The 72089-nt window shown below is 36.4% G+C and overlaps 2 protein-coding genes and 2 long non-coding RNA genes across 5 annotated transcripts; all 4 read right to left on the bottom strand.

Moving 5' to 3' along the window:
* Positions 1-28075: 28075 nt before the first annotated feature.
* On the bottom strand, positions 28076-29931 carry LOC114300385 (uncharacterized). Of its 2 annotated transcripts, XR_014360834.1 has the most exons (3): positions 29804-29918; positions 29662-29699; positions 28076-28480 (listed from the first exon to the last, which is right to left on the bottom strand). It is a non-coding gene; the product is annotated as an uncharacterized LOC114300385 (long non-coding RNA). The 2 variants fall into 2 exon arrangements; XR_014360835.1 differs by lacking the exon at positions 29662-29699 and having other exon boundaries at positions 29804-29931.
* Positions 29932-38904: 8973 nt separating this feature from the next.
* On the bottom strand, positions 38905-45291 carry LOC145819983 (uncharacterized). Its single transcript, XR_014360833.1, has 3 exons — positions 45158-45291; positions 40232-40275; positions 38905-39174 (listed from the first exon to the last, which is right to left on the bottom strand). It is a non-coding gene; the product is annotated as an uncharacterized LOC145819983 (long non-coding RNA).
* A 3833-nt stretch (positions 45292-49124) lies between these two features.
* On the bottom strand, positions 49125-56194 carry LOC145813198 (uncharacterized). Its single transcript, XM_082908474.1, has 3 exons — positions 55759-56194; positions 54740-55662; positions 49125-49214 (listed from the first exon to the last, which is right to left on the bottom strand). The coding sequence occupies exons 1-3, from the start codon at positions 56192-56194 to the stop codon at positions 49125-49127; spliced, it is 1449 nt and encodes a 482-aa protein (XP_082764600.1).
* A 240-nt stretch (positions 56195-56434) lies between these two features.
* Positions 56435-65303, bottom strand: LOC145813194 (putative disease resistance protein At5g63020). Its single transcript, XM_082908468.1, has 3 exons — positions 65105-65303; positions 57166-57496; positions 56435-57077 (listed from the first exon to the last, which is right to left on the bottom strand). Exons 1-3 carry the CDS (start codon positions 65301-65303, stop codon positions 56435-56437), a joined length of 1173 nt encoding a protein of 390 aa, XP_082764594.1.
* Between the last annotated feature and the right edge of the window lie 6786 nt (positions 65304-72089).

The raw sequence follows: 72089 nt of genomic DNA, 5'->3' as shown, positions 1-72089 counted from the left end.
TAACAAAAGGTCCAGAGTCACTTTCAAAACAAAATAAATAGTGAAGAATAGAGGGAGGTTGCAAATAATTCAGTGCTGACATGGCATGCAAAATGACACTAAATCATGCAAGCAACATATGTAAGTCATGTTTAAGAGTCTAACTCATTAAGCTAGTGAAAACCAGTACACAATAGCCATGCAATAAAAGCCTCAACTGACAAAACCAGCTCAGAACTGTAATGACCCCGAAATACATGCTACAATTAGCGGTAAGTAATTATGTGTTTATGCGAATTAATTGAAGAATATCTATTTGAATTAGAAAAGTATCTGTCGAGATGAGAACTTTGGGACTGAAATTGATGACCGTAATGGGTTCAGAAAACGAAATTGAGCACGTCTATGTGATACCGGGAATTTTTAGAGCCATTTGGGAAAATAAATTGAGAACTGAATTTCGTCTGATTCGTTAGGCCTTGTTTGGCTCAAGATTATGGCACAATTCTATTGTTATGGTATATATATATATATATATAGATAAAGATGTTGACCATGTTTTGACTCAAAACAAAAGAGAAGAAAAATCTGGAAAAGAGAGAGAGAGAGAGAGAGAGAGAGAGAGAGAGAGAGTGAATTCGTGGAAGAGAGAAACCAAGGGGGAAGAAGAGTAAAGAAAGGGGAAATCAAGCTTAAATCCTCCTCAATTAAAGAATCAAGGTAAGGATCTTCTCTAAATTCTTGAAGTAAGGTTGATGCATCAATGATCTCATGTTAAATAAATGGATTGAAGGGGAAATTATGTTTAATTTGAGCATGCATGGCATGAATAGATGATTTATGGTTATATTTGTCATATTTTGAGGAAGAACCTCCATGGATATGAAGAAATGAAGCTTTTATGCCCAAGTTTATGATTTTCTATTTTGCTCCAAGATTTGATCTTCTATTGTTCCATATGGGTTTTGATCTGGAAATTTGATGTTGATTTAAGATGGGTTTTAAGTGTTTTGGGTCTTGGATTTCATAAATGTTGAAGTTGTTTGTTAAAGGAAAGGTTAAAGCTTTGGAAGAGTTTAGAATGTCAGATTTTCGCGCAGTCCGCTCGAGCGGAGGGATTCCCGCTCGAGCGTGAAAATCAGCCTCCCAGCAGTTTTGGGACTTTTTACAGTACGCTCGAGCGGCCAAAGTGGCGCTCGAGCGGGAAGGCCTTTTTCAAGAAAATTTTGGGGAAGTTGCAGACTTGATTTTAACATGTTAATTGCATCATTTATCATCTTATAAACATGAAATGAGTATGAATCAAAGTAAATAAAGATTAGAATGAACATGAAATGAAGTAAAGGAAAGAATGAAGTCCATGAATTAAGTGATTTAATGATAATGTGTATTGAAGAAATGTATGATATGTTGATATTTGCAGGTCAAGATTTGAAGACCGTGCAACCGGTTTTGGAAACCCACTGTGAGTAATATTTCTGTAAAGATATGTTATTATGAACTATGTTTAAATGTATGACGTTATGATATGCTTTGAAATGAGAATGTTTTCCGTGAACGAATGTCCTGATTTGCGAATCTAGTATGGCATCCATAGATAGTTGGGTCATGGGGGCGGGAACATGCAGGCCCATGCGTCATGAGTCATGGGGAACGGCATGGAAGGACAAGCCCATGACTAGTTACGAGATCTCGTAGACTGTTGACTGATAGACTGTTATGGAAGGTTCTGTGGAGTATGCCATTACGTATGTTCTTATGATGACTGATAACTGATATATGTTTATGTTTGATTTATTGTGGATTTATGAAAATGTCGGACTTCGTTCACTAACCTCTTTACTATTATGTTACTTGCTGAGCTCTAGCTCATTGTTTGTAATTATGTATTATAGGTGAGCATTCTGGAAGTCAAGCCTAGGCGGGTTCTCGAGCCGAGCCGCCGTTTTGAAGCCTAACAAGTGTTTTGTATGCTCCGAGCCGGGGCTAGGCCTGGAAGGCCGTTTTGTAAGCCTTGTCTTGTTGTATCTGTGGCTTTTGCCTATGTTTTGTATATGAATTTTGATTATATGTGATGTAATGTAGTGGGTAAATTAACATTTTTGGCATGTAATGTATGTTCATATAAATGCACAGCTCTTTGGACTATTAGTGTTTTGTTTTCGCTTCCGCAAGCCCCGGTTATGTATGTTTTGTACAGAAAGGCCTGTGGTAATCTAAGATTACTGGCCGGTTACGATGCCAACCTTCTCGGGGCGGGTTTGGGTCGTGACAAGAACAGAGTTAAAATATGCCAAAACAGTGGCTAAAACTTGTTGAGATTAAGGCACAAAAGGCTAGAAAAACATGCTCACATGTTAGCTTGCAAACAAGACACAAGAGGACCTCCAAAAAAGTAATGAAAGAGTGAAGCAATTGAGCATGTGACGGAGCTATAAACACTGAAATTAGATTTAAAAAGACACGTCAACATGCAACCATCTCAAGCAAATCAAGTTTGAAGGGCTAGAATGCCAAGCTAGGGAAGCTATTTGCACTACAACTATGCAAAACAAGGCTCACATGACCAAGACAACCCAAAACAGAGCTAAAATCAATCAAAACAATAACTAAAACATGCTTGAATTAAGCTAAGTTAAACCACAAAAACATGCTACCATAAGATGCTAACTAGGCATGCAAGTGAGACACAAGGAGGGGAGGCCAACCCTTCCATTTTGGACTTCAAAACATGTTTTCCACCACTGAAATAACTCTGAATTTCATTGGTTTGAAGGCCCAAAGAGTTTGATTTTAATATGCTAAAAGATGGTGCAAAAATTTTCACAATTAAGCAACAAGGGTAGACAATCCCTTAGCACAAAATGACCTCAAACTACCATATTAAGCTTCAAAAATCAGAGTTCTTTGTAGTTGAAAGCTAGGCCAAAAACAGTGTAAAAAGGTGGCTAAACAAGTAATCAAAATAAATCCTACAAGGCAAGTCCTATACCTCCTGAAGCACAGCACAAAACAACTACAATTCTGATCTAAAACCACCCTTTGGAGCTCAAACTAAGCCTCAAAGAAGCTCAGCTCCAAGATGAGGATGTTTGGTTAAGGGTCTTTGTGCAAAAGTGTAGAGAAAATCAACTATCAAGCACAAAACAAGAAGAGAGAGGGAGAGAGAGAGAGAGAGAGAGAGAGAGAAAGAGAGAGAAAAAATTTGCTCAAAATTATCCAACCCATTAACATAGGGAAGAAACCCCCTATATATAGAAAATCAAGCTAAAGGCTTGTATTCATCCCTCCATACACGTGTATGGAGATGAGCTTCAGTAAACAACAGCTAGCACAACTAGCAAATAAATATTTGAAAAAAGAGAAAAATGGCCGCCGGCCATCAATGTAGCCGACCAGCCATCAACATAGCTGACCGGCCACCACTAGTGGCCGACAGGCATAAGTCATGGCCGACAAGCCACCCTCTCCTCCAGAATTGAAACAACAAGCACTTGGTCCACCACCACGCACAAAACAAACGAGATTAGAGGCTCCAAGGCAAGGCGCTCGGCCGAGACCTTTAGGGACTCAAAACGAACACGAGCAAACACAATTATCGGGTGTTCAAACGATGACGTCCAAGTCTTGAGAACAGTAAAAAATGGAGTGTCTACACTATGCTGAACTTTTACATTACCTGTCATTGATAAATATAAATTCATCATTTTCATTTGTACAATGTTCGTATCTTATTTTGTTTATATATTTTTTTCATTGTTCTCATTCAGTTGATTAAAAGACATATCTACAGATTAGGAGATTTTACTAATTATTTTTTACAAATTAGGCTTGTCTTAAACAGTGTTAATTCTTTTATAGGTTTCCCTAAGATGGTTTTTATGATTGGAAAGAATTTAGAAATGTGTACTGTTTATATTTATTAGTGTATGGATGTCCTACCCTTGTTGGTATTTTTAAATTATTTTGGGCTTCTTTTATAGGTATGGTATTCATTGCTTTAACATTTCACTTTAGAATTTCTTAATGTAATATTATTCCCCTTCTTCTCCTAATTTTCGCTTCGATTCCCAACAAAAATTAATAAATAAAACAATGAACAACAATTAAGGAAACTTCTACAACGTATAGCAGACACTTATAATGGGCACTAGGTTGCATGCCTTGTGTGCAGCCACTCTCACTAGGTGTATATGTAAAGCATGAATGCTGGAGGACGAAATTTTCGATCTCGCTGAAATTACCTAATTGCCCCTTTGCTCAAAGCTCAAAAACCACGTCGTTTTATGGTATAATTTTGATCTAAAAAAAGCCCTATTGCTTCATGCCTCATGTCTCTCCAGTGCCGACCACCTCCCTCACCAATTCCACTAATCGTTCTCCTCCAACTGCACCACTCCCTCCTTCCTTTTCCTCTTCTTTCTTTCTTTCTTTCTTTCTTCTCCTTCTAGATCTAGACAAATAGGAAGACGTGATCTATATATATTTATAAATGTAAATCAAACCAAACAAGCAATTACTTTACAGACTATGAATCTTAACATGAAATCACAGTTTAATTTTTGTGTGAAATTGTTATGGTTCTAATTCCTATGCGTGAAACATGGTTTCTTTACTTGGTTTGTCTAAGTTCAAGTGAGCAAATAGTTCCCCAAATATTGATCTCTTTTGATGTTATTCATTTGTTCTATAAATTTTATATTATACCGTAAATGATGTTTGTTTTGTGCCTTGAGCATGAAAGAGTCCTCATGCCGTTGGTTAGTAGAAACCCTCAAGAGAGGATTAAAACCATCAAGCACAAGTGTCTCGATTTCACACTCAAGCCAACAAAGGGTCCAAAGTCACTTTCAAAACAAAGTAAATAGTGAAGAATAAAGGGAGGTTGCAGATATTTCAGTGCTGACATGGCATGCAAAATGACACTAAATCATGCAAGCAACACATGCAAGTCATGTTTAAGAGCCTAACTTATTAAGTTAGTGGAAACCATTACACAATAGCCATGCAATACAAGTCTCAATTGACAAAACCAGCTCGGAACAGAGTTAAAATATGCCAAAACAGTGGCTAAAACTTGTTGAGATTAAGGCACAAAAGGCTAGAAAAACATGCTCACATGTTAGCTTGCAAACAAGACACAAGAGGACCTCCAAAAAGTAATGAAAGAGTGAAGCAAATGAGCATGTGACGGAGCTATAAACACTGAAATTAGATTTAAAAAGACACGTCAACATGCAACCATCTCAAGCAAATCAAGTTTGAAGGGCTAGAATACCAAGCTAGGGAAGCTATTTGCACTACAACTATGCAAAACAAGGCTCACATGACCAAGACAACCCAAAACAGAGCTAAAATCAATCAAAACAATAACTAAAACATGCTTGAATTAAGCTAAGTTAAACCACAAAAACATGCTACCATAAGATGCTAACTAGGCATGCAAGTGAGACACAAGGAGGGGAGGCCAACCCCTCCATTTTGGACTTCAAAACATGTTTTCCACCGCTGAAATAACTTTGAATTTCATTGGTTTGAAGGCCCAAAGAGTTTGATTTTAATATGCTAAAAGATGGTGCAAAAATTTTCACAATTAAGCAATAAGAAGGGTGGACAATCCCTTAGAACAAAATGACCTCAAACTACCATATTAAGCTTCAAAAATCAGAGTTCTTTGTAGTTGAAAGCTAGGCCAAAAACAGTGTAAAAAGATGGCTAAACAAGTAATCAAAATAAAGCCTACAAGGCAAGTCCTATACCTCTTGAAGCACAGCAGCTACAATTCTGAGCTAAAACCACCCTTAGGAGCTCAAACTAAGCCTCAAAGAAGCTCAGCTCCAAGATGAGGATGTTTGGTTAAGGGTCTTTGTGCAAAAGTGTACAGAAAATCAATTATCAAGCACAAAACAAGAAGAGAGAGAGAGAGAGAGAGAGAGAGAGAGGGAGAGTGTAACGCCCTCAAAATAAAAGCATTAAACTCATTAAATAAGACATGCATTGATATTCAAAGTTCCACATTCTTTCATATATCAGAGTTTCATTACAAAAGGTATTACATGTTAACAACAGAAGCAAATGCCTTAAAGGCTTACAGCTTTCCAAGTTAACACTTGGTTACATCAAAAGAGTACTAACTCGTACACATTAAGCCCTTGGCTTGTATTTACATGTAATATATCAAAAGTAAAATCGACACCAGTGTGTCCGCCTCTAGCCTCCCTAGCTATGTCCTTGGAGGTGGCATGCTTCCTGTACCTGAAAATGATATTCCCATATAGGGTGAGCCACAGCCCAGTAGAAATACACTAAACCAACCATGAACAATGACTAAAATATTAGCAATTGATAGATGGTCAACACTGATACTTTCACATAAATCACACATTTATGTCATACGACTTATGAGTCCAGATTACCTTTCATTTTCCCTTTTCAACAGATAAACATATTAGCTATATCCACATTCTACAACAGATATGTATAACAACAATATCCACAGATAAGCATATAAGCTATATCCACACTCTACAACAGATATGTATAACAACAATATCCACAGATAAGCATATAAGCTATATCCACACTTCATAAAGATAAGCATATGAGCTCTATCTTCACTTTTCTAGATAAGCATATGAGCTCTATCTACGGAGTTCATCCCCTATCTTCTCCCAACACTATCCGGTTTAGAGGTACATCCCCTATCTTCCCCTAAACCGCGGAGTACATCCCCCATCTCCTCCTCTACACAAAACATATACAAACACATTGGTTCTATATACAATCACACAATACATACAGTTAATGTATTCTATCAACCGTCAAGTCCCATGACACATTCCATTGATTAGTTCCAGTTTGCCTAATCATCATGCATTGTCTACAACAATCACGACTATCCTCCACCGATAGCCCAAAGCAGTTATTTCTAAACAGAAAATAAATGCACAATGAATATTCAATCAACATTACATTTCCTCACTTCCCAATTAATTATCCCAATTAATCAAACAATGTAATTAGGTCAATTTCATAATTACCATTTCAACCCTTAGGTCCCATTTTATCAATGATTTAACATTTATTCTCTATGCCAAACATGCATCTCGGTTTATTATGAATAAAACCCCAACCTTTGTAAAATTACACAAAAGCCCCTAATTTTTCCCAAATTTACCAAACCAACACCAACATCTCAAAATACCAAATTTAAAGACATAATTCATAGAGAGGAGTAGGATATCCCTACCTCGAAGTTTGAGCCCAAAAGGAGATGAAGACTCAAAGACCAACGTGCTCCAAATCCAAACTTTCTCAGATTAAAACAAAGCCCTCAATGCCCTCTATCTTTTTAACAAAGGCTCTAGGCTAGATTCACACCCTAGGGAGATCAAATCTTAGAGAGAATATAAGTGTAGAGAGAGAGAGTCACGGATCTGAGTTTTTAGAAAAGGAAAAGGTGGAAAAGTGATGTTTCAAATCGCTACTGTCCACTGATATAACACACTCTCGCTCGAGCGAAGACTTGGTCGCTCGAGCGACCAGACACAGAAACCCTCGCTCGAGCCAAGGAACTCTCGCTCGAGCCAAAAACTCAAAAGTGAGCTCGAGCCAAAGATTGCTCGCTCGAGCCAACAACTCGACCCTTCAGGTCTACAACCTGAAGCACGCTCGAGCGACAAACCTCTCGCTCGAGCGAAGAACAAACCAGACCGCTCGAGCCAAGAAAAGCTCGCTCGAGCCAGAAAACACAACTCTCAGGTCCAGAACCAGATGCAAGCTCTCGCTCGAGCGAAGCCACTCTGGCTCGACCCACCAGACACAAACTCATCTCTCGCTCGAGCGACAAACTCCTGGCTCGAGCGAAGGTCCAGAAATCTGGGCAGCAACACTAGGCTCCCAAACACAACCAACCTGAAACAAACCTGCCTAACACATCCTATAACTCAAATACAAAGTAAAAAGGATGTAAACAAGATAAACAACAACTACCAACATCCACGGACACATGTCCGGATCACTGTTCAACAAGGGTGAACCCGGGATCGCTATAACCTCCCCCCTTAAAGAATTTCGTCCCCGAAATTAAACACAAGTTTTCAAAAACAGGTTTCCTTCCATTTTAAACAATGTTACATGTTGCCACTCAACAATTCGACCCACTACCGGTCATTCCCTCCATTTAACAAGAGGCATTTCACAATATGTAAACAACATATGTACTTTCAACATGCATTACATTACGCATTATCTTTCCAATTTCAACAACACATTATATTCAACACATACAGTGTCACATTCAACTTCCATATGAGGCAAGTTCCAAAACATACTTCCAATAAACCAAAACATTTTCAATGTTTCACAACTTAAGACATATGTAAAAGCTCTTAAGTTTAACAACAGTTCCAAAATGTAAATAAAGATTACATATCAACAAACAAGTCCGGATATTTTTCACGGACTTCCAACTCACGTTCCCAAGTGGCCTCTTCCACCCCGTGATGTTTCCACAAGACTTTTACCAAAGGGATGGTCTTGCCACGCAGGACCTGATCCCGCCTATCCAAGACCCGAACCGGTCTCTCCTCATACGAGGCATCCTCATCTACCTCTAAATCCGTCCAATCCAACACGTGTGATGGATCTGGCTCATACTTCCGAAGCATACTCACATGAAACACGTCATGCACTCCGGACAACTGCGGCGGTAAGGCTAACCGATAAGCAACCTCGCCAACCCTCTCAAGGATCTCAAAAGGACCAATAAACCGAGGGGATAACTTCCCACTCTTCCCAAACCTCATCAGGCCTCGCCTAGGTGATATCTTCAGAAAGACATGATCACCTACCTCAAACGCCAAAGGCCTCCTCCTACGGTCAGCATAAGATTTCTGCCGACTCTGGGCTGTAACAAGCCTCCTACGGATAAGCTCAACTTTCTCCGTCGTCTCCCTAACCAACTCCGGACCCAACAAAGGTGCATCACCCACCTCGGCCCAACAAACTGGAGACCTACACGGTCGGCCATACAAGGCCTCAAACGGTGCCATACCAATGCTAGACTGAAAACTGTTGTTGTAGGCAAACTCTACCAAAGGCAAGTGCCTCTCCCACGTCCCACTGAAATCAAGGACACAACCCCGAAGCATATCCTCGAGGATCTGGATAGTACGCTCGGACTGCCCGTCAGTCTGAGGATGATAAGCTGTACTAAAGGTCAACTTAGTGCCCAAGGCACTTTGCAAACTCTGCCACAACCTAGCAGTAAAACGAGGATCTCTATCTGAGATGATCGTCACTGGGACCCCGTGCAATCTCACTACGTCCCGAATATACAAGTCGGCAAGATGATCCACCGAATCTCTCACGCGCATAGGAATAAAGTGCGCCGACTTAGTCAACCGGTCTACAACCACCCAAATAGCATCACTACTCCGCTGAGTCCTCGGAAGACCTACAACGAAGTCCATAGTGACATGCTCCCACTTTCACTCGGCAATAGGCAAGGGTTGCAACAAACCCGCTGGCCTCTGATGCTCGGCCTTCACTTGCTGGCAAGTAAGGCATTTCGATACGAAAACTGCCACATCTTTCTTCATACCCCGCCACCAAAACTGGCGGCCCAAATCCTGATACATCTTAGTACCTCCCGGATGCACCGCAAGGCGCGAATGGTGAAACTCTCGGAGTACTTCCTCTCGGCAAGACTCCGGTACAAACAAACGGTCTCGGTATCTCACACTCAGGTCGGGATACACCGTCAAACCCTTCTCAACTCTCCCACTGGAGATCTTCTCTCTGAGAGACTCTACCTCAAGGTCACCTCGCTGTGCCTCTAATATTCTAGTCACAAGTGTAGGCTGCGCAACAACAGAAAACAAGGCCGCAGCCTCAACAGATTCGCCCAATAGTAAATCAAACTCACCAAGTGCTCCCAACATCTCCTATTCCCGGATGGCTATACAAGCTACATCACTAATGGTCTTCCTACTAAGGGCATCGGCCACAACATTGGCCTTTCCCGGATGATAATGCAACTCAAAATCATAATCCTCGATGAACTCCATCCACCTCCTCTGCCTCAAATTCAAGTCTCTCTGTGTAAACAGATACTTCAAACTCTTGTAGTCCGAGAACACCTCGAACTTCTCACCATAAAGGTAGTGCCTCCAGATTTTCAAGGCAAAGATCACAGCTGCTAACTCTAGGTCGTGTGTTGGGTAATTCTTCTCGTGTATTTTCAACTGACGTGAGCCATACGCTACCACTTTCCCCTCTTGCATCAACACACAACCCAAACCCTCTCGTGAGGCATCACAATAAACCGCATAACCCAACCCTCTCTCCGGAATAATTAACACCGGAGCGGTGGTCAATCTAACTTTCAGCTCTTGGAACGACTTTTCACAAGTCTCATTCCACACAAACTTGACTCCCTTCCGAGTCAGTCTAGTCAACGGTGACGCTAACCTAGAAAAATCTTTCACAAACCGACGGTAATACCCAGCTAATCCCAGAAAACTGCGGATCTCAAACACACTCTTAGGCTGTGCCCAATCTTGCACCGCCTCAACCTTGGATGTATCAACAGACACCCCTTCCCCGGATACCACGTGGCCTAAGAATTTGACTTCCCCCAGCCAGAACTCACACTTCCCAAACTTGGCATACAGCCTATGGGCTCTAAGCAACTCAAGCACCACTCTCAAGTGTTCCTCGTGCTCCTCCTCAGAAGGTGAATAGATAAGAATGTCGTCCACGAAGACAACTACAAATCGGTCTAAGAACTCCCGGAAAATCCGGTTCATCAAGTCCATAAAGACTGCCGGTGCATTGGTAAGCCCAAATGGCATCACCAGAAACTCATAATGGCCATACCGCGTACGGAATGCCGTTTTCGGAATATCCTCTTCCCTGACCCTCAACTGGTGGTAACCCGATCTCAAGTCTATCTTAGAGAAACAACGGGAACCCTTCAACTGGTCAAACAAATCATCTATACGGGGCATAGGGTACTTATTCTTAACCGTAGCCCGATTCAACATCCGGTAGTCTATACACAATCTCAAGGCACCATCTTTCTTTTTAACAAAGAGGGCCGGCGCTCCCCACGGCGAAACACTAGGGCGAACAAAGCCCTTATCGAGCAATTCCTGGAGCTGAACTTTCAACTCAACCAACTCTGCTGGAGCAAAACGGTAAGGTGCCATAGAAATCGGCGTCGTGCCGGGCACTAAATCAATAGAGAACTCTATCTCTCGATGAGGTGGCAAACTAACAAGATCTTCGGGAAAAACATCCGAATACTCACAAACCACCCTCGGCAACACAAGCTGGGTCTCACCACACTCACTACTCTCAAAGCTAGCAAGTAGACCACTAAGTTCACTTCGCCCTCGCGAATCATACCCCGGTGGCAATACACAACCAACCCGGTCTCCCAAGAAATGGAACCACTCCCCGCTTAAGGTACATAACGTGACCCTCTGGCGGTAGCAATCGATAACAGCCCGGTATGACGATAGCCAGTCCATACCCAAAATAACATCAAAACCCTTCATGGGCATGACAACAAACGGAAAAGCAAGCCTATAATCGGCGACTTCTATATCACATCCCCTAACACCCTGTTTCAGGATCAACTCACCACCCAAAGGCGATACCACACAAATAGGAGATGCTAACTGTGCTAACTCCAATTCCAAAACAGATGCAAATGCAGCAAATACAAAAGAATGAGATGCACCCGTGTCTATCAATACATTAGCAACCGAGTTGCAAAACAGAAAAGTACCTCTCACTACTGATGGAGCCGGTACTAAATCCGGCGCGACAACAGCATACACGCGCCCCGTAGGCCCCTGGTATACCTGCTCACCTCTCGGAGCAAAGGACTGCTGCACAGACTGGGATGATGAAGCTCCCGGATTGGCCCTCGAGGCCTGCACAGACTGAGCTGGCTGAAAACCCTGCGTCTGCCTGGAACCAGACGCTCCCGAAGTGGCACTCAACTGCGGGCAAAACCTCTTCAGGTGCCCAGGCTGTCCACACTGATAACAAGACAAGGGCTGCCCCCTGCCCAAACTCTGACTCTGCGGTCTAGCTGAAGAAGAAGCAGCTCTCTGACCCCCACCCTTCAGCGGGCAAACAGAAGCCTTGTGACCCAGCTGGCCACACTTGTAACAAGTAAACTCCCCCTGACCGCCTCTCCCGGAGCCTGCACTCGGCACTGGGAAGGTTGATCTAGCAACACCACCCTGCGACTGCTGAGGGTTAGAACCCCTCTGCCTCCTGCCATCGCCCTGGCCATCTTGGCTCCTCTTGGAGCCTCTCTGCCCCTCATCCTCCTCCTGCATCATAATCTCCATATGAGCAGCTGCATCTACCAGGTGTCTATACTCTCGAATGTAAGACCCACCAACTCTCAGCTTGAGGCCCCGCCTCAACTTCCGCTCAAACTCATAACAACGGCGTTCCTCAGACGCCACCAGTTCAGGTGCAAACCTGGACAGACTGGTAAAGGTAGCCTCAAACTCAGCCACTGACAAGCCCTGCTGATTAAGCCGGCTAAACTGATCCCTCAGCTTCTCTCTAGCTGCTGCTGACAAAAACCTCTCCTGGAAAGCATTCACAAACGCCTCCCAAGTACCACCAACACGAGCCTTTTCGTACTTCCACCATTGACCCGCATCTCCCTTCAGTTGGAAAGATGCCAAGGTCACTTTCAGTGCTCCGTCCTCGATGCCAAGCATCTCGAACGTCTTACTCATTTGCTCTAACCACTCATCAGCCTTCAGTGGCTCCTTCGGATCCCCGACAAACTCATCCGGATTAGACCGGAAAAACTCCCTCTTCAAGAAGGAAGGCCCTGCCTCAGCTGCCTGATTCCCAGCTCTAAGAATACCCAAAGCCCCTGCTATCTCTCTGGCCAAAGCACTCATGGCCTGCTGACCCACTGGTTCGGCCACATTGGCCTGACCAACTCCCTCCTGCACTGCCGGAATCTCACCCTGTAACGGTACTTCCTGCCTCGCAGGTCTACCACGCCTAGCACCTCGTCCTCGTCCTGACATCCTAATAAAGGTAACACAGAACATTAGCACATTCATAAATGTGCCGAAACTAAACACTCATGTCCTAATGCATGGACAACTGTAATTCACTCCACATAAGCACATAAACACATAAGCACTTACGAATTTCATTTCCGGATAATGATAGTCCCGAGGCATCACTAGAGTTCCAGTTAGAAACAGCATTGATCAAGTGCCTTTCCAACAAGACTCCCAGAAATCCAAGGATCCAATCAACATCCTAGAAATTAAATCCCATACCCAGGTAGTCACATAAACATGTTATCAAGTAAGCACATAGCATATGACACTACATCTAAGTCTCTATCAAGCGAGACAAACCCATTGTGACCCTAATCACTTCCCACGTACCCAAAGTATTCGAACCCGGTACGCTCTGATACCAAGTTGTAACGCCCTCAAAATAAAAGCATTAAACTCATTAAATAAGACATGCATTGATATTCAAAGTTCCACATTCTTTCATATATCAGAGTTTCATTACAAAAGGTATTACATGTTAACAACAGAAGCAAATGCCTTAAAGGCTTACAGCTTTCCAAGTTAACACTTGGTTACATCAAAAGAGTACTAACTCGTACACATTAAGCCCTTGGCTTGTATTTACATGTAATATATCAAAAGTAAAATCGACACCAGTGTATCCGCCTCTAGCCTCCCTAGCTATGTCCTTGGAGGTGGCATGCTTCCTGTACCTGAAAATGATATTCCCATATAGGGTGAGCCACAGCCCAGTAGAAATACACTAAACCAACCATGAACCATGACTAAAATATTAGCAATTGATAGATGGTCAACACTAATACTTTCACATAAATCACACATTTATGTCATACGACTTATGAGTCCAGATTACCTTTCATTTTCCCTTTTCAACAGATAAACATATTAGCTATATCCACATTCTACAACAGATATGTATAACAACAATATCCACAGATAAGCACATAAGCTATATCCACACTCTACAACAGATATGTATAACAACAATATCCACAGATAAGCATATAAGCTATATCCACACTCTACAACAGATATGTATAACAACAATATCCACAGATAAGCATATAAGCTATATCCACACTTCACAAAGATAAGCATATGAGCTCTATCTTCACTTTTCTAGATAAGCATATGAGCTCTATCTACGGAGTTCATCCCCTATCTTCTCCCAACACTATCCGGTTTAGAGGTACATCCCCTATCTTCCCCTAAACCGCGGAGTACATCCCCCATCTCCTCCTCTACACAAAACGTATACAAACACATTGGTTCTATATACAATCACACAATACATACAGTTAATGTATTCTATCAACCGTCAAGTCCCATGACACATTCCATTGATTAGTTCCAGTTTGCCTAATCATCATGCATTGTCTACAACAATCACGACTATCCTCCACCGATAGCCCAAAGCAGTTATTTCTAAACAGAAAATAAATGCACAATGAATATTCAATCAACATTACATTTCCTCACTTCCCAATTAATTATCCCAATTAATCAAACAATGTAATTAGGTCAATTTCATAATTACCATTTCAACCCTTAGGTCCCATTTTATCAATGATTTAACATTTATTTTCTATGCCAAACATGCATCTCGGTTTATTATGAATAAAACCCCAACCTTTGTAAAATTACACAAAAGCCCCTAATTTTTCCCAAATTTACCAAACCAACACCAACATCTCAAAATACCAAATTTAAAGACAGAATTCATAGAGAGGAGTAGGATATCCCTACCTCGAAGTTTGAGCCCAAAAGGAGATGAAGACTCAAAGACCAACGTGCTCCAAATCCAAACTTTCTCAGATTAAAACAAAGCCCTCAATGCCCTCTATCTTTTTAACAAAGGCTCTAGGCTAGATTCACACCCTAGGGAGATCAAATCTTAGAGAGAATATAAGTGTAGAGAGAGAGAGTCACGGATCTGAGTTTTTAGAAAAGGAAAAGGTGGAAAAGTGATGTTTCAAATCGCTACTGTCCACTGATATAACACACTCTCGCTCGAGCGAAGACTTGGTCGCTCGAGCGACCAGACACAGAAACCCTCGCTCGAGCCAAGGAACTCTCGCTCGAGCCAAAAACTCAAAAGTGAGCTCGAGCCAAAGATTGCTCGCTCGAGCCAACAACTCGACCCTTCAGGTCTACAACCTGAAGCACGCTCGAGCGACAAACCTCTCGCTCGAGCGAAGAACAAACCAGACCGCTCGAGCCAAGAAAAGCTCGCTCGAGCCAGAAAACACAACTCTCAGGTCCAGAACCAGATGCAAGCTCTCGCTCGAGCGAAGCCACTCTGGCTCGACCCACCAGACACAAACTCATCTCTCGCTCGAGCGACAAACTCCTGGCTCGAGCGAAGGTCCAGAAATCTGGGCAGCAACACTAGGCTCCCAAACACAACCAACCTGAAACAAACCTGCCTAACACATCCTATAACTCAAATACAAAGTAAAAAGGATGTAAACAAGATAAACAACAACTACCAACATCCACGGACACATGTCCGGATCACTGTTCAACAAGGGTGAACCCGGGATCGCTATAGAGAGAGGGAGAAAATTTGTTCAAAATTATCTAACCCCCTAAAATGGGGGAGAAACCCCCCTATATATAAAAAATCAAGCTAAAGGCTTGTATTCATCCCTCCATACACGTGTATGGAGATGAGCTTCAGTGAACAACAGCTGGCATAACTAACAAATAAATATTTGAAATATGAGAAAAATGGCTGCCGACCATCATTAGTGGCCGACCGGCCATCAATGTAGCCGACTAGCTATTAACATAGTCGACCGGCCACCACTGGTGGCCGACAAGCACAAGTCATGGCCGACAGGCTAGGGGGATGGCCGACAGGCCAACCTCTCCCCCATAATTGAAGCAACAAGCACTTGGTCCACAACCAAGCACAAAACAAACGAGATTAGAGGCTCCAAGGTAAGGTGCTCGGCCGAGACCTTCAGGGACTCAAAACGAACACAAGCAAGCACAATCATCGGGTGTTCAAACGATGACGTCCAAGTCTTGAGAACAGTAAAAAATGAGGCGTCTACACTAGGCTGAACTTTTACATTACTTGTCATTGATAAATATAAATTCATCATTTTTATTTGTACAATGTTCGTATCTTATTTTGTTTATATATTTTCGCTTCGATTCCCAACAAAAATTAATAAATAAAATAATGAACAACAATTAAGGAAATTTCTGCAGCGTATAACAGACACTTATAATGGGTACTAGGTTGCGTGCTTTGCGTGCAGCCACTCTCACTAGCTATATATATAAAGCATTAATGCTGGAGGACGAAATTTTCGGTCTCGCTAAAATTACCTAATTGCCCCTTTGGTCAAAGCTCAAAAACCACGTCGTTTTAAGGTATAATTTTGACCCAAAAAAAATAGCCCCGTTGCTTCATGCCTCACGTCTCCACAGCGCCGGCCCTTTCTTTCTTCTCCTTCTAGATTTAGACAAATAGGGAGACATAATCTAATATATTTATAAATATAAATCAAAACAAACAGGCAATTACCTTGCAGACTATGAATCTTAACATGAAATCATAGTTTAATTTTTGTGTGACATTGTAATGGTTCTAATTCCTATGCGTGAAACATGGTTTCTTTACTTGGTTTGTCTGAGTTCAAGTGAGGAAATAGTTCCCCAAATATTGATCTCTTTTGATGTTATTCATTTGTTCTATAAATTTTATATTATACCGTAAATGATGTTTGTTTTGTGCCGTCCTATGAACGTTATTTACTTCCAAAAAATGTGCTTGAATAATAAAAAATAAAATTTACAGAAAAGTGGGTTTCATTTAGACAGAAGTTAAAGAGAGAATGTAATGTGAGAATGAAGTGAAGTTTACTTTATATGGTTGCTAGAATTGAAAAGTGGGGTTCCTAATTTCAAAGAATTTTAGCAAAACTGAGTGTACTTTCTTCTGGATCTAGAAGAAAGAAAGAAAGAAGGAACGAAGGAAAGAAAGAAGAAGAAGAAGAAAAAGAAGAGCAGAGGAGGATAGTGGGAGGGAGTGGTGCCGCTGAGGGGAGAGCGGTTGGAGAAAGAAAATGAAATATAAGATTGGAGTTTGCTTTATATTCCAAACATTAGACTTTTTTTAAAATGTTAAAAAAAATAAAGTTCAACTTGAAATAAATTATATCTCGCCAAGTTTCGAATTATATAATAAATAATTTTTTTATTAATAAATCATTCAATCAATTAATAATTTTTAATAATATTATAAATATATTGTCATTAATAATTAATATATATAATTTTATCATTGTATGTATAAGAGAGTAATTAAAAATTTTATTTTTTCTGTTATTTTGTTTAACAATAAAATCTGAGAATGAGTATTTATAATTTTCAAAACAATAAGAAGTAATTTATATTTTAAGTAAATCTAAAAACATGTATATAAAATTTACGCTTTATTTATTAACAAAGAAAAGTTGATTTAACATTTTTAATTCTTAAGTTAAAGTTTAATATCAAAATTGGGGTTTTGACTCTTCTACCACAAATGGATATTTATAAAAAAAATAAATTTAGAATGACTCATTTAAATGTTTTAAATTTGTAATCAATGATTTTTAACGCAACAAATTGATATGTAAAAAAATATATATATTTAAAAAATGATTTTTTTAATTTATAAATATCCGACCCAATAAGATTGAAATACTTGTAAGATTAAATATTTTTGAACTTATAGAAAAATTATTACCCAGTGGCAATACACCACTTGTATGTTTGATATTTTAAAAATATACAAATTTTATTTTAAAATTTGAAACTCCTAGAACTATTTTTGTAAAAAGTATCTTTTGGGTGATATATATACATATACATATTGTAAATTTAAGAAGCCATAAAATTATGAAGTTCTTAGGTTTAGTTGAAAATTGACAATGATTTAGAGTTTTACCCAAATTCAAACTTAATTTAAATTATACTAACTTTACCTATTTTATATGGACTATATTTGACAAATATTTATTTTTCATATATTTTTCATGCTAAATTGAAATAACTTACAAACCTAATTCCAATTTTGTGTTTCATGTTTTTCTTCTTAATTCTTTCAAGGGTATTATGATTTTTTTTTTTAATGTTAAATTACCTTTTTCTTTTTTCTTATTTTTCCGTACATTAGTCTATACCTAATACAAATTCTATATTATTCTATATTATGCATTTGTCGTTTAAATTTTATAGTGATTCTATAAATGAAATTGTACTTTCTTTCCTACATTATTTTATATAATCATAACTCACAAAAGAAAAAATTTGCACAACAATCATACGCTCGAGGAACCTCTAAAATTTAGATTTATTACTTAAGTTACTTTTTCAATCGTTGAATAATAAGTGAGAGGGAGATTTATGAGCTAGAATGGGCCATGGAAAGGGCCGGGCAAATTGAGGGCTGAGCATGTGTGAGCCATGATAACCTGGGCTTGCCTGGAGATGGTGTTGCTTGGTTAAGGCCCAAGACCGTGTTGGACCGAGCTACTTGAACTTGTCTATGTAGAAACTGGGCTACTTGAGTTGCTCGGCGGAGATGATTACCTGCCATTCCGGCTTCCACGGTTCGTGCGTTTAGCTCGGTAGGAAGGCCTCGATTAACCGGCTAGACTTGTCTCGAACTCGGCTTTGCCGGGATGCAACCGAACTGGGTGTTATGGAGCTCGGCGAGTGGAGCACTCAGGCACGCTACGCAGCACGGTTATGAAAGGCTGAGGTGGTATCGCCGGTCTGCAGAGCTCCGCTAATATAGCCTGACAACTTGGTTAAGTGGTGATCGCTGAATTTGTGCTGACGGATGGGAAAGCAGCACCACGTGTCAAGAGACTAATGGGAGTAGATTTGGAGTGCAGAGAGTACATAAGCATGACTGCGCCCCCCATGCTGGGGATGGATCATTTTGGTAAGAAACACTTGAACGCTCAACTCTCTCCTCTCTCTCTCTCTCTCTATATCCCTGAGTGTGTGCTAACTTGACCGTCGGAGGGGTTTTCCTGCCACACACCGTCGGATAGCTCACCGCCGTTGTGTTCGCAGGTCGATCGGACAGACGAGGAGCTTGGTAGAAAGGAGTACGGGCATGCCAGAATATTTGCTCCCCGTACAATTGGCGCCATCTGTGGAAACTCCCTCCGGGGTGATCGAAGCCAGCGCGGCTGAGGGCTAATGTGCGGGAAATCCCGCATCGATCTGTGAGAGACTACTTTCCCACCTTATAAGCAAGCTGACTCCTTTTACCTTGCATAGGCCTTTTCCCCCAGTGGGGGAGGAACAAAATCGTGCGGTCAGAATGCCAAAGCGGACAATATGTGCAAGGCACGGGGACCGGTGGCTTTATTATTTCCCACAGACGACGCCAAATAAAGCCACCGGTCCCCGTGCCTTGCACATATTGTCCGCTTTGGCATTCTGACCGCACGATTTTGTTCCTCCCCCACTAGGGGAAAAGGCCTATGCAAGGTAAGAGGAGCCAGCCTGCTTATAAGGTGGGAAAGTAGTCCCTCACAGACCGATGTGGGATTTCCCGCACAATAAGTTCTTTTATGTTTGAGTTAATTACACTTTTACTCCCTAAACTATCACCATTTTGTTTATGTAGTCCCTAAACTATTAAATTTGTCTTCTTAATCCCTAAACTTTCAAAAATTTATGTTACTTAGTTCCCAATGGTAGATGACGTTAATTATTTAACAGAAAATGGGATCATGTGCACTGCATATGAGCTACAAGAATGGTAAAAGGGCTAAATTAGACATTTTATATATCTCCATTAAAAAAAATGAAAATTAATAGGAGGAAAACTTTCCCGGCAGTTTCATAGATAGATAAATATCTATATATGCTCATCAAATCCAAATCAAACCAAAGTTCCTGTATGAACAAAGCACATGGCCCAATTCCTTTGGTATTCATTCCAGAAACATGTTGACCTACTCAAAGCAATAGATCCAGCTAATCAAAAAAAAAAAAAAAAAAAGATCCATAAACAGCAGATCCATAAAATAGGAACTTTATTAGGTAGTTTTTAAAATATAAGTTTCTCAGAAAATTCTATTTCCACACACCAAATTATCTCTCTGTACATCTTTTCTCAATCCACACATTTAGTAATTTGATTTTTTTTTCTTTATTTCAGTCCACACACTTCACATTCCAAATATACCCTCACATTCTCTGTGTACATCCTCTCATTCATCCTTTCTCACTCCAAAAACCTTAATTTTCATGAACATCAACTTTAGCCACAAATAGGAACACGAACTTCAGCAAAGCATCAATGAAAGAACATGACCCATTCTCAGAAACTTTCTTGACCTTTGGATCATTGTTGGGTTTTGAAAAACCTAAGTAATTCGTGATTAGATCAAGATTTAATTATTTCAATTCTCAATCAATTAAAACTCACAACCTAAATCATCAAGCACTTACGAAAGTGATTTAGATTGTTGTTTCGAAAAATAATAAATCGACACAAACGATTTTCACGTGGAAAAACCACAATTGCAGCACCTTCAATTGTGATAAAAAAATCACGGGCGAAACGCCACTAATCAATCTACTACTGAAGAAAGAAAGATTACAAAGATAACAAATAAATTACCCAAACGCTTTCAATTTGTTTTCAAATCTTCTGTATATCTTTCACCGCAACCTTCGTTTCGGAATTGATTAGATTGAAGTTGAATCCACAATTTTATTGTCGAATCAACGTCCACGCACAGTATCAAACTCCTTCAACACTCCATGCTTGAATCTCCGGATTCCACCAAAGAAGAACACTCTTGAATATGAACAATCAACCTCATTGATGTGTGCTTATCAAAACATGAGTTTAATACTCAATCAAAACATCAAAGAAAACTAGCAAACAATCCCAAAATAAAACCCTAAACACCTTACAGAAGATCTTAAAAACGTAACCCTAGAATTGGACTTAAACAAGTACTTATAGAAAACAGGGGCAGTGAAGCTCACTCGAGAACCAAATACGCGTGTTTTTCTTAAGTGGCTTCGCTCGAGCCACGCTACCTGCCCTCGAGCGTACAATCGTCCTTCTCAGGTTTTTGACAGACAGAAGCAGCTTCTGAGAGCAAGACTCCTTCGCTTAAGCCAAGACTCCTTCGCTCGAGCGAGCAAGACAAAACAACTAGAAAAATTACAACTCAATTAAACAAGTTTGTTCGTGGGATTGATAAGACTAAGGGACCTAACAGGTTTGATCAAGTAGTTCTTCTTTACACTAAGCCACTTCTTTGTCTTCGCTGTAGTAGTTTGTTTCTTGGTACTAAAGGTGTAACTTCTGAGATATCTCTGTCTCTAAGCATAGCTCTCATGGAGATTTTTGGGTGGCCTTGCATAGCCAAGAGGAGGAGAAGAAGATGGTGATGATGATGATGATGATAAGCCTTCCTCTTGCTTGTTCTTGCTCAATAGTCTCAAGAATTTTATCTGCTTGTGTCCATTGATAGAGCTTCATGTGTCTTTTCTCCACTAGCAATGGAGATTGGACATCTAATATACACCCTTCAATGTAACTTTTGCAAACACAATTCCATAAATTGCTTTCAATAGGTATATGATCATGTTTTGATACATGGGGCTATATTTCTTCTATTTAACATTTGGAAGATTAATTGTTCAAATTTCATTTTTAGAACGAAGTTCGCCGATTGAAGAAGTTATACAATCTGGTGTTGTTTCCTGCTTTGTATGGTTGAGGTTTGGGCATGGGAGGCGATGGTCGGTGGTGAAATGGCTGGTGAGATGGTGGTGGGTGAGATGTGTATGGAGAAATTGTGAGATGTGTGGGTGAGATGGCGGTGGGTGAGATGGTAATTTTTTTAAAGGATAAAATTGTGATTTTGAAAAAATTCATTAAGTGTGTGGAGTAAGGAAACTTGATGTGTGGAAATAGAATTTCCCAAGTTTCCCTCCAATTGATTTTCTTTTTCTTTTTCTTCTTTTTTAATAGAAATATATGTAAAATGTTTAATTTAGCCCTTTTTTAGTGCAGTGCACATGATTCCATTTTCTATTAAATAATTAACGTCATTTACCATTAGGGATTAAGTAGAATGAGTTTGTGAAAGTTTAGGGACCAAGAAGACTAAATTAATAGTTTAGGGACTACATAAACAAAATGGTGATAGTTTAGGGGGTAAAAGTGTAATTAACCCTTTATGTTTTGACACCATATTACAAATGATTAATCACTTCACATACTGAGATGTATCTATCGTTTGTATGTTTTCATTATTTTTTTCTTTTTGAGTTTAGATGTTGTTATGTGATTTTTTCTTGATTAATCGTTGTTTAGTTTCTTTTATATAGTTGATATTTTAATTTAATTAAGAGTGTTTATTTTACAATCTTATAATTTAATATACATATATATCATATAAAATCATTATATAATAATCCAACTACAACATACTTATATTTAATTTTTTTAATAAATTTTATATAATTTTTATTTCTAGATATTTTTATTTTCTAAATGAATATAAAATAAAATTAAATAGTTAGAATTATTTTTAATTTTATGTTATTAATTCTTCTTCTAATTTAACTATTGTTTTTAATATCAAAATGAGTATTTATTTTATTATTTAATATATCATACAAAATTATTATATGATAATTATACTTTTATAATATGATAAAACTAAAATGATTAAAATACATAAATAATAAACATATATAAGTATTCAAATAACAATTTTATAGAACTATAGCACCAATATTATCAAAAATAATAATTAAATCATACTTTAATTTTAAATTTAAATTAAAATTAAAAATATTTTCTTGTAACACATATTATACTAATAAATTTTTTTTTTTTTGAAAAAAAAAATAGTACATACATTGCACGGGTTAATTGTTAGTTTATAATAATAATAATAGAGACAAATCATTTCAACAAATCAAGTGTCTATCTTTCATAAGTTAGCAAATTTAAACATATATTATGGTTGGATAATGGGTCTGTTTAGTGTAATTTTTCTCATACTAAAAATAAATTATCTGAAATCAAGAGCTAAAAGTACTATTTCTCCAACTTCTATATAATTAGCTTCTTTTTTTTTTCTTTTTTTTTTTTTCAACTTTTTGAGTTATTTCGATATTTGAAACTATATGCGAAAGTTACACTAAATACTCTCATAAATTTTCAAATTAAAAAAGAAAAAAAAAAGTTATTAGTTGATTCAACAAGCTACATTGAATAGGATCGATATCATAGCAATTTTTAATTTATATTATGTCATATAAATAAAAGAGTAAAAGATCTAAATATTAGGACAATTTAGAGTGTGCACCCCTAAAAAAATTCACACATATAAAAATTACTATTTTTTATGATAAAAATTATAAATATTTATAGTCTATTATGTCACACGTTGTGATAAAGTTACAAATAATAATTTTAAAATGTGCACCTTGAAATTATGAATAGCAAAATTATCTTACTTTATGTTTTTTTGTTATGACATTTTATGGTAAGAAAAATTACTAACAAAAAAATATGCATGATTACTTCACTTATTTCAAAATCTCACAAATAAATTTACAATTATAAAATTTGTACACTTTATAATAGATATTATATAATGGGCACTCACTTGCGAGCTTTGCTCGCCCAACTTTCAAAATAAATATAATTTATTAATTTTTTTTAAATAAATTTTTTGAACTTATAATATTGTTGAATTGTAATAGAATAGGAAGTGTGTCGGGTGTATGTGATGTCATTAGTAGTTTGAGAGTAAAATTATAAATTAAATGACGGATTGACAAATAACTATATCGCAGTTTGGGATGGTTTCAATTTGCTAGTTGATTGAAAAATATTCTTAACCAATTATTAACTATGTGCATAATATATAACATTAATTTGTATAAAAATATTCATATTTATAATTATTAAGTAATAAATTTCACATTTTAAATCTCTCTCACATTCATTTTTATTTTTGATATTATATATGTACTAATTATGGCGGAGCAAAATAGTTTCAAAGGCTGGCTTTAGAGCTAGGCCACTCAAGCGGCTGCCTCAGGCCTCATTCCTGCGAAGGCCTCCTAATTTTATTTATTTTTAGTATGTTTAGGGACTTCTGTAAGGAAAATGGTTTGTAGCTCGAATCCTCCCTTCCCCGAATTCCCCGATTGCCCAAAACGACGTCGTTTTGGGCAGTTTCTTTTCTTTTTTTTTTTTTTTTTCTCCTTATCCAGTCTGAAACTGAAATAGAGGGAGAGAGAGAAAGAGGGAGAAAAGAGAGAGGAAGAGAAAGAGAAGAAGAGAAAGAGAAGAGAGGGGAAGAGGGAATGGAGATAGAGAGAGGGTCGATTGCCGCTGCCTCCGCCTCCGCCTCCGCCTCCGCCTCCGCCTCCGCCTCCGATTTTTTTTTCCAGATCGAAGCCTGGTATTTTTTTTTTTTTTTTTTTAAATGTGTTGATGATCATGATGGTGATGGTGATGTTGATGAAGATGTCGTTGTTGATGATGAAGATATTATGGATCTGAAGATGAATGGTTGATTATTTTTTATTTTATTTTTTATTTTTGGATCTGAATGGTTGTTGATGATGATGATGATGTTGATGAAGATCTGAAGATGATGATGATGATGATGATGCTGTTGATGATGATTTTCTCTCTCTCTCTCTCTCTCTCTCTCTCTCTCTCTCTGCTCCTCTCCTCTTCCTTCCTCCTCTTCTTCTTCTTCTTCTTCTTCTTCTGCGTTATTGGAAAAAAAAAATCAAAATGACGAAACGACGTCGTTTTGAATTCGGGGGAATCGGGGAAGGGAGAATTCGAGCTACGTAGCATAACTCCTTCTGTAATTAAGGTGGTCATGAAGCGCTTGTTTTTATACTAAGTCTATATGAAATGCACAATTTTTTACTAGTGATTTGATTTGCTTTGGTCAAGTTTAGCAGAAAACTTAATCCTCCAATTTTGTAGTTGAGGAATCAAAATCAATCATATATTATGATTTAATTTTATCAATTTTTAATTTAGTATAAATGAGAGATTCACAAAAGACTTTAAAAGTTTTGTAAAATCTATAAAACCTCACATCCAAATAAATGAAAGCAAATTATAGAGATGCTCTATAAATGTATTAATATTAATAATACATGTAAGAATTGCTTTTGTGGAAAGAAAATTTTCAAAATTAAAATTGATAAAATCATAATAAAGATTAACTATATTTAAAGAAAAAATTAAGTGAATTAACTATTTTATCAAAAACACAAATTAGAAAAATTTGATTAAAAAGTTTAGTTAGTAATTTTGCATCATAAAATGCAAGAAAAAATAATTTCAAATGAAAATAAAATATTAAAAATTATTATTATAATTTAAATAGCAAAAGACCATATTTTAAAATTTTGCCTTAGGCTCCCAAAAGGGTTGAGCTGTCCCTGGCAGTTTTGATAGCGAATTATAAATTTCAAAATTTAATTTGCAATTAATAGATAAAATTATGCAAATTGATGTGATTTTAATAGATTAAGCAGTAATTTACACATTTCTAATAGTGGCTCTGTTTGATAGAACTGTAGGAAAGTGTTTATAGCTTATACCTTAACAGTTTATAGCTTATAACTATGAATATAAGCTGATTTCTGACTTATAAATTAAGCTTCTCTTGCTCCACTCAAAGAATAAGCTGATTTTTGACTTACAAAAAGCTATAAGCTTAAACTAAACCAAACACATCAAAATAACTTAAATTAAGCTGAAAACTGAAATAAGCTAAAAAAAAACTGTACCAAACAAGGCTAGTGTGTGACAGCAGAGTCTAGCTGATATCTCTTCAATGAAAGAGAGAAGATTGGTATGTTTGGAATTATGAAGGTGTAAAAAGATAAATAAAAATTTTATTTTTATTTAAATTTTTTTTTAATGAAAATGAACATAAGAAATTAAAAATTGTGGTGTACACAGAAACTTTCAAGCACTTTCTGTTGCCGATAAAAACAGTACCTTTTGTTTTTTTGCGGATACAATGGAGGAGAAATAATTAATATTTACAACCCTTGATTTGCCGAATAAAAGTGCGTGAGTGATTAATTAGACTATGAAAAATGCTAGGAATACAAAAAAATTATCAAAATGTTAGTGATTTAGAAATTTGTTTGATAAATTTAGTTACCAATCACTATTATAGTAGTCTTGTATCATACAACTTAATACTCCTAAAAAATTTATAACTTTCACATGTGAAATGAATCTCAACCCCAATAAATTTTTATTTTCTTTTTGAGTACCTAGCATTGTTGGAAAACAGATCCCTGAAAAAATTAGGTCATTTGGACCCATTATATTATTCGATTCAATAAGAAATTAATGTTAATATTTGGGTATTGTGACTATTGTTTCTTAATCCCCAGAACTTAAGCTTGCAAGCTGCAACAACTTTCTTTTTTTTTTTGTGCGAATAATTAAAGATTATGGCCCCTTTCTGTTGCCACTGATGCATCAAATTAGGTAGTAACAATACAATATTGGAAATTACTATCATCACTCAAAACCAACCAAGCTGGGCACCTGATAATGCCACACCCCTATAAGATTTCACCCCGCGAGCATGCAGAGCTGATGAGAAAATCATTTCAATCTCATTCCACAATAATTATGGCAGATTGGCAATGAAGAGATAAAACCTCAATTGGTAATAATTTAATCCACAATACCATAAGTCTCACAACACAAGGTAGAGGGTAATATTTAAAGCATATGACAGAAACCCATAAAGCATATAAATAATAACTAATGTCTCTACAAAATAACTCTTAGCACTCTATTCACCAATACAACTTGTGCAACACTATCCCTATGGACCTGTAATAAAGAAGAAGACAATAAGTTTGATAGCTCAAAAAGTAACAACTACCATAACTAGCCAGATTAAGTATGCAAAAATAAATAAATAAAATTCAATAAGTAAAATTAAACTACAAGGACTTTTCATAAATCTTTTGCGATTCAATAGTGTAAAGACAAATGCACGCACTACAGTTATCATTAAAGATATAATAATTCCAATAAAGTGAACCGATTCAATAGTGTAAAGACAAATTCACGCACTGCAGTTATCATTAAAGATATAATAATTCCAATAAAGTGAGCTCACTGATCATACAATTTAGAAACTAATAGGGTTTACTATTTGAAATCTCAACAAATTTGATATTCAATACAAACAATCCAAACCTCAACGGTTTGATAAACACAAACTCAAGTTTTTGCAGCGGCAGCCACAGTAACAAGAGCCAAAACCAAAAAAAGTAACAAAAGTGTGTCAACAGTTAGCCTCCAGTTGCTTAGGGTCCAAATCATAGTCAATTGGATTCATACTCCTGATAAAAAATACATGAATTCACATAGAGCTTATAAAACATTTCAATAACACTAAAATAATGATCACAAATAGTTTTGATAATCTCAAAGTTAACGAAAATTCTCTTACTTGATCCTCATTTAAGCATAAATACAAGAAAATATTAAAAATTCAGCCAATAAGGGATTTCATAAATCAATGTTTAAGGCATTCTTCAAATGAAATATGCAGTTTATTGCAGTGACAAAATCCAAACTCATAAGCCAAAGAGTTCACAAAATTCTCCACACTAAAAACAACAGTTATATGTACTCAAAAACCAACCCCCCCCCCCCCCCCCCAAAAAAAAAAAATAAATAAATAAATAAATAATAATAATAAAATTTAAAAAAAAGTACAACATAACATATTTTTTTGTGATTAAAATAAATGAGCCTGAATTCCTATGATTATTAAAATAAAGAAGTTATCGATCATGCTGGTAGGGTTGTTCATTTCTCATCATCAAGTTTAGGAGTTATTTTATCTTTTTCATAATTTAGAACTCCATATGTGGTTGTCATGAAACTATATCAATATGATTTCTAAAAGAGATAATGAAAAAAATTAAAACATCAAGCTTAATTTTGTAATCTCAATCAGCAGTGGTGGCCACACACGTTTCGGGGTCACAAAGCACAAATAATTGAAGCAGATGTGTCGTGGCTTCTTCTACATCTAGGGCTAATTGAAAATTTTATCAATATTATTACTTGAATACAGTTTACCTAATTCTAGAGATTCCCACCATTTTTCCCTTCCACAAATGTCCTCAAGAGCAGGTGGTGCCAATGATTGCCATAGCTCTTTGCATTCTGACATTATCCTCATCACCTCATCCAGAGTAGTTGAGTCCTGCGCCATTGCTGCTGAAACTTCTTCATAAATTCTCCCTAATCTACGAGTGGCTGGATCAGGTACCCAATTGTGATTAGCTGACTGTGCTTTAGAATGGCACCCAATCTGAAGAACATAAAAGAGCCATCTTAGAACAAGCCCAGATCATTTGCGGTACCACAATCTAAACTCATCAAAGTACAAGTAACACATGCATAGGGACCCCTGTTCTACAAGGAAATGTTCTCCCAGTTAACTATATGCACTAGAGGCTGGGAAATCTCATTGAGCATCCCTCAGACTAGGGTTTCAGTGCATACCATCCATATTTCTGGTTTTACAGTTGTTAACTTGTGTTTCGGGAAATGATTGATAGGTGTATACACCTACACTACACCCTTTTAATATACCTCGAAAGGTAATCTGCCAGAGAGGTGGTATCAACCTAGGAAGTTGCTCGATGGAGTTGCCACTACAAGTACAAGTGCCCAAAAAACTCTGCTTTTATTTATGTTTTTATTTTTGGATTGTTATTTTGGAAAATTATTGGGAGTCACCACTTGGTTTTTATTTAGGGTATCACCAATAACCCAAAAAATAATGGACTCAAAAAATAAAGCCCTATTTTACATAAAGATCACCGGAGGACTAAATTTGGGAGCTATAGTACGAGATGGGAAAGTTGCAAGACACCCATCTTGCTGACATTGTTGGTTTATTTCATTAAATTTATTAGGCCTCAAGACGCATGAATGACAGTTGTAAAAGAAGATGACATAATTAGGTAGTTAGGATAAGGAAAGGAATTATTCAAACCAAGTACTAAACTTTTAGTCTAGAAGAAGATCTTAGTGAACACAATGTACATATATATTTGGTTTGTGTACCCAACTTTTTTTTTCTTATAAATGTAAGTACTCCCATTCCTCATTCAAAACTAGCTATAATTAATTCATTCGTTTAACCTTAACTACTTTCGGGAAAATATTGCGACCAACTCCAAACACGGGCTTTCAATTTGTCTATATTCATATCTAAGTTGCTTTAAAAGCTTTGGTGCTGAATCAAGTTTGATGATGCAAGCAAAATGACAGCAAACAAATAAATACCAAAAAAATAAACAATAAGCAAACAAATAAATACCAAAAAAATAAACAATAAGCAAACAAATAAACAATTGGTCACAACTGAAAGTAGATTTTCAGGTAAATATTGGGGAAAATAATTTTGAGCGGTCTAGATGAAAAGGACCTTGAAATTTTGGGTCGGGATATGACAGGTAGGGTTTTAGGGATTTCAAGCCATACCTCTTCAATGAGAGCTCCTGAGATCTTCAAGAACCCCCCTTCGAGAGCAAGAAACGAGAGCAAAAGAGAATTGGACAAGAGAAATCAATTGATTGAGTCGAAACAAGAACAAGAGAAGATTTTAGGGTTTTTAGAGCCGTACCTCTTCAATCCCTTTGCTGACGAACCAGAGAAGACGCTGGAGAGGGAATTTGGGTGTTAATGTAGCAAAAAGTGGAAAATATTCGATTAATTCAGTCAAATCCAATGGCTGAAAATATGGTATACAACTTTCATGCCTTGCACACTAATACACTACAAAATTATAAAAAAATGTACCGTGTTTGTTTGGTTCAATTTTTTGACTTTAAAATTTTAAAAATTAAATTTTTTTATTTCTCGTACTTTTTTATTTTTAGTGAATATTTTTAAATTTTAAAATAATTTTTTTAAATACATCTTATTTAGATATATCTAAAAAATAAAATATTTGTAAAAAAATATTTTAAAATTTTAATAAATACACAATAATACGAAAATGTCCTGAATTCTCGTATTTTTTATTTAGTGAATTTTTTAATAATTTTTTTCATAAATATTATAATTTTTAAGTATATTTATGTTAGGTGTATTTAAAAATTTTTAAAAAATTACTTAAAATATTAAAAAAATTCAAAGAAAATAAAAAAAAATACGAAAAACAAAAATTTTCAATTTTTTGAAAAGTGAATCCTAAATTCAAAAACCAAGCAAGCTGATTTTTTCAGAATAAATTTTTTGAAAATAGAAAAACTATTTTTTAAATTTTAAATTTTTATAAGTTAGAACATCTCCAATCATTTAGTAATTATTTCATTGAATTCAAGTTTGATAAATAAAGAGCTAAAAATGAGTTCCAATCATTTCATTAAACTTGTAGAAATCAAATTAAGGAAGTGACAAATTTTGCACCAAATCAATGATGAAACAAATCTTTAACCAAATTTCAAACAATGATATATTTATTTAAATTTGATAAAATTTCAAAAAGAGTAAAGATCAAGGATGATTTTCTTTCATACAAAATGGTTAAAACAAGTTTTAGGATAAGTAGAATTTTTCAAAAATATTTTATTCCAAAAAAAAAAAAAGAAGTATAGATTGGAGTGTTCTATACGAGATCAAGCTTTAAATCAAATTTTCACTCGAATTTGATGAAAAAAATATATTTTTCACTCAAATGAGTACAAATATATTTTTCCTCTCCAGAGATTCCCACCATTTTTCCTCTCCATAAAATATATTTGATGAAAAATATATTTTTCACTCGAATTTAATTTTCAAATGAAGAAGAAAGGCTGAAGAGAGGTTTTGGTGTAGGGATCATCCCATTCCAGAGATTCCCACCATTTTTCCTCTCCATAAATGTGCTGAAGAGCCGGTAGTGCAGAAGCTTGCTCACCATCCTCATTCATGTGCAAAGAAATAGGCAATATCCTTAACATGGAACACCACTGTATATGTGTAACAATCTCGACCCATGATTAACGTATAAACCATGATTAAGAATGCCTAATAAGTAATTAAGGTGAAATTTTGTATTAATTGCATGTGTTATATGTTATATGAGATTCTATTTGTTTTGCGTAGGAATATCTGTTTATATTTTTGTTCTGTTCTGCGAATTAAAGGCCTTATTAGCACCCGATCATGGAATTGACTTGATTTCTGTGTTAGTTAGAAATTTTAGAATTTTATGGTAGGTTGAATTAAAATTCGATTCAGAATGATTAAATTAGAATGATTAATGTTCATTTGATTAGCCTTAACCAATCACCATTAATCAAGCCAATGTAAGGCTCCTTTGTGCCACCATTCATCTCTTTCTTCATCACAACTTTGAACCTACACGACAAAAAAAATGTGGAGAGAAAGAGAGAGAGGAGATTAAGTCCAACTTAGGAGGATTGCTAGAGAATTTGAGGGTCTTGGCTTGGAACTTCACACAACTGACTATTTAGAGCATAATTGATCATCTAAGGTAAGAATTCAACCTTGTACCTTAGAAATTGAGTCACTTAGCACATGAATTCAAAAAATTAAGTTGTGTAATGCTAGAATTGGGCTTAGATAGATGATCATGGGAGTATATCATGCATGCATGCTCATTTTATCATGTTTTGAGGCTGTTTCCAAGAAATTTATACATGCATGTGTTCATTGGTCTCATTTCACATCATTTGACATTATTTGATCATGTTTTCAAAGTGTAGAACATGAATTAATACATGCATGTTATGGTCTTCACCATTTCAAGTTTGGTTTAGTCCAATTGGCAAAGCTTTTGGGCTTGATTTTGCAAAATGCTTTTGAATTCACCATGTTTTACCAGTTTCTAAGTGTTTCCTCAAGTTTTTAGCACAAGAGAACCTGTTTTGTAACTTGGATTAGAGTTTGGAGCTTGGGAGTGCAATCTGGAAATTCCAGAATTACGCCTCTTCGCTCGAGCGACAAATCCTACGTTTGAGCGACCACCTTTATTTTCATACTTCCGCTCGAGCGACCAAAAGTTGGCTCGAGCGTAAAATGCATGCTCCCAGAAGTTAACACATTTTGCAAACCGCTCGAGCGACAAGAGTTGCGCTTGAGTGAAGACCTCAGTCTTACGCTTGAACGACCATCGAGCATGCGTCAAACGGAAAAATCAAGCAACCAGTACTTTTTCATAGTTTACAAACCGCTCAAGCGAAGGAAGTTGAGCTCGAGCGGCCTCCCACATTTTTGACCCACCGTTCGAGTGAGGACCCTGTTTCAGCATATTTGACTAAGTGTTTCAAAGTGCATTTTGGCGTCCTCATCGCATCCTAGGCATTCTTAGGCCATAATTAAGACACAATAATGATGATAAGACTTAGAAACACACTAAGAACGAAACACAATGACTGTAATGAATCCCGAGCATGTATTTCAATGTGTACATGTTATATGTTGTTTGTAAGTCACGCGTCGTAAGCTATCTGATCCGTCTGCTTCATCTGTTCTGAAATTGGGGCCATCTGTGAGTAATAATTTTGTAAAGCTATGTTCAATTTATAAGCATTTTCTGAATGATATAAGATGATTTGTTTTTTGAAATATTATTTTCTGCATGAATGAATGGTTGTCCAATATTTCTGAAATGTACTTGTGGCATCATTAGCTTCAGATGACATTTGTTACTTGTTTTGTTATGTCTCAATTATGTGCCAACTATATGTCTCATGAGCCAACTGTTATGGATCCTTCTGTATATGTCTCATTTATGGGCCAACTATACGTGTCATGAGCCAATTGTACCGTCTCCGTGCACGTGAGTCAACTGTATGCCTTCATGGTTGTCCTTTTATGGGTCAACTATTTCTGCTAGTGCTAATGGATATACCACATATGATTAACTGCAAATCTTGATTATGAGTACGGTACTGAATCCGTTTCTGTCACGAACTCTGATTTTTGAACATAATTATGAATCCATTTCTGTTAACTACTGAATTCTGTTTTCTATAACTGTTATGGACAACATTCATTAAAACCCTTTACTCTATTATTATTCACTAGGCTTTTGCTCACTATTTATATTATGTATGTAGGTAAGCAAGCGCGTGACCAGGCCTAAGCTGCTACCTGGAAAGTTTTGTTTTGTCAGCCAGCCACTGTGCCTCTCAAGAAGGTTCCTGTTTGTCAAGTCAAGTTTTGTGAATCATGTTAAGGATGTTTTTGTTTTGTTTTGTTTTTGTCTATCTATACTTTCAGCTAAGTTCCTTATGACACTATCTGTATCTGTATAGTGATACATGACGTATGAAAGTTTGACATTAAATATAAGTTTTAAATCTTTTATGTCCCATGTATGTTTGCACAGCTCTATGGACATTGTATTTTGTATATTTGCTTCCGCAGCCCCTTATATTTTGTTATTCTATTCAAAGACCTTTGGTAATCCCAGGATTATTGTCCGGTTACGACACTAAACCTATAGAGACGGGTTTGGGTTGTGACAATATGAATTTCTTGCAGAGATTCACAGACCATTTTGCCCTTCTAAGAAGGATGATGATGAAAATATGGATTCAAGCCCATCACAGTCTTCAATTATAAATTTTCTTAAATCTCTCACATCCCCCAACGATTGAATATCTGATAAGCTAATGTGATAGTCTCATCTTCTAATGTTCAGTTACTCTATGTTGCTGGGGAGCGTTACGTGACCTACACCTGTACTTCTAAAATATTTGGAGTTATAGATGCAAACTTCTGTTGCTTCAGGATAGTATTTCTCTTGTTCATCATCTTGGTTTTTTTTTTATCAATAATTCTCACCACAAGGTTGTAGTTTTCCAAACTTTGGCATTGCAGAGATGTCACATAATTGGTAAGCTCTTGCACATCGTGAAACTGAGCGTCGTGAACTTTTAGTTGTGTCAAGCCCAATAGCTCTTTTGATGACACTTTAACTTTTGTTCTCTTAATTCCAAGGCATTGGAGTTGTGAGAGCCTGCGTAACTTCCAGCAAGGAAACGTACATAGGCTGCAATTCCGGGAGAGGTTGAGATTTCTGAGACTAAAAAATTCTTCTATACCTTGGGGTACTTCTTCAATTTGGCTTTCAGTTAGTTTTAACTCTTTTAATGCCTTCAGTTAGTTGCTGACAATTCTCTAGTAACAGTGCATACAAATTCTCCACTTAGAGATGGACTCTGGCAGAGATTGTATGGTGGTGAATGCCAAATCCAGTACCTTGAGACGCTGCATATGAGTGAAGAAAGAATTTGGAATCTGTAATACTTCTGAATCATTCATTGTCAGTAGTAAGGTGGTGAGCTGAGTGCAAATGGGTGGTCTAGAAGGAAGTTCATCTATGTTGTTGTGCACTAAGGAAACCCTATCAAGAACTTTAGACAAGTCTTCATGTGGTACTCTTTCTAATCCCTCACCAGCTCGAACCATGAATCAAGGACCAGTTGATGTTATTTTCAGAGCCATATTCCTGATCAAATCATGTATCCTCACATATTTTCCCCAATCTTCGTCGGTAAGACTCACCAACTAGCTTTTTTCCTAAGTTTATCCAAATCATGCATCCTCTTGAATACTTCCTTGCGTATGTTGGCAAAACTCTCCAACAAGCAGGTATTTATGAGTTTATTCAATATAGTGTGACCTTCGTTGAATGTTGCTTTCGTACTGTCTATCTTGGTTATTAGTCCCTCAGCAATCCAATACTCTATGAGATGTTTCTTAGGGATGATATGATCTTCTGGATACAATGCACAATACAAGAAACAACGTTGGAGCTTTTCATCTTTTAGGCGACTATAACTAAATTTTAGTTGCTCAAATACTCCACTCTCTGTCCATGTTCTGCTTTGTCGAGCTGATCAATTCATTTAGTGCGTTTCTCCACTCGTGAATGCCATTCACTTCTCTCATACTTCCAACTAGAGTAATGATTACAAGGGGCAAACAAGCACATTCTTTTGCAACTTTTGTTGTAATTTCTCTCATTTTTGGAGTAAGCACTGTCTGATGTCCTTTAATCTCACTCATAAATGGATTTAGTGCTTCCTTTTTTGTGAGAAGCTCCACTTTGACAGCTATACACTCCATCTTCATACACACTTCAAACGATCATCAAAGATGAGCACATGCCTCTCCTTTTGGGAAAGCGTGTTATGTAATTTTGATGCTCTTCTTATTTCATCCTCATAATTCGAAAGATTAAGATTGAACGCCTTGGCTATCTGTCTCTGTAGATTTCTAATGTTGAATGCTTTAGATACTGTGACCCAAATAACATCATCAAAGTCACATGTTTCATTCAATAGTTGATTGTTGATGTGATGCATGATGGTAGTTTTTCCGATTCCCCCCATTCCGAAAACACCAGTCCTTCAAACCTCATCGTCCATCAAGCATTCCCAAACTTTCTCCATGTTCCTTGCACTTGTGGTTTTACCAAAAGTTTCTGTTGTTAGTATGAACTGTCCACTAGTTGGATCATCAATTAGTAAACCATTAGAAAATCTACCCTGTTCTTGCATTTCTTCCACCTCTTGAATCGTCTCTACAACAAGCTTTCCCAACCGTGCGCGTGACAAGACATTCTTCAATCCAACTATTTCTTGCACTTGTCTTTGCAAAGTTTGGATATCATCACCCTTTACCCTTTACACGTCTTCTTGCCAAACTTCAACTTCTTTCCTTGGTTTTTTCCTTAACTGTTGCTCTACATTAGTCACTTCTTTATTTATGTCATTCTCATGACTACTCAAGTACTCTGTCTTCCTTTTGAGATTTTTTATGTTAGCATCAAGACTATTGAAATATCCAACCCAATTTCCAGCTGCTTCCCAGACATTCTTCCCAAATTCAAAAATTGAACCTAAGAATTCCATGGTGTGGCCAAGACCTGCAAATAATGAAGAGGATTGTAGTTAACAGGAAGAATCCTTAAGAAAACTTCAATAACAATTCTGACAGTTGTTAGAAAGCAATTTGAATTTTGATTTACAAAACCAAGAGAAACAAGATTATGCTAATATTAGCAAGTTGACTTCATATTCGCCTCAAACTAATAGAAAGTCAGTCTTGTATAACTAACAAAAGGGTGATTATTAACAATAACCCAGCATTTATGTTGTTAAAGAATTTATACTCAGATATTTTTAAATTCAGGTACGTGGATGATTTGAATTGAAACACAAACAAGAATAAGATCTATATCTTACTTTGGAACCATTTGACGTCACAAGCCTTTAAGAGCCAACTATTTTATTTTAATTCTTGTTTATCAATAACATATTTTATGTTGCTACTTGCTACATTTTACTAAAAGTGAATGCAAACAAAATGTCTTCGTTCAAACATTTCCACGAAAAACTGGCAACTTTGCAGAAATTTTTATTTTTGTTTTTGTTTTTTTAAGAACTATTTTGCTGACACTAATTCCCTAGCTAGTACATTGCACACTATTTTTAGAGATTGAGTTTTCAGAGATAAAAATAATTTGCTAGATACAGAATTGAACTTGCCTCAATTATTTTCCTAAAAACAATCGCAGAGGCAACGTACTCCGAGAACATGAGTTAAAACAATTCAGTTTTTTTTTTTCTTGGACAAAAAGAAGAAACAAATACCTTTACATACACACACACACACACACGTATAGAGAGAGACTTGGCAACGAGTTCCACACCCACCGCCTTCAAAAGCATGTTCATGTCTTGAACTCTACTCCCTCTCCATTTTAGTAGAAAGAAGGCACAAGTGACACACTAAGAAGAATAATATTTTACTGCTGAAAGCTTACTGCTGAATTCTCTAGTTTGGTAATATATTTATGTTTTGCTTCTTAGTTTTTGGAAAATTAAAGTAAGAGTAATCGCTTGCTGTTACATACATCAGATCAACCATCAATTATTATAGACCAGGGTCCTTTGTTTACTCAACTAAAACTAAATAGATAAATTCTAGAACATGGAATACTCTGTCCTTGAATCCTCCGTCCACTGTCCAATATACTTTTAATTATTAGATCATGCCTTATCCTCAAATCCGGTGGCTCGATTGATTGGCACTCCTATAGGCTCATCTAGCAATACAAATTCTGGACGTTCTAAGTCTTGCATCCACCAAAAATGTTTCTTCCATTAAGTGTGGAACTTCAAATTTTAAGGACTTTCCTTTTGCCTTGCACAGCCTAGATTGAGGTACAGAATCAACCAAAGTGAATAAAATAAACTTGTAAGGAACATGCAAAGAAACATATGATCTGCCTGCCCCACAAATACCCTTCTGTTACTTAACCGTTAGGTCAACTAACTAATTATGCTAATGTCAATGATTTTATTTATTAAAATACTTATTTAACCCTCAATACTCTTGTCTTTGCACCAATTCTTAATGTTACACATAACGCACCGCCTCCTTCCTCCTTCCTCCTCTCTTCCTTCACTCTTTGGTTCTTTCTCATCCCTATTTCTGCTCATTTCCTTCCCAATTCTTTTTGTCTTCCTCTCACTTTCTGGCCACTATGTTGGTTCTAGTGAGGAAGAATGGAAAAAGGAAGTAGAAAGTAAGGATAAAGAAAGTGAGGGTATTAGAGTCTTTTTCTTTCATTATTGGAGGATAATCAAGTAATTTAATCTTTAATAGTCAAACTTTAACAAGGAGAGGGATATTTATAATTTCTCAAGCTAAAAGTGAGAATGTCTTGAATTTGTAATTTACCCTAATAATAATCAACTATAATTGTAATAATTTATGCATGCCCTATTCCACATAAGTATATCACTCGCCATTATTCAGTTAAATTTATATTCTGGCGTGCTATGAAAATTTTAAGTTATATTATTGGTCTGTCATAAGTTGGGAAACCATCCAAGAACACTAAGGTTAACATCCAACTCCCATTTGTAGCATTGCTCTATTTTTGTTGATGTGCAGAGCATTATGAAACTCTACTTACATAGCTAATTAGTAGATATTGATAAAACTGACTTTTGACTATTACAGGCAACTAAACCTCTTTGCTATACTTTTTGTTATAATTGGACCCATTATTTTTTATAAGAACTTAATGTTCCAACTGTTTCTTAATCCCTAAACTTAAGCTTGCGATAGCTTTTTGCCATGATTTTTCAGGCACACCAGTCTTTCAGACCAAGAATAATGAACAATAGTTGATTAGTAGACAATAAAATTTGAAGAAATTTAAGCCAAAACCTTGTCCGTCCTTCTTATTACCAGATCAAATAAAGAGTTTGTGCAAGCCTAACATAATGGATGAGAAATTTTAGCCAGGGGTACCTAAAATTAGTTAAGTTGGGTCTTAAGGGAAAGCAACTAAATCACTACCGATATTGACAAGTATTTTGAAGCAAACACATAGGAGAGGCCACTTTTAGAGCAGCTTTGCGACTAATAGTCATCAACTCTCTTGTCTTGTGCTTCTTCTTTGAAAGAAACCAATCTTAATGGTCTGAATTAGAGATTGATGTTTGTAAGCTCCTTCACATAATTAATGATAACGGTTGCTTTCTGTTACCTTTCATGCATCAAGTCAGATAAATAACGATACAACATTGAAAAACAAAGAAAGAATGTCACGCCTCAAAGCCAACCAAGCTAGGCATGTGACCATGTCACACACCTATAAGACTTACAGCACCCTGTGAGCATGCAGAAAAGAGATTGTGAGAAACACAATTCAATTTCATTCCACAAAATAATCATGGCAATCAAGAGATAAAATCGCAACCAGTAATTCTTTAATCCACAATACCAAAAGTTTCAACAACAATCCACAAATTCAATTTAGCTAGTTTAATGTTTAGAGCATGCTAAACATAGAGTTCGATAATCTGACTAATACAAAGATAATTGCCTCCACCAAAGCAAACAAGAGTTCTATAATTTAAATTAATGTCTCAACAAAACAATTCAAAATAACTGCTACTCGTAGCACTCTATCCCAATAATAACTTCCATCGCTTCCACCACACTATTCTTTTGGATCTGTAATCAAGAGGAAGACGATCAATTTGATAGCTCAATAATTAACTATTGTAACAACTAGTCGAATCACGTATACAAAAAAAAGAATAATTTCAATTATATAGTTTTTTGTGATTTAATGGTGTAAAGAAAATGTCATGTACTTTAGTTAATATTTAACATAAAATCATTCCAATAAGGTGAGTTCCATAATCATAGAATTTTACAACTCGTAGGATTTACAGTTCGTTTGGATTATATAGTTTTGGTGAGAAAAGAAAACATTTAAGTAGGTGAGAAATGGAGACAAAGTGTGAGAAAGAGAAGTCTCTTATTTTGACTATTTGATTTCTTTCCGAAAGTTGTGATATTTGGTGAGAAACAAGTTGATTGGTTGTAAAATATTTACTATACCAAGATTACCTCTTAATATAAAAAAGAATAAAAATAAATCTCACTCAAATTTCTCTCTCACATGATTTGCTTTCTTACCAATCGAGATATGATAGTGAGAAAACACGTCTTTTTTCTTTACTCAACTAGATGGGAGAGACCACAATAAAAAATAAAAAAAAAATTCCTTACCCCATGATCCAAACATGGTGTTACTATTCAATATATCAACAAATTCAATAATTCAATTCAGTCAATCCAAAACTCAACGAGTTTGATAAACACAAACTCATGTTTTAGCAAATGCAACCACAGTAACGAGTGACAAAAGCCAAAACCACATTTAGCTCCATGGTCAAAAATCAAAAGAAAGTAGCTTATGTACCAATATTTAACTCCCATTTGCTTTGGGTTCACATTATTGTCAAACAAAATTCATATCCTTCATAAAGTAAATGAATCCACAATGATATTATAAAATATTTATATAAAAATAAAAACAACTCGGGACACGAGACTCCAACTAAAATAGAATCTAAAGAGGACAAAATGTATGCAACCTTACCCCATCTTTGGACAGATTGTATTCATAACTAAGAGGTGATTTCATTACTCAATGTTTAAACATTTTCAAACCAAAATATGCAGTTAAAAGAAATTCTAGATGTGATATGAGATGACTTACCTCTAGTGAAATGAATCCACACTTCAGAGTTCACGAATAGAAAGCTGTAAACAAGGAAGTCAACAAGCTTATAAAAATAATAGTGGTTCTATGTATGTAAAAATCATCATAAATAAATTACATAAAATATTTACATGTGCAGGGCCCATAAATTATTGAATCTACACTAATGTGAATGTTTTATGTATTTTATGTGGTTAGTTTCTGTATACCTAAATTTTTTATAATAAAGTTAAGTACTCCCATACCTCATTCAAAACTAACTAGTTTTGGGAAAAATAAGTATAACAAGGGAAGAACAATTGTTTCTACCTTCATATGATTGTCAAAATAAACAAGAATAGATCATGTTGTTCTTGGGGTATTTTTCTCTTTTTGCATAAAATCAATTAATCAAAAGCCTAATAAGTGAGCGTCATCTATAAGCCTAACCAAATTGGTCTAATACCAAACAACTACTCTAATCCCAACATACTCTCAAATAATTTTGTGAAATCATGCGAGTTTTCTTTCTCATCATTTCTTATCTTTTCTCACCAAATTACCCAATCCAAATGGAGTGGAAATGTAAAATAAGAAGGGATTTGTATTACCTATTGTGGGGATATATTTTTTGAGTACCAACACGTGTCAAGGTGACGCCGACGTGTCAGCTGAGGTGCCACGTGTCTTGGTCGTTGTGCCGAGGTCATCTCGGCGAGGCCGAGGTTATATCCGAAGATATCAGAATCCGAGATAAATGGATAAGGGATGAGAGTCCTAGAATGAAAAGGGAACTCAACCTGGATGAGGGACAAGAGTCCTAGAATGAGAGAAGACTTCAGTTTGTATTAAGATAAGACTCTTAGAGAGTTTATCCTAATCTTACTGGGAGTCCAAGATTAGCAGTAATCCTGAGTCCATAGAAGTTAGGCTTCTATTGGGACTAGGTTTATGTTGGCTATAAAAGAGAGGCACCCACATGGGCCTAAGGTATGCTTTTGATACTCAAGCTTGTGAGTTTAATACTTGATTTATCTTTGAGAGATATACTAACTTGATCGTCGGAGTGCCCCCGGGTGGTCGAAACCACCGCGGGATTCTTATATTTCTGTTGCAGGTCAGTCAGGTGCCATCTATTCTGCCAGTGCTCTCCAGCTGGTTACTAAGCGGGCAGTGTAGTCAGAAAATCTCCCACACAATTTGGCGCCATCTGTGGGAAAGAAAGAAGAATAGATGGCCAATAACGGACAGAAGGATCAGATTGGAGACAACGCTCCAGCTGGAAATAGGAGTTCTATCAACCTCGACGTTGAAGGGGACAACCGCAACACAGAAACTCATGACCAGAGTCACGGATTGAAAGACGCCAGCTAGGAAGGTGACGCACCAAAGACAACAGATCGAAGCGGATACTACAACGAAGATGACCTCCAGGTATGGAAGGATAGGTACCTGTGGAGGAACGAAGCCCCTTCCAGAAGGGATGCGAAGATAGGGGGCATAAGCGCTCCTAAGGAGATAACATGCAAGTATAGAAGAGCTCAACCCGAGTGAGCAAATCCTGGATCCCAAATCTCAGAAGACATGATCTCGGCCTAGATAAGTAGGTCCGAGAAAAGAAGAGCTCAACCTGAGTGAGCAGATCCAAGATTCTAGAAGATAAGATCTCGGTACCTGAGTCTGAGAAGAGAAGAGCACAATGAGCAGATCTCAGATCCTAGAAGATAAAAAGGAAACACACAAGATCAGACTAAAAGTTGGCCAGAATTGAGAAGTACGCTAGGACCGAAAAGGACAAGCCGGAAACAAAGGCATCGGAACAAGAAAAGAGAAACGGCTCGCCGATGCGAGGCCGAAAGTCAAACTCAGCCAAGTAAGATCAATAGAGAAACCAAGGCCGACAACCTCGGCTTGAATTCAACCTCGGCGACAAGGTCGAAGCTACATGTATGAGGAGAACCCAAGTGGATTTTAAGTTCACACTGGGGGACAGAGAGAAGAAGAATGCGTTTACCAAATTTGTAGCAATTTACAAGTTGGTTAAGCCGAGATGATGCTTAACCGAAGTTAAGACGAGATGATGTTGAAACTTGAGAAAAGTTTACAAGTTGGTTAAATCGAGATTATTCCTTATCTTCACTTGTTGAAATTTGTAGTAATTTACAAGTTGAAGTTAAGCCGAGATGATTCCTTATCTTCACTTGTTGAAATTTGTAGCAATTTACAAGTTGAAGATAAGCCGAGATGGTTCCTTATCTTCACTTGTTGAAATTTGTAGCAATTTACAAGTTGAAGTTAAGCCGAGATGGTTCCTTATCTTCACTTGTTGAAATTTGTAGCAATTTACAAGTTGAAATTAAGCTGAGATGGTTCCTTATCTTCACTTGTTGAAATTCGTAGCAATTTACAAGTTGAAGTTAAGCTGAGATTATTCTTTATCTTCACTTGTTGAAATTTGTGGCAATTTACAAGTTGAAGTTAAGCCAAGATTACTGTTTCTCTTCGCTTGTTGAAATTCGTAGCAATTTACAAGTTGAAGTTAAGCTGAGATTATTCCTTATCTTCACTTGTTGAAATTTGTAGCAATTTACAAGTTAAAGTTAAGCCAAGATTACTGTTTCTCTTCGCTTGTTTAAATTCGTAGCAATTTACGAGTTGAAACAAAGCCGAGGTTATTGCTAAACACTTGTAGCAATCTACAGGTTGGTTAAACCAAAGAAGATGCTTAACACTTGTTGAAATTTGTAGCAATTTACAAGATAACGTTAAGCCGACATATGATCATCTGTTGAAATTTGCAGCAATCTACAGGTTAAGGAAAAAGCTAAGTATGTTGTTTAAACACTTGTTGAAATTCGTAACAATTTACAAATAGATTATTGTTTAACACTTGTTATGTTAATCTTTGTTGAAATTTGTAGCAATTTACAAGTAGGCTAGACCGAAATCACCGTTTAAACATTTGTTGAAACTTGAGAAAAAGTTTGCAAAGTTAACATTGAGTAGTATATGTTTCACACTTGTTAAAATTTATGAAAAGTTTGCAGGTCAGTATCTTGCCGAAGTAAAAGTTTTGTAGCTATTATACCCGAGGTATGTAACCCCGAGAAGATTGCACAAAGGAGGCAAAGTATGAAAGGCATACAAAAAATTCTAAGTATAGAATCAAATAGAGGCACTGAAGAAAATCCTCGTCCAAGAGGGGGATGAAGAACGTTTCTTTCTTCTCAAGCTTAGCCGAAGAAGAAGAAAGAGAATTTGAAGCTTGTTTGAGAGCAAACATTGAGGTATTTGCTTGGACACCTTATGAAATGCCTAGCATTGACCCCGAGGTCACAAGCCACAAATTGAACGTCGACAGGTCAACCAAACCTGTAATCCAACGAGCAAGAGGACCGACATTGATATACGTCAAAGTAGTAGAGGAAAAAGTAGACAGACTTCTGGAGCCCAGAGCCATCCGAGAAGTCAATTACCCGACATGGCTATCAAATACAGTGGAAGAAGAAATAATAATCAAGGAGCAAGGAATGTTAACATCGGCCAACAACAGACATTTTTCAGAAGCAAAAAATGTTAAATATGCAAAGAAAACAAAAGTACAGAGATGAAGACCCTAAGAATTAGGGACTAAGGCAAGAATGTCTGACTAATCTACTTCAACGGTTGACAGTGGTTCAGCATTGGCAGTCGCTGGAAGAGCTTCTCTACCATTATCTCGGCAACAATTTCAAAAAGGGACGTGGTTCTAAGACTATACAGAAAACAGAAACGAAGGCAAGAATCCGGAAATACAACAAGAAAAACAAGAGGAGAAAAAATAAAGTCACGAAGATGACAAAGTTCAAAGAATAAAGCCAAGTACACAGGCACTGAGTAAGTATGTGAAGAACAAGAAAGTAATGAACCAGACATGATGCTAGCAACAGAAAGCGGATATGACAAGAACAGTTCCAGGCATTTTAGTAATAAGAAATCAAAAACTTGAAGACAGACGAGAACAAAAGGCCACAGATGGAAAATAAACAGATTCAAAGTAAGACACAAGAATTATGAAAGATTGAGCTTAATAGCAAGTAAAGAGTTTATGAATCTACCAAGTGAAATGAACGCCAATATGAAAATCGCCGGAGTCAAATAGATGACTGGAAATCGGGAACTCACCAGAGAGTCTGAGTGGAGCAGTTGCAAAGCTCTTGGAGTTTACGAATTAATGGAACCAGAACCTCGGCTAGGAGGTGCGATTTCAGGCAGCTTGGAAAGCATGGAACTTGATTCTTGACACCAGTGGACAGCGAAGTCCAGGGAACTTTGAGGTCGGCGAGTTTGATCTTGGACAGAGGGGCACAGATAAACGAACAGTGTAGGTTAGGGGGCAATTGTGGGAATATATTTTCTGAGTACCAACACGTGGCAAGGTGACGCCGACGTGTCAGCCGAGTTGCCACGTGTCTTGGTCATTGTGCCGAGGTTATCTCCGAAGATATCGGAATCCGAGATAAGTGGATAAAGGACAAGAGTCCTAGAATGAAAAGGGAACTCAACCTGGATGAGGGACAAGAATCCTAGAATGAGAGAAGATTTCAGTTTGTATTAAGATAAGACTCTTAGAGAGTTTATCCTAATCTTACTGGGAGTCCAAGATTAGCAGTAATTCTGAGTCCATAGAAGTTAGGCTTCTATTGGGACTAGGTTTATGTTGGCTATAAAAGAGAGGCACTCCCATGGGTCTAAGGTATGCTTTTGATACTCAAGCTTGTGAGTTCAATACTTGATTTATCTTTGAGAGATATACTGACTTGATCGTCGGTGTGCCCCCGGGTGGTCGAAACCACCGCGAGATTCTTATATTTCTGTTGCAGGTCAGTCAGGTGCCATCTATTCTGCCAGTGCTCTCCAGCTGGTTACTAAGCGGGCAGTGTGGTCGGAAAATCTCCCACACACCTATTATTCAATTTCATTTCCTTCAAGAGATTCAGTCTCCTCCTCCCCTTCTTCTTCTTCTTCCTCCTCCTCCTCCTCATCTTCTTCTTCTTCTTCTTCTTCGTAATCTTCGTCATTGAAGTAATCTTCATCTATTGTTAACGAAATGATTATACATTTTACATATGATATGTAAAGTATGTATGTCATGTGTGAGTTTGGTTCTTAAAGTTTCAATTTTGCTAATTTTGTCTCTCAATATTATAAATTATTTATATTTTTCTCTTAAATGTTTCGAGAACAAACTAACAAAATTAAAAAACTTTAAGAACCAAAGTCATAAGTATATTTTATTATTATCCCATTAACTATTTTAGCTATGAGTTTAAACAAGATCAAATTAATATAAATTAAAATTTTAATAATGAAATTGTCAAAATTAAAACCTAACACAGTGACACAAAATGCATACTGAAAAGACCATAAATATAATGTATCATTTATTTTTATATTCTTGTTTGAGTATCACTATTTTGAATGCACTTTATATAATTTTTCCGTTCAACTCCAAAAAAGATTGATTAAGGTTTTTTTAATTGGTTTTAGAAATTTTGAAGTGCATTTAAAATGCTTTTTCAACTTCTAGTCTTTTTGTTAAAATGTCTCTTATTGTATTTCTCTATTGAGTGATGATATGTGATTGCCAGTATTACTGACACATTAATATTGTTAAAATATTTATTATTATTTTTGTATTTAACTTTATTTTCTCACATTTCATTATAAGATTATTGAAAATTATTCCTACAAGAATCTATACAACTTTAAGTGTGTTTTATTAGAAAATCCACAAAATCTAATCTTACATAACAATGTCCTATATGTGAGACCAGAATTCCCTCCGGTTCATAATAGGGACTAGATGTGGGCACCACCATAGTTTTATTTTGATAATTCAAATTATTTATTTGTAGGGTTCTTCGTATATACCATCTACATAAAAGAATTAGATCGATCTGGTATTCATAGTTTATTCAATTTATCGCGTTTATCACTAAAAAAATGAATGATTTATTTTTAAAAATATACTTAATTGTCTTTTTTTTTTTCCGGGGGGGGGGAATAAATGCTTAAACTGAATAGGTTACAATTATTAAATTAACGTAATTTTTTATATGGATGATACGAAGAGTCTAACAAAATAAATTATTCAAATTATAAAAATGAGACCCGTAGTTAATCTCATGAGTCCAGACAATATCTTCTACTCTAAATCATGTATTGGAGGGAATCCAGATCTATGTGTGCATGTGTACACTTGAACTCTTGTGTGCTGAGTGTTTGTCATTGCATTTTTAGAAATAATATAATGGTAGATCTTTCACAAAAGCAATATGATTTAATCTAACAGTGAGAAATAATCAATAATTTATAATATTCAAATTTATTATATATATATTTATATTAATAATATAATTCGGGTTGATTGGGTTGTGAAACTTAAGCCTTATTCAAATTTAATTAGACCGTAAAATTTAGCTCAAACCTTGACCAAATTTAAAATCATAGTCTAACTTCTAAAAAATTTCAAATTAGACCAGGGTTGCTCATATTAGGCCAACCAAAATTGAACCCTAGTTTTAACAAAGATTTTTTTCAATAATCACCAATGTTTTTAGGGGTCATGCGCAGTAGTATTTTTATTTATTTATTTATTTGAAAAATAAAGTGAAAGTAATCAACAATGATAATTGGCAACCTTTTGTGTCTGTCTGCTACTGATATTTTGTTATATCCAAACACTACTACAAAAACAGTTAAAAATCACACTTTGACAAAAAAAAATATCTCACTTTTATTAAAAGTGTGATAAAATAGATTGATATTTTAATTACACTTAATTTGATTGAGTGTGATAATATTCATTTTTTATGTCACTTTTCAATTAAGTGTGATTATATATATATATATATATTTTAATCACACATTCTAATTAAAGTGTGATTATATATACACTACTACTTTTTAATCACACTTTTTAAATAAGTGTGATTAGATATATATTTTTTAATCACACATTCTAATTAAAGTGTGATTATTTATATATTTTTTAACCACACCTTCTAATTAAAGTGATTATATATACACTACTACTTTTTAATCACACTTTTTAAATAAGTGTGATTATATATATACATTTTTTAATCACACATTCTAATTAAAGTGTGATTATATATACATTACTACTTTTTAACACTCCACTACAAGAAAAAACATCTTTGGAGATTAAAAAAGCACATTTGGTCGCTGAAAGTATAGGTTTTGGCGACTAAAAAGCATTAGTAGCCAAAAGTAAAGATTTTTTGTGACTAAAAAAATTTAGTAGTCAAAAGTATAGGTTTTGGAAACTAAAAATCTGTTTGGTTGCCCATATATGGCTTTTACCGACTAAAAAAATTTTAGTAGCCAAAAGTAAGGCTTTTTGGCGGTTAAAAAAAATTAGTAGCCAAAAGTGAGGTATTGGGTGACTACAAAGATATTTGGTCGCCAAAAGTGAGGCTTTTACCGACTAAAAAAATTTTAGTAGCTAAAAGTGAGATTTTTTGGTGACTAAAAAAAAATTAGTAGCCAAAACTGAGGCATTGGGAGACTAAAAAGATGTCTAATAGCCAAAAGTGAGGCTTTTTAGCGACTAAAAAGAAGTATAGTCGCCAAAAGTGGTAATTTTAGCCCGGGAATTAAATTTTTTAACGACTAAAAAATAATTAGTAGCCAAAAGTATAGAATTGGCGACTAAAATCATGTTTAGTCGCCAAAAGTGGTCTTTTTTTTCTAGTAAATAATTTATTTTTACATAAATTATGTTCAATAAAAAATAATTATCTTTATATATAAACTTTTATATTAATACGGGTCTATGCACTATATAAATAATATATGTTGCATATAAATCATATGATGTTATAGAGGTGTAGTGGAAAGAGTGTATTGTATAAGGTTTATGGTGTGAGAGGGTTGATGGTTTAAATCTCCATAATAGCTAGTGAGTGTAATATTTTTTTTTTCACATCTAAGTATTTTTAATCACACTTAAAATGTGTGATCTAAATATTTTTAATCACACTTAAAAGGTGTAATCTAAATGTTATTAATCACACTTAAAAAGTGTGATATAAATATTTTTAATTATACTTAAAATGTATGATCTAAATATTATTAATCACACTTAAAAGGTGTGATTAAAAATGACCCATTTTAATCACTCCCAAAAATCACACTTTAATAAAACTTAAAATGCGTGATTAAATAACATACATCACACAAAAAAAGTGTGATCTTTATCTGTTTTTGTAGTAGTGAAAACATGTATGGGAGTAACAATATTAATTCAAGCCTAGCTATTTGAAACTTTCATGAAATTAAGTTTTGGTGTCACAAATCATAAATAAATAGTTAATGCAATATGTTGCGGTGACTTCGCTACATGTAGGGCTAATTTAAAATTTTGTAGGCATGTTTATTTAAATACAGTTTGCCATATTTAAAACAAGGGAAAATATATTTTGCTATTTGTGTCATTTTGATTATTACATTTTTAATTAATTTAATTTTGACTTTTAATTTAAGATTTTGTATCAATTTGGTTCAATTGATAATTTCGTTAGCATTTTTAAAGAAAAATAATCACCAAATTGAGTAAGTTTATAATTTTGTTGTAAAAAAATATGACACATGTCATTTATATGCGTATTTTTCATAAAAAAAAATTGTTAAGAATTGTAATTAATTTAACCAAATTGAAACAAAATCATAAATTCAGAATTAAAATCAAATCAATTGAAATTATAAAAACTAAAATAATAAAAAAAAATTAAAATATAAGAATACCATCATAATTTTCACCCTTAAAAAAATCTGACATGACGTTACAAAATTACCTGGGTAGCCAACGACAAAGAAAGGTTGAAGAGTGGGTTTGGTGAGGGGATTATTCCAGTCCAGACATTCCCATCATTTTTCTCCTCCAGAAATGCACTGAAGAGCAGGTGGTGCAGAAGAAAAAGGCAATCTCCTTAACCTGGGACAATCCCATATTTGAATATATTGCAGAGATTCACTGACCATTATGTTAGGAAAAATCGATGTGATTCCTCACAAGTAAATCAATTAATGGGAATAAAAACTAATACAGAAAAATTAAATCAAAGGCAATACAAGAATTTTTACGTGGTTCCCTCAATGTGAGGTACATCCACGGGATCGAAATCCGATTCCACTATTAACCAAATAAGTTTTAAACAATTACAAACGAGACACTAATAGTCTCACAAAACCACCCTTAGGTGAATTCCAAATAATCACAAATAAACAAAGAGGAAAGACCTCACCAAATAGATGAACCAAAATCTTCAGAACCAAAATTGTAGAAGACCCAAAACAACGAACCAAATTAGTTTCAAAGCAGCCACAAACCGAACCAACAATAGCTTCACCGAATAAATTTGATCCAAACAGCACTTGCACAAGAAGAACAAAACCCACCAAATTTTATTATGTCCCAAGCACTATCTCACCAACTATTGATCAAAAGATGGCTACTGATGGCTGCACTTTTTTTTTTTTTCCAATCTATCTCACACTTGCGGCACACCCAAAACAATATATATATATTGTTAATTTTAGGATTTGTTTTATCAAAACCCTAGTTGTAACTAAATTGGATTGGGCCTCCACAAATTAGATATAATATATAAAAATATATTATACCTAAACCAAACCAAATTAAAACTCTTTTTCTAAAACTAATTGGGTCCCACACTCCAATAAGGAGGTATACCCAACAATTCTCCCCCTACCGACTTAGGTGGAGACATCAACCATACCCGCCAAAGTTCGACACTTTAAATGTTTGTCCTTCGACAAAGTCTTTGTCAACATATCTGAAATATTATCATCTGTGTGAACCTTTTCGAGTTGTAACAATTTCGAATCTAACACATCACGAATCCAATGGTATCTCACATCAATGTGTTTCGATCTCGAATGAAAAGTTGAATTTTTGCTCAAGTGAATAGCACTTTGACTATCACAATAAAGTACATACCTTTCTTGCTTTAAACTCAACTCTTGCAAAAATTTCTTCAGCCATAACTCTTCTTTGCAAGCTTCCGTAATGGCAATAAATTCAGCTTCGGTAGTTGAGAGAGCAACACATTTTTGTAATTTAGATTGCCATGCCACAGCTCCCCCTGCAAAAGTCATCAAATACCCCGAAGTAGATTTTCTAGAATCAACATCACCGGCCATGTCAGAATCAGTGAACCCATCAAGCATCGGCTTACCATCTCCAAAACACAAACACACCTTCGAAGTCCCTCGAAGATACCTAAAAATCCATTTTACCGCTGCCCAATGTTCTTTACCCGGATTAGAGAGAAACCGACTCACCACACCAACTGCGTGAGCAATATCCGACCTTGTACAAACCATGGCGTACATCAAAGAACCAACTGCTGAAGCATAAGGAACTTTCAACATCTCTTCCTTGTCTTTTTCACTTGTAGGACATTGATTCGAACTAAGCTTGAAGTGACCTGCAAGTGGACAACCAACCGGCTTTGCTTTATTCATGTTGAACCTCTCAAGAACTTTCTCAATGTAGCTTTCTTGAGACAACCAAATTAGTCCTCTTTGCGATCACGAACAATTTTCATACCAAGAATTTGCTTTGCCGGTCCCAAATCTTTCATAGCAAAGGACTTGCTCAACTCCAATTTCAACCTGTTTATCATGGTAGAATCTTGACCCACAATTAACATGTCATCAACATAAAGCAAAAGAATAATAAATTTGCCATCCGAAAATTTTTTCACAAACACACAATGGTCCAAAGTGGTTTTAGAAAAACCATTATTCATCATGAAAGAGTCAAATTTTTTTGTACCATTGCCGCGGGGCTTGCTTGAGACCATACAAACTTTTCTTCAATTTGCAAACAAATTTCTCTTTTCCTTTCTCCACAAAACCTTCCGGTTGCTCCATGTAAATTTCTTCTTCAAGATCACCATGAAGAAATGCGGTCTTCACATCAAGTTGTTCAACTTCAAGGTTCATACTTGCAGCCATGCCAAGTACAACCCGAATAGAAGACATCTTTACAACAGGTGAGAAAATCTCGTCAAAGTCAATGCCTTTCTTTTGCCCAAAGCCTTTCACAACAAGACGTGCCTTTTACCTCAGATTCTTGCCATCATTCTTCAATTTGAAGACCCACTTATTTTTCAAAATTTTCCTCCCTTTAGGCAACTTCACTAAATCATAAGTCTGGTTTTCAAGCAAGGAATTCATCTCCTCGTTCATGGCCTTTTTCCAATCACCTTTCTTTGCATGCTCAATTGCTTCTTGGTAGCTCTCCGGCTCCCCTTGATCAGAAATCAACACAAATTCATTTGGAGGATACTTTCTTGAAGGTTGTCGGTCCCTTGTAGATTTTCTTAACTCAAGTTGTGGTGGCGGTTCTTGAGTTGGATGTTCTTCCTCAATTTCTGACTCAACTTCATTTTGAATAGCATCATCCTCTACATCTTCAATAGGTGGCTGCATATCTCCCCCATTTTCATCATCAACTGAAGATGAAGGAGATGGATCCATATCAATGAGATCACTAGTTTTTGGCTCCTGTTGATCACCTTTGCCAAAGTCTTCAATTGTTTGGTCTTCAAGAAACACAACATCACGGCTTCGAATAACTTTCTTGTCGACCGGATCCCACAATCTATACCCAAATTCATCACGACCATAGCCAAGAAAAATACATTGTCTTGACTTACTATCAAGCTTGGACCTTTCATCTTTTGGAATGTGAACAAAAGCTCGGCAACCAAACACTTTCAAGTGCTTATAAGACACATCTTTACCGGTCCAAACTCTTTCTGGAACATCACCATTCAAAGGATAGGAAGGAGACAAATTGATCACGTCAACCGCTGTCTTCAATGCCTCACCCCAAAAGGATCTTGGCAATTTAGCTTGTGAAAGCAAACACCTTGTTCTTTCCACAATGGTGCGGTTCATCCTCTCGGCAACCCCATTTTGTTGAGGAGTCTTCTTAACTGTCTTTTGGTGCCGAATACCTTGGCTACGACAATACTCATCAAATAGCCCAATGTATTCACCACCATTGTCTGATCGGATGCACTTCAATTTCTGCCCTGTTTCTCTTTCAACCATAGCCTGAAAATGCTTAAATACTTCTAGAACTTGATCTTTAATTTTTAGTAAAAAAGCCCAAACTTTCCTTGAATAATCATCAATGAAAGTAACAAAATAAAGTGCACCACCATGTGTTCTAACTTTTAAAGGACCACAAATATCCGAATGAATCAACTCCAAAATATTTTCTTTTCTAGAAGCAACATTTTTATGAAAAGAAACTCTATGTTGTTTACCCGCCAAACAATGAACACAAGTTTTAAGATGTGTACCTTTCAAACCGGGTAGAAACTCTTTCTTGAACAAAACTTGCAGCCCCTTTTCACTCATGTGGCCAAGCCGCTTGTGCCACAATTCGGTAGAAGTATCATCTTGAAGTGCATTGACAACACCTTTACAAAAATTTTCTTTGCATCGAATAAAGTGTATGAGTCTTCTTACACTTAGCTACCACCAAGGAACCCTTTGTGAGCTTCCATATTTCATCACCAAATTTGTTGTTGTAGCCTTCATCATCTAGCTTCCCGGTAGAGATCAAATTGAGGTGAATGTCGGGAACATGCCTCACATCTTTAAGCAACAACTTGCAGCCCAAATTTGTTTCCAAGCAAACATCACCCATACCAATAATCTTGGACAAACCTTCATTACCCATTCGAACAGAACCATAATCTCCTGCAGTGTAGGTAGTGAAGAAATCAACTCGAGAAGTCACATGAAAAGAAGCACCGGAATCAATCACCCAATTGCTCTCTTGGCCCACAAAATTGATACAATCATCTTCACAAACGACCATGAGATCACCATTGGTAGTAACTGCCGTTGTGTCTTCTTGTTTCTTGTCCACACTTTTGTCACGCCTTTTCTCCTTATTCTTGAGCTTTCGGCATTCTCGCTTCATGTGCCCTTTCTCATGGCAATAACAGCACTCAATGTCTTTCTTTGAAAAAGAACCATCTTTTGATTTGTCACGGCTTTGATCACGACCATGAAGAGTCTTACTCCTCCCCCTTGTTTTGCTTCGGCCTCTCACAACGAATGCTTCCGAATGAGAGGAACCCGCTGATTTTCTTCTAGTTTCTTCATTCAACAAGCTACTAGTGACTTGGCCCATTGTGACAACACCATCAGGCGCCGAATTACTAACGGTCACAACCAAAGTCTCCCAACTTTCGGGCAAAGAACTTAGTAGCATCAAAGCCTGCAACTCATCATCAAAAACAATTTTCATAGAGGCAAGTTGGTTAACAATACTCTTTATTTCATTTAGATGTTCCGGAATAGGGCTGCCCTCTTTATATTTTAAATTAACCAACTTACGAAATAGAAAAGCTTTATTTGTGGCTGATTTTCTATCATAAAGGCTCTCTAATTTTTTTCATAAATCATGTGCTGAAGTTTCAGTAGCAACATGATGAAACACACTGTCATCAATCCATTGACGGATAACTCCAACGGCTTTTCGATTAAGCCTATTCCATTCATCATCTTTCATACCCTCGGGTTTGCCACTAGCACCCTCAATGGGTCCATACAAATCTTTACAAAATAATAGGTCCTCCATTTTAGTTTTCCAAGTTACCCAATTACTTCCATTGAAGCTAGACATACGACCCACATTCCCCTCCATTGATTTACACAAATAATTAAACCCAAATAAACCGTATGCTCTGATACCAGTTGTTAGGGAAAATCGATGTGATTCCTCACAAGTAAATCAATCAATGGGAATAAAAACTAATACGGAAAAATTAAATCAAAGGCAACACAAGAATTTTTACGTGGTTCCCTCAATGTGAGGTACATCCACGGGATCGAAATCCGATTCCACTATTAACCAAATAAGTTCCAAACAATTACAAACGAGACACTAATAGTCTCACAAAACCACCCTTATGTGAATTCCAAATAATCACAAATAAACAAAGAGGAAAGACCTCACCAAATAGATGAACCAAAATCTTCAGAACCAAAATTATAGAAGACCCAAAACAACGAACCAAATTAGTTTCAAAGCAGCCACAAACCGAACCAACAATAGCTTCACTGAATAAATTTGATCCAAACAGCACTTGCACAAGAAGAACAAAACCCACCAAATTTTATTATGTCCCAAGCACTATCTCACCAACTATTGATCAAAAGATGGCTACTGATGGCTGCACTTTTTTTTTTTCCCCAATCTATCTCACACTTGCGGCACACCCAAAACAATATATATATATTGTTAATTTTAGGGTTTGTTTTATCAAAACCCTAGTTGTAACTAAATTGGATTGGGCCTCCACAAATTAGATATAATATATAAAAATATATTATACCTAAACCAAACCAAATTAAAACTCTTTTTCTAAAATTAATTGGGTCCCACACTCCAATAAGGAGGTATACCCAACACATTATGCCCTTATATATGCTGTCCAGGCTTGTTAGACCTTTTAGATGTAATATCTTTAAATTTGGGAGTGTGATTGTATTGCCATCATCTTCACGATGCCCCCCTCGATCACTTGTCTCTACTTCTACTATTATCTCCTCCACATTCATGCAGTAAAGCACTTGAAGTTCCTCAAGGTTTGGGAAGTTATGCAACAACAGGGCAGAGAAAATATTCTTGTTTTTCGGACTGTCAAAGAACTCCAATCTCTTAAGGTTAAATGAAATGTTGTGTGGTGGATCAACTCTGTCAAAGAGTACCCTAAAATTGGGTAATTTATAAAACGACAATTCCTCAATCGTTGTTAGCGAGATGTAGTAGTCTTCTAAAAAGCATGATGATGATGATGATGATGATGATGATGATGAAAAGATAGATTCAAGCTTCGAACACACTCTGATTTCAAATTTTCTTAAACTTCTTGCAGCCCTTAACAACTGAACATCTGATAAGCTAATGTGATTGTCCCAACTGCTAATCAGCAAGTCCTGTGTGTCGCTGGGGAGCACTACGGCATCTACTCCATTACTTGTAAAATATTTAGAATTGTTGTCCGAACGTCCCCAAACGACTCTCTCTTCTTTCTTGGCTTGGTTATTTTCATTAACAGTTCCCACCACAAGGTTGTAGCTTTCCCAACTTCTGCATTGCCTAGATTTCACATACTTTGTAAGCTCTTGCACATTGTGAAACTGAGCTTCGAGAACTTTTAATTGTTTCAAGCACAACAGCTCTTTTGCTGACACTTTTACATTTGTTCTCAGAATACTAAGGTGATGGAGTTGTGTGAGTCTGCATAACTTCCGGCAAGAAGACATACCTAGGTTGTAATTCCCTGAGAGCTGAAGCTTTCTGAGATTAGCCAATTCTTCTATACCTTGGGGTACTTAAATCTGACTATGTACCAGTTGGAAATATTCCAATGCCCCCAGTTTCTCCAGTGACGGCACATATTTTAGTTCATGACAATTACATAGTAACAGTTTATGCAAATTCTCCAACATGGAGATGGAATTTGGTAGAGACTCTATGGCAGTGTTGGACAAATCCAACACCTTGAGACAACGCATATGCAAAAAGAAAGAATCTGGAATTTGAAGTGCTTTTGACTCATTGCCTCTCAATAGGAAGGTGGTGAGGTGAGGGCAAAAGGGTTCAGAAGGAAGTTCTTCAATATCGCTCCACATTAAGGAAACCCTCTCAAGATCCTTAGACCAGCCTTTATGTGGAACTATTTTCAATCCCTCACCAGCTCGGACCATGAATCGAGGACTAGTTAACGTTATTTTGAGAGCCATCTCTCTTATCAAATCACGCATCTTCACGTATTCTCCAGATATGTCATCACCTCCTACCAACAAGCAAGTGTTAATGAGTTTATTCAATATAGTGTGACCTTTGTCGAACATTGCATCTGTATTGTCCGTCCCACATATTAGGTTCTCAGCAATCCAATGGCTCTATCAGTTCATCCCTATAGATCACAGCGTCTTCTGGATACACTGCACAATACAAGAAACAATGTCGTTCCTTGTCATCTTTTAGCCGACTATAACTAAATTTTAGTTGTTCAAATAACCGTTCTTCTTTGTCCATGAGCTGTTGTGCATTTCTCGCGTTTCTCCACTGGCGAATGTCATTCACTCCTCTCATACATCCAGCCATAGTAACAATTGCAAGCGGCGACATGCACATTTTTTGGCAACTTCTTTTGCAATTTCTTTCACCTCGGGTGTAAGCACTGTCTGATGTCCTTTAACATTTTTCAAAAACAGATTCAGTGCTTCCTCTTCCGTGAGAAGCTCCATTTCAACAGTATTGCAATTCATCTTTGTACAGACTTCTAACAATCGTGTAGTTAACACTAGCTTACATCCGTTAGCTCTGGTTGGTTCCGGAATACCCACCTCCTCCAGAAGAAATGCTTCCCAAAGATCATCTAAGATGAGCACATACCCCTTCTTTTGGGAAAGCTTGTTATGTATTTCTGACGCTGAACGTAATTCATCCTCATAATCGGAAAGATCAAAATTCAATTTCTTAGCTATCTGCCTTCGTAGATTTTTGATGTGGAATGCTTTAGATACTGTGACCCAAATAACTTCACTAAAGGTAGAAGTTCTGGCCAAAAGTTGATTATAGATGCTTTTCATGATGGTTGTTTTGCCGATTCCCACCATTTCGTGAACACCGATATTTCTAACCGCATCATCCATCAACAACTTCCAAACTTTCTCCTTGTTCCTTTCACTTGTGGCTTCAGCCAAAGATTCTGTTGTTAGTATGGCGTGTCTACAAGTTCGATTATCAATCAGCAAACCATTAGAAAATCTACCATTTTCATGCAATTTTTCCACCTCTTTAATCATCTCCACTACACGCTTTCCCAACTTTGCGCGTTTCCAGGTATTCTTCTATCCTTGCACTTCTAGCTCTTGTCTTGACAATTCCAAAGTTTGACATGTTATCCTGCTCACATTGTTTTTGCCAAATTGTAACTTCAACCCTTCGCCTTTTCCTTGACTGCTGCTCTGCATAATTCACTTCTTCATCTATGTCTCTCTCTCGGCCGTTCAATTGCTCTGTCTTCCTTTTGAGAGTTTCCATGTTGGTATCAAGGTCATTGTGATATCCAACCCATGCTCCAGTTAAATCACACAAATTCTTCCCAATTTCAATGGCTTTACCAATATTTTTCAATGAGTCCATTCCTGCAAATACGGAAGACGATTATAGTTAATAGGAAAAATCCTAAAGAAAACTTCAATATTGATTTTAATGGCTATCAGAAAGCAATTTGAAATTTGATTTACAGAAGTAAGAAAAAGAAAAACATGCTAATTTATGCAAACTGACTTCCCATTCACCTCCAAATAATAGAAAGTCAGTTTTGAATTACTGACAAAATAGTGATTGTGGTAAATAGATAGCTAGTAACAATGAACCAACATTTATGGTGTTTGAAAATTTCTGTTATGACATTGATTGTAATTTCAGGTAGGTGGATATTTGAAACACAAATGAGAATAAGATCTATGCTAGAATTTATCTACCCAAGCTCCACCTAAGTTAGAATTGAAAAGCTCAGCTCGCACTTCTCCTTAAAACCCAAGTATTAAGGAGAAACTAGAGCCTTTCCTAGACCACAACATACACGAGTCGAACAAACGGCACATCAGTCATAGGCTCAACCAAGCTCTGATACTAATTTGAAAAGTCCAACCCACACTTTTCCTTAAAACCCAAGTACTAAGAAGAGAGAAAAGCCTTATAACTACCACAGATGGGGCAACTCTAAGCAATGTGGGACACATTTCAACACACCCTCCTAGACGACAACACAAACTAGCTGGACAAATAGCCCACCAGTCACAGGTCCAAAACTCACACTTCTCCTTAAAACCCGGATATTAAGGAGAGAGAAACTGAAACCTTACAACTAGCACAAATAGGGCTACTCCAGGCGATATAGAACACATTCCAACACACCCTCCTGGACCACAACATACACTAGCCGGACAAACAGCACACCATTCACAGACCTAACCAAGCTTTAATTCCAAATTGAAAAGCCCAACCCACACTTTTCCTTAAAACCCAGGTATTAAGTAGAGAGAAATTAGAGCCTTATAACTAGCACAGATGGGGGCAAGTCCAAGCAATGTAGGACACCTTCCAACAGTTAGGTCTATATTGTTCGAGTTGCACATAAATTTGAACTCTTTTCTTATTTATTTTTTATTTTTTTAGTGCAGTTAAGCTAATTAATTTATAAAAACATCAAAACAAATAATTTATATAATGTGACAAATAAAAAATTGAAAAACTGATGTGATTTATAACAAATAGAGGTGCTAAACATCACGTCATGAATTTTTTATTTTATTTTAGTTTTACCTTGTACATAAATTCATACATCAAAACTACATATATTTTTTATACATATATGCTGTGTATATTTTGGTATTGAATTTTATTTTTTAAAATTCGTTTAAATTTGTCAATGGAAAAAAATGAATACAATGGGCCTTGTTTGCCGTTGAAAATGCAACTTTTAACCATGCTCACCCGTATGCTATAAGTAACCCTTGTTAACAAGGATTTGGCGTTGCTACTGCGCTTAAAAGTGCAGCTTTTTTGGCCCTTTAAAGCCTTTAAACTATAGCATTTTGATTTATAAACATACCCAGCGTTTTGAAATCAGTATGTTAATAAATCTACAAAATACAATAATATTAAATATTAGGACAAATTACATTTTACTCCCTAAATTATTATCTCGTATCACTTTACCTTCTTAAACTAAAAATTGTTATCTCTAAACCTTTTTATCTATTAATATATATATTTTTTTTCAATTTAAACCTTTGTGACAAAAATATCCTTTTAACTATAGGAGTAAATTACACTTTACTCCCTTGAACTATCACTCAATAACCAGGGCCGGCCCTGAGATTTGTGGGGCCTAAGGACTCTACCCTCTCGACTAAAAAAATGCTTGATTTTTAATTTGAAATACAATTTTTAAGGTTTGTTTTACTTTATTTGCCTTACTCTATTCCTTCTTTAAGGTCAGGAATAGCGGGATGGGAACTCAGAGCTACAAGAATTGACTACAGAGCAATCTATAGTCTTAAGCTGTCCTTACTTAGCTTTCAGGAAGTAAAGGAGAGTTATTTATTTTGTAGTAAATTTTTTGTAAAGGAGAGTTATTTATTTTGTAGTAAATTTTTTTTTCATATTTTAGTCAAAAAAAATTAAATTATTAAATGCACCTAAAAGTTAAATATTTGTGAATAAATTTTTAAAAACAAATACTAAAGATGAAAAAAAAAAAACATAAAACAAAAAACTAATATATTTCTGTATTTTTTGTCTTTACTAAACTTTTTTTGAAATTTCTTCATAAATATTTTCACTCTATTTGGTTTGGTTTTCAAATTTGTAGTTTTTTTTTTCTTCTCAAGAACTAAAAATTAATTAAGTAATAAAATGAAAAAAAATAAAATGATCCATATTGAAAGTAATATTGGGTGATAGGTCAAGGGGGGTAAAGTGATATTGAGTGATAATTTATAGGGATAAGGTGTAATTTATCCTATTGATGAAAGGGTATTTAGTTATAAAAGTTGAAATTGAAAAAAATTAATAGATGAGGGGCCAGTCGTTAAAAATTTTAGTTGGTAAAGGAGACATGACAATAGTTGAAGGGGTAAAGTGTAATTTACCCTAAGATGATTGGTCATCTCATTTAGACATCATTAGTTTAGAATATGAGTTTATAAAATGAACTTTTTTTTTTTTTTTTTGGTGAAACACTAATAAATCCCAAAATGTGATCTTGTAAACGGTTTAATCCTTCATTTTTTTCTTATAAACCCAAATGTCTCATTAAAGTGAAAATTACATAAAAGGGTTTTACATATTTGGGTTTAATTTTTTAAAGATAAAAGTGATTTTCTCAAAATGTAAAATTACACATTTTGACAATTTGCACTATAGAAGTTTTAGATTTTTCTGTATTTTAGAACAAATCACACATTACGAATAAAAACCTAAACTCTAACGTAACACTCCAATAACGTAACATTTCAATGTAACACACTAAAAAATTCATTGTCATTAAGAAATTGAATAATTATTAAAATATTACTCAATATAGGTCAATTAGCTTAATAAAAAATTATAGAAGACTAGTCTTAATTAAGAGGAAATAGCATTTTGCGCCCTAAACTATTATGGCACCCAGACTTTGTATTATTTTAATTTGACCCCTAAATTTTTTTAAATGTGATTAATTTAATCCCCACCGTCTGTTTTCGTCTACCAACAAATGGAACTTACTGTCGTGTCACCAAACTTCATTTTATCCCCTAAACTATCAATTAGCCCCTCAAATATTAAATATATATATATATATATATACTTATTTAATCACCATATTTGATTCCAATTTTCTGAATTCAATTTTCTAAAAATTGAGTTTTTTATTTCCTGTATTTTTTTCCACTAAATTTTTTTAATATTTTAAATATTTTTTAAATTTTTAGATACACGTAATATAAATACAATTTAAAAGTATAATATTTGTGAAAAAAATTTAAAAATTCACAAAATACCAAAATTATAAAAAAAATTACAAAAATTCAATGCATTTTTGTATTCCTATGCATTTACTGATTTTTTTATAAATATTTTACTTTTTATGTACATCTAGGTTAGGTGCATTTAAAAAGTAAAAAAAAAAATTAAAAATATTAAAAAAATCACTAAAAATACAAAAAAATACAACAACAACAAAAAAAAACTCATTTTTTTAGAAATTGAATTCAAAAAATTGGAACCAAATAATTTTTAATCTCAAAAATGAAAAAATTAAATTTTAAATAAAAAAATTGAGTATTAGTCCTGTTGAGTATTTTTTAGACAAAAATTGAATTTAATTTTTTTTTTACCTACTAAATTTTGAAATTACTATTAGTAGATCAATTTTATTGAAATTAATTTGGGGGAATAAACTAGTTACAATTGTGCGTCACCACACAGAGTAGCGAAGAAATTTTCGGCTCAATTAGTTTCTCTAGGATCGACTTGAGATAATTTGATACTTAAACAGATAATTCTAAATGAGAATTTTTATATTTTTTTATTATTTTGTTTGCAAAGTAAATTATTTAAATTTAAAATTTTTCATTATTGAGATAAAAATTATTTATTAAATATTTGAATTTAATTTTTTTATATTTGGGAGGCTAATTGATTTTTAATGTATAGTTTGGAGTGTAAAACGAAATTCCAAATGAAATTTGGTGACACGTCAGTAAATTCCATTTGATTGTAGACGGAAACAGGCAGCATGAGATAAATTAATCAAATTTTAAAAAGTTTAGAAGTCCAATTAAAATAATACAAAGTTTGGGTGCCAAATTAATTTTTGCGTAATAGTTTGGGGGCAAAATGATATTTCCTCCTTAATTAAACATATTATTCAACCACCAAGGGCCGTCCTAGTTGGTAAGGAAATTTGCTACTCTCCTTACTGACCAGGGTGCGAATCCCCTACTACTCAAGTAGAAATCCGACTGTTTAGCTAGTTTGGCTAGCTTCTCCTAGGTTGGCTTGTAAGCTCAGAAAATTTCACAAGAAATTCAATTAAAAATATAATTTAATTGGCTATCCATAAAACAACAAAAAGAAGCCGTGAAAGCAAACAATTGATGGTTGAAGAAGGCTTGAAATGATTTCTTTTTTATTTTGATTGTGAATGGTGTGAGAGAAATGATTTTGATATTTTAAGGAGAGAGGGCTTAGAAAATCCATTCAAAAAATAAAAAAACTAAACTCAAGGAAAACAATAGCCAAGGATGCATAAAAAACAAGATTCAATTAAAAATATAATTTAATTGGCTATCCATAAACAACAAAAAGAAGCCGTGAAAGCAAACAATTGATGGTTGAAGAAGGCTTGAAATGATTTCTTTTTTATTTTGATTGTGAATGGTGTGAGAGAAATGATTTTGATATTTTAAGGAGAGAGGGCTTAGAAAATCCATTCAAAAAATAAAAAAACTAAACTCAAGGAAAACAATAGCCAAGGATGCATAAAAAACAAGATTGTTAAAATCTACATTGGATTGTTGGAGGAATTTATAGCATTGCATCGTAAAAATGGATTGAGAATTATAAGATTTTACCAAAAAAAAAATTATATATAAAATAATTTAAATAAACATTACTTAAAAAGTAATTATAATTTAAAAAGAGAAGATACTGTGAAAAATATAATACTTTATGTAAAATGTAAATATAACATTATACTAGAAAAGTCAATAATAAAAGTTTTACAATTCATAAACAAAGAAGATGAACTTTGCACTACAACAATACATTACTAATGTCCGTGGTGGCATGGATATGAGTCATGAATTATGAAATACGTATACTTATAAAAGGAAATTAGATACGTCTTAGTTACTTTTTCATTAATTTTGACATATCGGATACTTTTTTTTTAAATATCGGATATTCCAAGTCATGTATTATTTATTTTATAAAATTATAATTGTAACATTATAATATACCTTAATTGTAAAGATACATGCAATAATATTTTTCTAATAATTTGCTTAGTTCTTTGATAAAATAACATAGTGAGTTAAAAGTAATAAAATTTATCAAATTGACGTATCCTTATTGTATAAAAATAAAAAAGTGAATATAATAATAAGTAGAATTAAATATCAATAAATAAATAAGTAAACTTACATACAACATTTTTGACTAGGGTAAAAGAGAAAAACATATTGGCCTTGATATTGAAGCAAAATATTTGTAAAAACCAATTGGATTTTAGAAATAAATTAGCTAATGACTTAAATTAATTCCTAATTTTTAAATATTAATATTTTGTATTATAAAATTACAGCATAGTTTTTTAACATTCTTGAGCTTGTGTAACTCACCACCAATAATTTAAAAAATAATTGTTTTACAAACGTAACCTAACCGTACCTATATTCTACTTTTATAAGTTTTTTTTGTATTCCATATCCGTATCCCTATTTTCTAGATCACAAAAATAGGCTCTTCAAAATTTAAGATAAAATTATCTTATATCTTATTCCCTCCAAACCCCTGCGTGCTAAGACTAAGATTTTTTATTTTTTATGGGACTAGTTAGTTTTCTTATATTACTTCAATATTTAAATGTGTTTTCGTAGTTTGTTTGTCTAGTCTATTTGATTCAATATCTGGTTTTATTTATTTATTTATTTGGACTACATAAAATTGATATTTGATAATAAAAATAAAATTTACAATAAATTAGCTCCTCTATTACAAAACAAGGATTAAAAATTAGCTCGGTGGATCGAATCTGGATTGAGATTCCACGATACTATGAGATTCAGCTATCATGATCAAAAGTATACAAATATAAAATTTATAATAAATTAGCTCATATAATACAAAACAAGGATTAAAAATTAGATCGATAGGATTGTTCCAGTTCGGGATTTCACGATCTCATGAGATCCAATTATTAAGATCGAAAGTATACAAATATAAATTTACAATAAATTAGCTCTTATAATACAAAAACAAGGATTAAAAATTGGGTGCCTAGGATTGGATCTGGGTCAGGCTCGAAAGAATTTACTTGTAAGGAATTTTTTACATGATCCAGGTCGATTGTGCCCAAACAGATCATAAAATCGGAAGATTGTAAGATTCGGATTTGGAAGCACGGATAAAGGAGGGGAAAAAAACACAAGAATAAGCAGCAAAAGGCATAAGAGTAAATATGCATACTACTAGAAGAAACCAAGATGCTTAACACTTTATATATTTAACAAGATCCAGGTGATATATACATTTGACACTTTACCTTTCAAGCCAGACAGAAACCAAGATGTGTGTGAGTGATTTTCTGACCACACTGCCCGACTCAGTATTCAGCTGGAGAGCACCGGCAGAATAGATGACTTCAGCTAACCTGTAACAGAAAGAAAAGGCTCCGGCGGTGGCTCTTCTACCCGGGGGCACTCCGACGATCGAGTCAGTATATCTCTTAAAGATAATCAAGTGCTAAACTTACTGTTTAAAGCATAAATTTTCGTACCTTAGACCCACGGGGGTGCCTCTCTTTTATAGTTTACTTAATCTTCGTCTCACTAGAAACCTGACTTCTATGGACTCCAATTCAATACTGACTTTGGACTCTTGAAGAGATAAGGATAAACTCCCAAAGAGCTTTATCCATATCTTGATTAAATCTCCTCTTCATTCTAGGACTCTTGTCCCTTATCCGTTTATCTCGGATTCCGACATATTCGGAGATAACCTCGGCAACGCCGAAATAACCTCGACATAATGACCAGGACACGTGGCACCTCGGCTGATACATCAGCGTCACCTTAACACGTGTTGGTACTCAGAAAATATATCCCCACAACTGCCCCCTAGGTTCTATTACCTCGGCATTCTGAGGCGATGGAACTTATATCGATATTTCTTTCTGTACATTGGCTCAAAAACTCCTCAGCCGAGATCATTCATTTCAGGCCGACGTGTTCTCTTCGGAGAACAAGAATTCCAGTGAACTCCTTCATATGTGTGAGCTTTCACGCATCATTTACACAACCGCTTCTTTCACGCGTCTTCACCTTATTGGTCCGTGTTTGTGACGCGCCTATAAACCACGTTTTTTTCTGCGCACGCCGCCTGACGTATGCGCTGCTCCAGGCGCATTGATTACCTTTTGCCGCCGTTTTAGGTTTTTGTTTTTGACAAAACTTGTTCCCCCTTTCTTCATTTTTCACTTTTGCATTCGAATCTCCTGCTATCTTTCTCTAGCCTTTGAAACCCTCCATTGCTCAAGCTTCCAATAACTCTGCAACCTTCTCCGTTCACCCCTTCCGGCGAGATTTTCACCGGTCTTCTGCTCCTGCAACCTTCGTAGGACATCGGGAAATCCCTTTCCGGCTTTTCCTTTTTCTGGTAAGCTACTGTTCTTTTCATTTTCAATTGCCTGATGTTTCTTCTTCTTTTACTGTCACCATTACTGTACTGTTTCAAGTTTTTTTAATTCATAAATCGTACATCTGAATGCATTCATCCATGATTTTACCTTTGCCCACATTTTGAACACACGCACTGTTTCACCACTTCTTTGCACTTTTGCCACTGTTCTTGGCCATATACTCTTGTATTCTTCATGTTCTTGATAGCCCATCTCAGTTCTTATTTCTGAAACTTCGTTTTTGTTTTCTGGTTTTTGCACCTTTTCCAAATTCTTGTTTTCAATCCGTGTTTCCATAGATTTAGGTCTGGGATTTGTCTGTTGAACCTATCACTTAGGAAAAAACTGAAACCTGCACCTACCTTTTTGCTTGCCGAGGTCCCAATAACCTTTCAAGACATTTTTTCCCTGAAACTCAACCTCTCTAATTCAGGCCACTATCATGGGTATGTGAAGACATAGGGTAGATACCCCGACAAAACTTGAGTATTTTAGGCAAGAATTTTCTATCCCTGCTGATGTCCATCTGAGGCTGGCTGGAGATAACGACTCCATCATGCCCACAGATGATTCGATGCCTTTTCCCATTGTAGCTTTCATCGAGTGCGGACTTCGGCTCCCACTCAACATCCTCTTTCGCGAGATTCTTCATTATTATAAGTTGAACCCCATGCAATTGGCAATCAATTCCTATCGGGTGATCTTTGGTGTCATAGCCTTAGCTAAACGAGAAAATGATAGGATCACTTTAGCCAATATCCAGTACTGCTATATCATGTGTGCCCTCAATTTGAAAGAAAATGGCTATATTTATTACCTTAAGCCGAGGTCAACAGAATTCAAAATCGTAGCCGACCTCCCAGACTCCAACAAAGGGGCTGGAGATGACTATCTCATTACCTCGGGAAATTGGGAGTTTGCTTCAGACGAGGACATCCATCTCTACCCTCTTCCCCGATCAGTTTTAGAGGGCAAGGGTAAGAGCCCAGTATTTCAGCTTTGCCTGTTTTCTTTCAAAGTTTTAAATACTTTGTCTGTTTCTAACGTCTGTTCTTCTTGCAGCTCTTCCCCAACCTCCAAAGAATTTTCGCCAATCTTTTTATCCCAGCAAGGATTTGAAGAAACTCCTGGACTTGCCAGTCCACAAAAGGAAAGCACCTCTTTTTCTCAATTTCATTCCATCTTACAAGTCAACTTTGCCCGACATTCCCAAAAGGAAGAAGAAAAGCCTTTCTCCACCTTCTGCTACAACTCCGTTGACTGCATCCACATCACGAACAGATCAAGGATCGACATCTGATCCAGTTGATTAGCCATCAACTTCGGCTCAATACCTAGTCCCAATACCAGAACGAAAACGTCGGCGACGACTTGTTCGTACAGTCGAGATGGGTCGCGCAAAGCCAGTTGCTAAAGACCTTCTAGCCAACATTCCATCATCCATTGACGAACAACCAACACACACCCAACCTCCAGCAAAACCAAAAAGAATAAAAAAGGCTCAACCAAAGGCCAAGGTAACTCAGGTTGAGTCTGAAGATACTCTGCCTATTTCAAAATTGGCTGAGAGTGACAAATCTCAGCCTTCTGCTGGGAAGAGGCGCTCTGAGTCTCAACCATCAGAATCCCAACAACCAAAAAAGCCGAGGTCTTCTTCCGCAACAACTTCGGGATCAAAAAAGCCCGATGCCCCCTGGGCCCCCGAAATCACCCTAGAGGATAAGCCCGTAATGGCAAGTGACAGTGCCGAGGATATCAATGTCGACGTTGCACTCAGTACCGCCCTACTTCTCCCAGGTGACCTGGAGCGGAACGCCAAGTATAGCGAATATGAGAACTATGCCTTAATGTTACAGCACTCTGTTCAGGTAAACGTCTTCTACTTGGCAAATTTTTCTTTCTCTTTATTGTACACTTTTAATATTCTTTAATACCTCTGTTTTCTTTCAGGCCATCCAGTATGCCCACTATTTCTCAATGCAGTCTTTTGAGAACAGAGAGAGGCTTGTTGAGATGAAGAGGGAGTTCTCCTCCCTCCAAAAAGCCAACAAAAGTCTTCAGTCAAAAATGAAGAAGCTGGAGGAACAGGCTGAGGCTGCCATCAAGGCATAAACTGATGCCGAAGAAAAGGCTGAATCTGCCGAGGCCATCAGAAAGGTTGTCGAATCTCAAAAGAAGGAGGCCGAGGAGAAAACAGCCCAGGCCGAGAAGGAGCTTCAGGAGGCCTTGGCCACCAAAGAAGCCGAAATCAAAGATCCTGATGAAAAGGCTTACTCACAGGGTATGGCCGACGTTACTGATGCCTATGAAAAACAAGTGAAGGAGGCATGCAACAAGGGTTTCACCCTTGGTTGGATGTCCCTTCTTAAAAAGCTTAATGTTCCTGATGACTCTCCATTGCGGAAGGCCGACGCTATTCCCTTGCCATTTCCTCTAGCCCTAACTCCAAGTGAAGATGTCGGCGAATCTGATGCTGAGGATGAGGCCGAGGAGGAAGAGGACGAGGTTTTGATTAGAAAATCAAAAAATGCTGATGGGGCCAAGTCCCCTCCTCAGAATGAGCAAGTCCTAGACTTGACTCAGGACGAGGAAGGTGATTTGGTTCCCATAGAAGCTGTTCCTGAGATTGCACCAGCCGACATCACTTCTGAGGTCAAGACTGTTGAAGAAACTCTCCAAGAAATTGACGCCGAGATAGCGGCAGAGAGGGAGGCCGAAGTGGTATCTGATCTTCAAATTCAACAATCTGGAGGAGAAGAGCCTTAGCTTTAAGTCTTTGCTCTAAGAAATAATGTAATCTTCTTGTATGGCTGTTGTTCCCTTTTATCTTTGAATGTTAATACAACTTTTTTCTTTTATCGAATGCTTGTGCTCTTGTCTTTTCTTGGCTGTTCTGGGGCTATTTAGAATATTCTGCACGTTTTTCACATTTTTTTCTCACTTTGTAAAATCTTCTCGGGGTGACACACCTCAGCAAGTTCTTGTCTTTCGTTTTAACTTCCACTTGTAAATTGCTACAAATTTCAACAACTGAAGATAAACAATTATCTCGGCTTAACTTCAACTTGTAAATTTGCTGCAAATTTCAACAAGCGTTAAGCATTACTTCAGTTTAACTTCAACTTGTAAATTGCTACAAATTTCAACAACTGAAGATAAAGAATTATCTCGGCTTAACTTCAACTTGTAAATTGCTACAAATTTCAACAAGTGAAGATAAACAATTATCTCGGCTTAACTTCAACTTGTAAATTGCTACAAATTTCAACAAGCGTTAAGCATTACTTCGGTTTAACTTCAACTTGTAAATTGCTACAAATTTCAACAAGTGAAGATAAACAATTATCTCGGCTTAACTTCAACTTGTAAATTTCAACAAGCGTTAAGCATTACTTCGGTTTAACTTCAACTTGTAAATTGCTACAAATTTCAACAAGTGAAGATAAACAATTATCTCGGCTTAACTTCAACTTGTAAATTGCTACAAATTTCAACAAGTGAAGATAAACAATTATCTCGGCTTAATTTCAACTTGTAAATTGCTACAAATTTCAACAAGTGTTAAGCATTTTTGTCTTCTCTCTGCCCCTAATGTGAACCTGAGTTCTACTGGGGTTCTCATTATTCAGAAACATCATGAATTTTTTATCAATTCACAAGTCTTGGAGAATTCTGCTAAAATTTATTGATGACTTTGGCGAAAAATAACAAGGAACATCTAATGATAGAAAAATTTCAAATTACAAGTGTTCCAGGGTCTTGGCAATGCATTGCCCTCATTATCTTCAAGCCGGTATGCCCCATTGCCCAATACCGAAGTAATTCTGCAGGGTCCTTCCCAGTTTAGGCCAAGCTTGCCCTCTCTGGGATCTTTCTTGTTGCCAACAACTTTTCTTAGGACTAGGTCGCCGACTTGAAAATCCCTTGGACTGACCTTCTTGTTGTAAGCTCTAGCAAGCTGCTGCTGGTATGCTGCGAGTTGAGTTGCAGCATTTTCTCTTCTTTCTTCTAAGAGATCCAGATTTCGGGCTAGTAGTATATCATTAGTGCCATTCTCTACTCTCTGGGTTCTGATCCCTGGGATGCCGATCTCCAGTGAGATGACTGCTTCTGTGCCATAAGCCATGGCAAAGGGGGTTTCCCCTGTTGATCTTCTCGGCGTAGTCCGATATGCCCAGAGTACATTGGGCAACTCGTCTACCCACTTTCCTTTTGCTGCCTGCAGCCTCTTTTTTATCCTATCCAAAATTACTTTGTTGGATGTTTCTGCTTGCCCATTGCTCTGGGGGAAACTTGGTGTTGAAAAGTAATTCTTTATCTTGAATTTGGCACAAAAGTTTTTGATGAGTTTGCTGCCAAACTGCGTTCCGTTGTCGACAACTATTGCTCTTGGAATGCCAAATCTGGTGATGATGTTTCTCCATATGAAGTTCTTGACATCGACATCTCAGATTTTGGCAAGAGGCTCTGCTTCTATCCACTTCGTGAAGTAATCTGTTGCCACAAGTAAGTACTTTCTTTGCCCAGTTGCTTGGGGCAATTGCCCAACGAGACCCATGCCTTATTGGGCAAATGGCCATGGGCTGGATACAGGGTTCAGGTCAGCAGCTGGCTGGTGTATCAAAGGTGCGAACCTTTGGCATTGTTCACACTTCTTCACGTAGGCTTCCGCATCTTTTTGCATGTAGGGCCACCAATACCCCTGGGTAATAGCCCTATGGGCTAGTGATCTGCCCCCAGCGTGACTTCCACAAATCCCTTCATGAATCTCGTATAGAAAATCTTCAACCTACAAAGGGTGTACGCACCTTAAAAGGGGTCTAGTGAAGGACCTTCTGTAGAGATGTCCGTCTGCTGTCAGATTGAATCTTGCCAACTTTAATCTGACCTTGTGTGCTTCTTTATGGTCTTCTGGCAGCTTTCCCTCTTTTAGGAATGCAATAATTGCATCCATCCAGCTTAGTCCCAAGTCCACACACATTGTTTCTTGTTCTGTGATCGGCTGTTCTATGCTTGGGCCTGACAAATAGTCAATCATTATTGTCCTTGTCTTTCCAGTTTGTATTGAACTTGCCAAGTTGGCAAACACGTCGGCGTGGCTGTTATCATCTCGGCAACTTGAAGAAGTCGGCAGTTGCGAAACAAGGCTGCCAGCCTGACGATTTCCTTTGCATATACCGACATTCTCTCATCTTAGGTTGCAAACTCTCCTGTTGTTTGATTTACTATAAGTTGTGAATCACAAAAACTTATTACCTCATCTGCTTCTGCTGCCGCTGTCAGCTTTAGTCCTGCAATTAATGCTTTATATTCTGCCTCATTGTTTGAGGCCTTGAACCCTAATCGAATGGACTGTTCCAATATCTCCCCATCTGGGGATATTAACACTACTCCTGCCCCCGTTCCTTGTTGGTTTGAGCTCTCATCGACAAACAGGCGAAAGGAGTCACCGATGTAAATGCTGCAGGGTCTGAGTTTTTCCTTTCTTTATTCTTTTGCCCTAGGCTGGGCTTCTCCTTGTTTGCTTGGACATCGTTCATCTTGGCTCAACGGAGCCTGATGTTCGATGGATTCCGGCGTGAATTCGGCCACGAAGTCGGCCAAAACTTGGCCCTTAATTGCTGTTCTCAGCTTGAACTCCAGGTCGTATTAGCTTAAGGCCACTACCACCTTGCTATTCTTCCGGTTAAGTCTCCTTGTTGTAACAAGGACTTCAATGGGTGTTCTGTTAGTACTATAATCTTATGCGCTTGAAAGTAATGGTTCAGCTTCTTTGAAGCCATTACTAAGGCCAGCATTAGTTTCTCTAATGGTAGGTACCTTGTTTCTGCATCGGCCAAGGTTTTGCTCACATAATAAACAGCCTTTTGCTCCCTTTTTTCCTCTCTGATTAGCACTGCGCTTACTGCGTGTTCTGAAACTGCTAAATACAAAAACAGTTCTTCCCCTGGTTCTGGATTGGAAAGAACTGGAGTTGTGGTTAAGTACTTCTTCAGGTCGGTCAAAGCGGCTTCGCATTCTTCTGTCCACAGGAAGTCTGTGGCTTTTTTCACCAGGTTGAAGAAAGGTCTGCACTTATCTGTTTAGGGCTGCGGCCCTTCCAGTAAGCATCTGAACCTGTTTTGCCGAAGTCGGGCTCTTCAGCTCTAGGATGGCCTTGATTTGATCTGGGCTGGCCTCAATGCCCTTTCTTGTGACCAGGTACCCCAAAAACTTACCTGATCCAACTCCAAAAGCGCACTTCGATGCGTTGAGTCAGAGCCGGTATGTTTTAAGTATTTCAAAGACCTCTTTTAGGTTGGCAAGATGACCCTTAGATTCCTTGATCTTCACGACCATGTCATTGATGTAGACTTCTACTAGTTTGCCAATCAGGTGTTTGAATATCTTGGTGACCAACCTTTGGTAAGTTGCTCCTGCGTTTTTCAACCCAAAAGGCATTACCTTGTAATAGTACAGGCCTTTAGGGGTGATGAACGCGGTCTTCTCTTCGTCTAGAGGGTACATGGCAATCTGGTGGTACCCCTTGTAGGCATCTAGAAAACTCATTCTTCCATGTCCTGAAGTAGCATCTACTAGCTGGTCAATCTTGGGCAGAGGAAAGTTGTCTTTGGGGCAAGCTTTGTTGAGGCTGGTGAAGTCTACACAGACCCTCCATTTTCCATTCTTCTTCTTCACCACTACTATGTTGGATAGCCATGTCGGGTAGTGAACTTCTCGGATGGCCCTGGCCTCCAGAAGTCTGTCTACTTCTTCCTTCACTGCTTCGACGTGTATCAACATTG

Source organism: Camellia sinensis, chromosome 2 (genome assembly GCF_055761805.1).
Source record: "Camellia sinensis isolate YWXY chromosome 2, ASM5576180v1, whole genome shotgun sequence".
In the NCBI taxonomy this organism is placed as follows: domain Eukaryota; kingdom Viridiplantae; phylum Streptophyta; class Magnoliopsida; order Ericales; family Theaceae; genus Camellia; species Camellia sinensis.
This window is presented reverse-complemented; position numbering and strand designations above follow the sequence as displayed.

Bases quoted from the DNA above. Each gene is read 5' to 3' on its own strand.
- LOC145813198 (XM_082908474.1), bottom strand. From the start codon at position 56,194: ATGTTCGACAAAGGTCACACTATATTGAATAAACTCATTAACACTTGC. The intron at 55,663-55,758 runs GTAATTGTCATG...AAGTACCCCAAG, and splicing joins TTTGCATAAACTGTTACTAT to GTATAGAAGAATTGGCTAAT. The intron at 49,215-54,739 runs GTATACCTCCTT...GGATTGTCCCAG, and splicing joins ATAAGGGCATAATGTGTTGG to GTTAAGGAGATTGCCTTTTT.
- LOC145813194 (XM_082908468.1), bottom strand. From the start codon at position 65,303: ATGAAAAGAACAGTAGCTTACCAGAAAAAGGAAAAGCCGGAAAGGGAT. The intron at 57,497-65,104 runs GTGAAAAATGAA...CCGTATTTGCAG, and splicing joins CAGGAGATTCGAATGCAAAA to GAATGGACTCATTGAAAAAT. The intron at 57,078-57,165 runs GTGTAGTGGAGA...TCGAACTTGTAG, and splicing joins ACGCGCAAAGTTGGGAAAGC to ACACGCCATACTAACAACAG.